Source organism: Blennius ocellaris (genome assembly GCF_963422515.1).
Source record: "Blennius ocellaris genome assembly, chromosome: 14".
NCBI classification, from domain to species: Eukaryota; Metazoa; Chordata; class Actinopteri; order Blenniiformes; family Blenniidae; genus Blennius; species Blennius ocellaris.
The window spans coordinates 6,602,265-6,671,306 of record NC_137663.1 but is presented as its reverse complement, the minus strand read 5'-3'; the positions used below and the strand labels follow the sequence as shown (position 1 = coordinate 6,671,306).

Here is a 69,042-nt window from a genome sequence, read left to right as displayed (position 1 = left end):
TCTTAAATACTTTGCTGTTTGTGTGTTGAGCTCCCATCACATCGACACACTGATGAAAAGAGGAAAGAGTACAACTTTAGAGAGTTTAATCTAACATCACTGCTCTGCTTCACAGATGTCTTGTGACAGTTTTCTTCATAACTTCACCGTCTGATGGAGAAAAGCCACCCGTTGCGGCACCGCGCCTCCAGTTTCAGTGTTTGTATTCAGGTCTGAGTTTTGTGGCGGTCAGATGGTTTTCCCCAGAATGAGGATGCTCATGATGAAGAACATGATGAAGAAGAGCCACATGAAGAAGCGATCCATCACCTTGGCCACTTTCCTCCACTCCCCAATGCGCAGCTGCGCCGCCCTCTGCTCGTGGTAGCAGTCGGCGATGTACTCTACGTCGCTGCGCACGCCCTGATTCTGGCACACACACCTGAGCTGCCCCTCCCTCCTGCTGGCCCCGCCCCCTCCCTCCCCGGTCTCCTGCTCCCGCCCTCCCGCTGCGCCGCTCTCCTCCGCGTGGTCGACGCTCACAAACAGATCCTCCTTCCAGGCCGTTGGCTCCACCCGCCCCCCCCAAGCCCGCCCGTTCACCTCCCAGTTCGCTCCCTTGTCGGCCACGCCCGAGGGCGGAGCGTCGGCCTCATCCTGCGGGAGACGCTGTTTCTTCCTGCCGCATGAGCTCAGGCAGTTCTGTCCCACCTCAGAAACGAAGCACAGGCGGGCCAGGTGGTTCAAGATGACGCGCTGGGCCCACGTGGGGACGGGCCGAGCCTCGGCGCCACAGTGGTGGATGTTCATGATGAAGATGGTGATCGCCGTTGAGGCAGTAACCATCATCATTGTGGCGATGTAGTACTTCCCTGTTGAGGACGGGAAGTTTACGGTTAGCTAACGGTTCTTCAATGCCATGAGGTTTGAAAACATTCGGGACCAAATTTGACCAAATACATTCATCTGAAGACACAAACCACAGTTGACTTTCACAATCAATATAAAACATTTAAGAAACACTCAATCATGACATCCCTATAGTTGCTACAGTATTTCGCCAGTTTGAAACAGTCTCCCTGTATAATATAGTATAACAACAACAATCAGAACACCTAAGGCTGGGTAAGAGACTGAGCTCACCGATCAAAGGGACACTCTCAGACGGCGGCATGCTCTCAGCCACCAGCAGCTGGAAGACGGTGAGGGCGAGTAGCACCGTGACGCCCAGAGACACCTTCTCGCCCGAGTCTGCCGGCAGGTAGAAACCCAGTGGGGCCAGAAAGGATATCATCATGCAGGGAATGAGGAGGTTGAAGATGTAGAAGGAGGCGCGTCTCTTCAGGTGCAGGGTGAAGGTGATGTCTGGGTAGGGGTCTGAGCAGCAGCCATACAGGATCACGTTCTTCTTGGCCGGCATGCCCAGAACCTGCAAAGAAAAGGTTCAGATAAGTGCTCGTGTCTGATTCCCGCCCAGGAAGTATGGATTGGATGAATCTTTTAGATTGAATTAGAGAAATATGGAGAACAATTCAGCGTGGATGAAAGGTTTGAAAATGTGTGTGAATGCGTGAAGGATTTTAATTTGGTGAGTCATTTGGATTGCATGAAATGTTTAGGCTCGATGAATTTGGAGACGGAAAAGGGTTTAGATTAGAAATAAATAACAGTAACATTTGGTTGTAGGGTTAGGATTGTGTTTTCCAAGCACACAAGGTTTTAGCTTGGTGAATCATGTCGTTGAGACAAAGGATTTGAATTGGAAGAAATGCTTGGATTGGGTGCCGATCTTTATTGTACAACGGGTGTAACAATGAAAGATAAAGCATTTAGATTGGCAAGAGGTTCAGATTTGAAGAAGAGTTTGGATTGAAGGAGGTGTCTGTATTTGAAGAAGTGTTTGGATTGGACAAAACGTTTTTATTGGACGAAGAAGGGCTTGACTTGTTCACAGTGTCACAGTCAGCCTCCTAGATTGCAGCACATCGTTCACCCACCTCCCACTCCACATTGGGGACGAAGTCAGCTAGGTCGGCACTGTCCAGAGCATTGAAGAGGTCCATCTGGTTTCCATTGTGAGTCCAGGAGCCAAAGGTGAGGTGACACTGCTGCACGTCAAAAGGGAAGAAGGCCACATCCACAGAGCAAGAGCTTTTGGTGATGGCCGGCTGGTCCCACATCACTTGGCCGTCGTGACGCAGGACAACGTTGGTCTCCATAGAGCTGGAGAACTCGTCATCAGCACTGAGGTAGACGAAACACAGCATCAGCCTTCTGACTTATGTTTCTTCTCATCAGGTCTGTGGATGTAAAACATCCAATTGAACATGGGTCACTTGTGTGAAGGTTCTGCCCTTACTGCCCTGATGCTTGACACAGATTTCCTCTCCACTACTAGTTGGAGACGCACATGGAGGGTCTGATGGATCCCTCCTTCCCTCGTCCATGACGACACCACTGGGACTCACCTGTTGTACAGGACAATATCGGGCCTCCACACGTAGCTGCTGGGGATGCGGATGGTGTCGAGCCCGTCGTAGTCTTCCTTCTTCCAGGTGAGAAAGGCATCCATCCACACCTGGCGGACCCACAGGTAAGTGGACAGAATCTGGTTCCTCTCGTCCTGACGGGGCGACACAAATGCGTCAGCATCACCCAGGGTATGAAATCACTTCAGCATGAGGAAGGGGCTCAGTTACCATGTCGATGATCTGAGAGAGCGTGATCTGTAGCGTGACGTTGATAATATAATCCGTGTCCTCCACGGGCCGCAGAGCATTGGTGTAGTTTGAAAACAAGTCTGTCAGCAGCTTCCGGGCGAAGCGACCGTGAGCTGCAAGGCAGACTGGAAAAGCAGAGGCAGTGGTTCTTTTGTTCACAATAGAGTTGACTGTTAAAGTCGAGTTACATGAAGACACCAAGCTATTTAGACAAGATAATTCAATTCTATTTTATTTATAGAGCCCTAAATACAACAGTCATTTCAAGGCACTTTTACAGAGAAAAACTTGGGTGACGGTGGAAAGAAACAATTCCTTTTAAACAGGAAAAAAAACTGCAGAACCGGCCTTGGAGGCTTTGTGCTGTTATGGTTGGGTTGAGGAGAGGACAGAGACAGAGACGGACATCAAAAAGCAACAAACCACCAGGGAGTGTAAGGGATACAAGCCCTGGTTTAGGTCGGGGTTGACACAAGCAGAAAGGAGCAAACACACTGTCAAAACAAAGTCATTAATCCAATCGCTGTAGACATGAGGAGAGCAGGAGCCTTTGGTAGTTTCAAGTGGTACTATTAAAACCTGCTCTCAATCACACAAACACAGCAGCTGCATTTCTTTTCAGTCTGAAAGTTTCTTTCATCCAGTCGTATTTTTAAGCCCTCGGGAAACTTTGCAGCAGTGGTTCAACGACATGCCCACATTATTCAGACCAATCAGAGGCTTTAAAATCTCTCTATCACTTTGGTCTCACACAGTCCACATCTCCGTTTAATTAACCTGACATCCTCAGAGACTGGACCCCTTAATGACAAACAGTCCAACAGTAGCACATGGGTAATCCTTCTAATTCTCACAGTTCACCTTGGCAATGTGCCATCCAAAGTACGGTGGCAGCCGTCCCTCCTCATCAGACCAGACTTCCATCAAAAACTTTTGCAATTTTTAAGGTTTTCTAAGCTGTTTTCATGGCACCAACTAAACAGCCAGAACTTAAATGTCCACAGGGCATTACCACATGAACTACCTGAGGAAAGACTCACACCTGAGGGAGGAGTCACACATAGAGGGAGGAGTCACAGAGAGGGAGGAGTCGGACACATGAGGGAGGAGTCACACAGAGAGGGGGGAGTCACATAGAGAGAGGGCTCACAGAGGGAGGGGTCAGGAACATGAAGGAGGAGTCACACAGAGAGAGGAGTCACACAGAGGGAGGAGTCAGAACCACTCAAAGTCGGAATCAGACCGACCCTAGGGAGGAATCACACATAGAGGAAGGAGTCAGACCGACCCTCGGGAGGAGTCACACATAGAGGGAGGAGTCAGACCGACCCTCGGGAGGAGTCACACATAGAGGGAGGAGTCATATAGAGGGAGGAGTCACACATAGAGGGAGGAGTCAGACCGACCCTCGGGAGGAGTCACACATAGAGGGAGGAGTCACATAGAGGGAGGAGTCAGACCGACCTGAGGGAGGAGTCACACATAGAGGGAGGAGTCAAACGTGTCTGAGGGAGGAGTCAAATACAGTGCTGAAGTGAGCAGCCAAGTGTCCTTGGCACATTAGACAGGTAGGAGGCTCTAAGGTGGACCGGGACTCCATATGCATGTTGGTCTGAGAGAACCAACCAGATGAGCCAGACAGATGTGTTTTTTACTTTGTATTTCAGCACATCACTCTCATGTGGACAAAGACGGGAAAAAGATGAACGGAAGCAAACAAATTAGTTTCAAAGTGAAATTTGTTCTGAACAGAGGAGCAGTATCGTGGTCTTCCCACTGGTCTTCCCATAACCACTGGTCTTCCCATAACTTCAAGTCCATCTCTTCCTAATGTGACTGTGATGACATCAAACCCCACATGTTTTCAGTGCAGATTCTTTAAACACCATGTTTCACTCATTCAGTCACGACCTTGTGACTGTGCAGGCCAACACGCTCTCTGTCAGTGAGGAAATATCCAGGAGCTCGTCGGTGTTCATTTGCTTTGATCTCCTGTGTGAAACCTCCAAAGAGGATAAAAATAATAGAGCCTTGAAAGAAATGAGATTGACTCATTCCTCTGTGGTCCTCCTGTGGTTCCTCGCAGAGTAACGATGATCACAGGTCTGTTTCAGAGTTCTTCGACTTGAAAATGAAGCAGAAAACACAGATTTTTGATATTGTGGCTGTAATTAGAATAATTATCTGAAGCGGGGCAGTGCAGTCCAAGGCAGGACATCTTCATTTCCTGGACCTCCTTTACTCAGGTCCTGTGCGAGCGGGTTAAATTGAGGACGTTGTTAAAGAAATCAGAACGAGAGAGAAGTCAGAGGATTGCAAGAAAACAAAAATAGCATATGAGAGGTGATCCCCCATGAACTGTGGAAAAAGAAGAGCAACAGAAGAGATTTGAAAACGTCCAAAATACGAGTGGAGATATGACGGTGGTGATGAGCCAGCTGAGGAAAAGCCTCTGTTCACAGGTTCAGCCGCTTAACAACCCCCTTTTGAAGAACGTCAAGAGAAACACATCAGATTAAAGAAAGACACCTCTGATGATCATTGATTTCTCCGAGAGCTTGGCAGAAATGTGAAACTGAGGTGTCATGAAAAAAAAAAAAAAGAATCACATCACACATTTGTAATGAATCTACTCGTATGAAATCCTGTGTTTTGTACCGTCTGGAAGCTTTTCTAGTCACAAACACTCATGTCATTCTGTCTGTTTGTAAAACATCATCATCATCATCCTCTCCATGACTGAGTTAAATGATGAAGCTGCCTTCTCTTCTTATCGCTTGGACACAGAATGTTTCCTGAATCTGATCAAATCTGTGAGAGATTATCCATAAATCCTTCAGCTTCAGATTGTCTGTCTCTGATACACACACGCGCACATTTTAGAATACACACAATGCTTTTTTTTTTTGCTGATTGAAGCGTTTCAAAGACAAAAGTCACAAAATGTTGCAACATTTCTTTAAGTTATTTCACGTTAAGCTAAACTTAGAATAAGAAGAATATTTTTCCAATATTTGTTTCACCCCTTAAACATCACGAAAAATCACTTTCATGTAAAATGAGTGTAAATTTCATGCAGTCACTTTTCTCACTCCACTAAGACATAATGATGAAAAGCACGTTGCTACAGCTGCACAGTGAGTTACTGCTGTCACAATCCTACATTCACCAACCTGGATTGTCCATAGAAGAAGGTGAATTGAGCTCGCGGTTACGGTTTATTGAGACAGAGGTGAAAAGTACCACTGGAGCGGGAGATCAGTGGTGGTTTACCTGGTACGGAGCAGAAGAGCAGGAGGGACGCTATGGAGCCACTGCACAGGAGCTTCATCACGGTTCGATTCCCAGTCTGAAGCCCAGATTAAATCACTTCAATAGACAAGAGTGGAATGATCACACGTCAATGAGAGAGAGAGAGAGAGAGAGAGAGAGAGAGAGAGAGAGACAGAGAGAGACAGAGAGAGAGAGAGACAGAGAGAGAGAGACAGAGAGAGAGAGAGAATGAGAGGGGGGGTTGTAGACTGTTAAGAATGGACGGAGGTTGTGGTTATATATATATATATATATATATATATATATATATATATATATATATATATATATATATATATATATATATATATATATATATATATATCCAGCACATAACTGCAGGGTGCAAGATGCTGGCTGGGAAAGCTTACATGGAACGCCATAACCAAGTGGCTGGCATAGTGTACCGAAACATCTGTGCGGAGTATGGTCTGGTTGACAGCCCAAGGTCACAGTGGGAGACCCCCCCAAAGGTGGTGGAGAATGACCGAGCCAAGATCCTGTGGGACTTCCAGATACAGACAGACAGGATGGTAATGGCGAACCAACCAGACATTGTGGTGGTTGATAAAGGGCAGAGGAAAGCCGTGGTGGTGGATGTAGCAATACCAAGTGATGGGAACATCAGAAAGAAGGAACATGAGAAACTTGAGAAATACCAAGGGCTCAGAGAGGAGCTGGAGAGGGCTTGGAAGGTGAAGGTGACAGTAGTGCCCGTGGTAATCGGAGCACTCGGGGCAGTAACCCCCAAACTGGAGGAGTGGCTACAGCAGATCCCTGGAACAACCTCGGACATCTCAGTCCAGAAAAGTGCAGTACTTGGAACAGCAAAGATACTGCGCAGGACCCTCAAGCTCCCAGGCCTCTGGTAGAGGACCCGAGCTTGGAATAGAAAAACAGGTGACCACCCGCGGAGGGCGAGAGGGGAATTTTTTTTTTTTTTTTATATAATAAAACAAGTAAACCACAACCTTCTGTATATATACATCCCTATATAGCGGAGGTCTGGGATGTTACTTTTATAGAATGTGTCAATATATGATGGTTGAAGAATGTGACAGCTATGGTGAAGTTCTACAATGTCCATCCATCCATCCATTCCTATGGGCAAGGTTATAGAATGTGGGATTATTGTAGAATATGGGTCACCTAGAGAGGGTGTCACGGGGGGAACCGGCGCGTGGAGTGTCCTGAACCCAAAAGCAGACCTCAAGCAGAAAGTTGTTTGCAAACATCTATGTTTTATTGAGAAAACGGGGAAAGGGGACCCGGGGGAATCTCCGGGGGGGGCCTCCCGGAACCGGGACGGGACCCGGACGGGGAACTTCTGGGGACGGGACCCGGACGGGGAACTTCTTGGGACGGAACCGGGCGTCGGAACAGGAACGGGAACCACCCCGGGAAGGACACTCACCCCCCGGGGAGACAACACCGACGCACCTCCACACGGAGTGAAGACTAGCAATCCTCTGGCACCGGACCCTCCTCCCTGCAGGGCTTAAGACTGCTTGACAATCAATTAGCTGATTGCCTGCAGGAGTGCCAGAGAGGATCCGGTGCTGGAGCAAGGTGTGTGACTCCTGACAGAGGGAGAGTTGGATAATGTGAAAGGATTTGAAAGTTCTAAGGCATGTGTTTCTGAAATGTATGAGCGTCTGGAGAAAGTGAGAACTCTTGACTATGGCAGTTTTTTTTTGAAGTCTTCTCAGGTGTGATCATTGTGTGACAGGATTTTCTAAGTCCAGAGTTGTATTTTATCTCTCTAGAATCTCTCTGTGTTCTAGAATGTGAGAGGATTGCAGAAGAGTCTTGAAAACCGCTTGAACGACACTTCGGGGTGGAAACAATCAATTTTAATGAGCGACCGACATGGAGTTGAAGAGGAAAAGCTCCCGTTTGGATTTTGACCCTCTGACTTCAATTTTATTCCTTCTAATCCATTAATCTCCTCCAAACGCCTCCACGTCGCTCTCAAACTCTCCTGGTTATTGTTTCTTTATGCTTCGCTCTGATTGGCCGGCGGCGGGATTCGTCTTCTTTTCTTTCCAGCTCCACCTGACAGACACATGAAAGATTTCCCTCCGTATGCAGCTAAGAATTCAGCTTCCTTGAATCTCGATAGTGACTGTGCACTACTGTGTGGTTACCATGGTAACAGGTGGCAATCGACACAACTGATGGCCTCTGTAAATGTTCTAGTTTCAGGCCCAGTTGACACGACGTTTCAAGTGAAAACATGTTTCAGGAAAGTTTAGCATTCACGTGGGAAAGACAGAAACGATGCAGTTTTCATGTTGGGCCACTAGTGGGTGCTGTTGTTGGTTATTGTAGTGAAACCACAGTAACGTGTGCAGGGGACAATGCGCTGTAAACATTGACGATGTGAGAACACGGACGTTCTAGTGGACAGACGACCAAGGCGGATCGTTACTACGGCGACCGTCAGCTATAAAACAATCTCAGGAGAATACGCACTGGGGGTCGTGACAACACACTTTTTCAGTTTTCACTTGGAAACATTGTCTAAACTGGGCCTATGTTAATTCCAGATAATGAATAATTTAAAAAAAAAATTGTCATTTTAAAATGACTTGAATACAGGTTGCATCCTCCTTTTTTAAAAAGCATGAAGTGGAATCTTGGTTGTTCTGTTTGTTCTCTTGTGTAAAGGCTGAAGTCAGTGTTGGTGTCGTGGCGAACGGGCCGGTCGGAGGCAGCAGCTCCGTCTCACGCCTCCCAGCCAGTTGCTCTGCTCGTCTCTCAACTCCTCTGGAACAGACATTAAGGCTTCTCAAGGTTAATTAAGCCGGGACGCTCACGTTTCTCCCAACTCCTCCTGGAAATGAGAGAAAAGCCTGTTCGCTGGGCCGACCGGCACCAACCAGCCGAAGAATGCAGACCGATGCATTATTACCCGAAAGGCAAATTTAACCCCTAACAAAACCTGGAGGAAAGGAAAGCGAGTAAAATACAACAGAGAGCAGGACGGCCGTTAGGACCCCCACATGATGCCCCCACTGGTCTGGGTGTTAAACTCTGGGCTCAGCTCAAAGTTAGTCAATATTTGCACTGATTCGAGGCCCCATCTTCACAACATTTAAGTTAAAGATGCATTGTTTTTGCTTTTTTTTTTTTGTTCCACAAGAGTCTCTCGTTTACACTGCAACAATTTGAAAATGTCAGTTTACACGGAATCGCTGAAAACAACATAGTTAGCATGCCAAGCCAGCAAGTTAACCCGAATGCGTGCAGGAAACGATAAACAATCAATATTAAGAAGGGGAGAACACGGACATTCTACTGGACTTTGACAGTGACTGTCAAAATAAAACAATTAAGTCCAAGGAGAATATGGACTGGGGGTCATGACCAGGCCCGCCCCTCCCTACACGCAGAACACGCGCTGTGCGTAGGGCCCCGCGATCCATGGGGGGCCCCATTTTGCGCAAGTGAATTGAATTTCCCTCGGGATCAATAAAGTATCATCATAATCTGCAAATGCGCAAAGGATGTGCGTGCATTTTGCCGAGAGGTGCGTAGAACACCGCCACCAAGTCAGCCCGAGGCAGGAGAGAGAGAGAGAAAAAAAAAGAGACGAAAGCGCGAAGCATCACCATCTGACCAATCAGCGGTCAGATGGGCCGGCAGGCAGTTGTTTACAGGTAGAGAGTAGAGAGAGAGAGAGATGGCTTCCAAACGTCAATACAATAATTATAGTAATAATAATAATTATTATTATTATTATGTTATTGGAAGGGGGCCCCCAAAATAAAATCCTGCTTAGGGCCCCCACTTGGCCAGGGGCGGCCCTGGTCATGACGGTATTGTTTATCTACCATTGCATGTGCAGGGCAATGATTTTAACCTGATTACACGGACTTGGAGCATTTTCACAAACGTTTCAGTCGTGTCAGGCTGCAGGAGAGTTATGACTTCCTCCACCATAAACTCCTCATCGGTTGGTTTGTTCAGACTGAGGGCGGAAGAGGGAGCCCGCTGTGCTACCGGAACCCTCCACCAGGGGGAGCCACAACACTGAGAAGAAAGTGCCTTTGCTTTAATTCACAGGGTGTTTGAAAGCAGTCAGCAGGACAAAGCAATGTAGTTGAGAAGCAAATCTCTCTTTCGTGATTTCTTGATTTATTTGGATGGGACAGTGCATATCAATGAACGTACAATCTTAAATAAGATGGATTCAGCACAATATTTATCTTAAATAAGCTGGATTTAGCACAATATTTATCTTAAATAAGCTGGATTTAGCACAATATTTATCTTAAATAAGCTGGATTTAGCACAATATTTATCTTAAATAAGCTGGATTTAGCACAAGGTGAGTTTCTATCCATTGTCCCAATAAAAAAAACATGCAGTTACAGAAATTTAACATGATAAAGTGAAACAAAAGACAATGTTGATTAACTGATTTTGGTTGGGTTAAACCTACCCTAAAGTATTATTGTTAAAGTAAAGTTCTTTCCAGGCAAAGTAATAGTTAAAGTCTCTGTTTTTTTTTAAACTGCCTGATTTTCTCAACGTTCCCATATTTGATTGTTAATCAGCCGTGCCTTTTCCCGTCTCTTAAAGTAATAAAGGTGGAACTTTCTGTGATGGCTATGGGTAAAGTGTTACAGCTTCTGCAACCTTTAATAAATGAGATGCTTTTATTGTAACCAACCACCCAGCCAATCAACAATCTGTTAACAAACAAACCACCGACCATGGTTGCTTTGGCGATCTTTAATGAAGCACATTGATTAGTAATTTAACGTCTGAAAGGGGACGCAAGTGACTGGATTAGTTCTTTTTGTTGTTGTTTTTTGTTTTCTAAAATCAACAACTGACACATCCAGATAAAAAACATCTGAATAGCAATAACCACACGTGGTGTCCCTCAGGGCTCACGTCTTGGCTATTTTGTTTTGCTTGGTCGACATCATCGTTTCATTTATAGCAGCATTTTGAATCATTCAGTCACGGTTTCATGTGTTCAACATTTTGAACGTTGTCTCTTCAATCTGCTCTGGCTCCTTGACTTTTCAACCATCGGTTTGTGGTCATACCAGTGATGGAACGAGAAGATGTCCCTTTGGAAGAAAAAAAAACACACGTCAAGTTATGATGATTATTCTGGTTATCGAATCAATAAAAAAAAGAAAAGAAATCCAGAGCAGATCACAATTAAAAAAATGTAATAGCTCATAATATTTCAAGCAGCTGATTATATATATCATTTATTTTGAATCAATATATGTATCCTTGTGGTTTAATGTGTCAGACTCGTCAGTGACAACACAAGCTTTGATTTTCCCCTCAGTCCAACCCCCCCCCCCAAAAAAAAATAAAATAAACATGAGGTCTTCAATAGATGCTTTAAGCAATTCAATTTTATTTATTTATTTATACCAATGACAACATGTCAGCTCAGAGCACTTTAACTGAGAAAACCCAGGAGGAGGAGGAGGAGGAGGAGGAAGAGGAAGAGGAAGAGGAAGAGGAGGAGGAGGAGGAGGAGGAGGAGGAGGAGGAGGAGGAGGGAGAGGAGGAGGAGGAAGAGGAGGAGGAGGGAGAGGAGGAGGAGGAGGAAGAGGAGGAGGAGGGAGAGGAGGAGGAGGAGGAGGAGATCCCCCTTTTATTCTTTCTCTGCCTCGATCAGGTTTCTTTATCCCCGCCCCCACAATGCACATATACATGCGCGCGTGCTCCTGCTCAAGTGTGCGTGCACGTGCGTGTGCACGTGTGCATACTGCAGTGTGTGAGCTTCTACAGGATGTGTCTGAGTGTTTGTGTGCTGATACTGCTGCGTTAGAGAGACATGGAGAGCTCTCTTTCTCTCTCTCTCTCTCTCTCTCACACACACACACACACACACACACACACACTCACTGCACGCTGAGCGTGCAGTGAGTGTGTGTGTGTGTGTGTGTGAGAGAGCACGAAGAGGAGAGCTGCTGCTTGTTTTTGCAGCAGAGCGGCGGAGCTTCAGCTGAGGGGAGCAGGTGGGTCTGCAGGGCGACTGGTCACATGACAGGCTGGATGTCGTGAGCCGTTGATTTTGTTTGTTTTGCTGCAGATGTTTTCATGTTGTGCTGTCCGTGCGCGAGCAGCGGTGGGGGGGGATTCCATTGGCCCGGTTTGGTGTTTCCATCATGGATGCTGAGAGCTCCTCCGAGGAGCCAACACACCTCTGCTTTCGTCTCCGCATTTGATCACCTTTCCTACATAAACAATTCAATATGTGTACAATTTGACACGCAAACAGCATGTAAACAGTATGACACCTTAAACTGTGTGACATTGACTGGAATACAATATGACATGCCAAACTGTTTATGTGCCACGCTGTTCACATATCAAACAGTGTTTGACATGTGAGACAACTCAGTCACTGATGTCATGAAGGTAATCCACTGCTGGTGTTGGTTATCAGTTACTCAGTCACTGTTTTGTTTCCAACATTGAGCTTTCAAATCACCGTATGGAAACTTCTAGGCTGGTCGGACGGTCGGTCAGATGGTGCTTGGCCATTGATCGGTTGGTTGGTTGGTTGGTTAATTGGTGGTTGGTTGGTTAATTGGTCGGTTGGTTGGTTGGTTGGTTGGTTGGTTGGTTGGTTGGTTGATTGGTTGATTGGTTGAGAGGCTGGCTGCTTTGTTCGTTGATTTGTTGGTTGCTTGGTTGGTCACTTGTTTGGTTAATTGGTGGTTGGTTGGCTGGCTGGCTGGCTGGTTGGTTGGTTGGTCAGTCAGTTGATTGGACGATGGTCGGTTGGTTGGTTGACTGACTTGTTAGTTGGTTGGTTACCAACTGATTGACCGACCAACAGTAGGCAATACTGTCGTTCGGTCAGTCAGTTGGTGGTAGGTTGTTAGTTGCCCGGTCAGTCGGTTGGACAGTGGTCGGTTGGCCGTCTTGTTAGTTGGTTGGTTGATTGATTGGCCGGTCAGTAGTCAGGCGGGTCGGTTGTTTGCAGCAGGTAAAACCTTAGCGTGCACGATGTGTGATCAGTGTTGAACACAAACTTCAGTGATTCCACCAAAGTTTGATTTCTTTGCTGATGACTGACATACGACTGTGCTGCAGCTCCATGCTGTGTCCGGCCTCCTGCCTGCCGCTCCTCAGGGAGCTGGCTCAGTGGCGCTGCCTGCTGGGCTGGAGTCGCCATCACGGGGTAACGTCCAGCAGCGCTGGCGTGGCACTGACGGCCGCCGCCCATCACACGCAGGGGTCAGAGGTCAGGGACGGACCGCAACAACCGGTCGGACGCACCGAACTTCTTCTGGGCAGCCAGGTGAGTCCTGGGACTCGAACCAGCAGCCTCCATTCAGTGACGGTGAGATCAAAACCTGACGGGATGTTTCACGGTGTCAGACTGTCAAGTGTTGGTGTTTACAATTGTTGTCTGTTTGTTGTTGTATTCACTGTGTAGGTTCCACTGTTTGTGTACGTATTGTGTATTTCTTGTTGTTGACTGTTGTTTGTACCTCCTCCTCCTCCTTCTCCTCCTCCTCCTCCTCCTCCTCCTCCTCCGCAGTGCTCGTCGGCCTGCTTGCTGTCGCGGCACCACAGTGAGACGACGGGCGACGAGGCGTGCGAGTCTCGGCCGTACACGTGTCCGTGTCCCGGCGCGGCCTGTCAGTGGCGCGGCGGTCTGGAGGCCGTCACGCCGCACCTGAGGCACGCGCACAAGTCCATCGCCACGCTGCAGGTGAGCGCTGAAAAACTGCTGTTCATGACTACATTTAGAGTGAAAAGATCCTTTTGTGTCTTTGTTTCAGAAAGGTTCTGGGTTTACACGAGCAACGTTTTGAAAACGATATCCGTTTGGATGGAAATGACAAGAAATGCTGAAGATGACGTAGTTAGCATGTCAGGCTACAGGTCGATGCTCTTGGGCGTTTTTGTAATGAAAATGCAATACGCGACAAACATCAGCTCGTACACAGACATTCGTATGGAAGAGGCGACGACGTTTTCGAAAAGTTGCATTTCCCTCCCTTTCTACAGAGACGCAGCTTTTTCAAAATAATTTGGGGAGTGCTTTTGATAACATGCTTTTCCTCCCGTTTCCACTCACTGTGTGTGTGTGTGTGTGTGTGTGTGTGTGTGTGTGTGTGTGTGTGTGTGTGTGTGTGTGTGTGTGTGTGTGTGTGTGTGTGTGTGTGTGTGTGTGTGTGTGTGTGTGTGTGTGCAGGGCGAGGACGTGGTGTTCCTGGCCTCCAACATCGGGCTGTGTGGTGCAGTGGACTGGGTGATGCTGCAGTCGTGCTTCAGCGAGAACTTCCTGCTGGTCCTGGAGAAGCAGCAGCACCTCCAGGGTCACCAGCAGTTCTTCGCCGTCGTCCTCCTCGTCGGGACGCCGCGGCAGGCCGACGCCTTCGCCTACCGCCTGCAGCTCAACGGCCGCCGCCGCCGCCGCCTCACGTGGGAGGCGGCGCCGCGCTCCATCCACGACGGCGGCGTGGCCGCCGCCATCGTCGACGGCGACTGCCTGGCGTTCGACTCCACCGTCGCCCAGCTGTTCGCCGACGACGGGAACCTGGGCATCAGCGTCACCATCTCCATGTGCTGAGCGCCGCGGCGGCCGCCATGACGGCGTGGAGTCAAACTCGGGGGGGGGGGACGCTCACATGTTTGTGCGCAGGAGGAAGAGGAGCGACCAGGCTCCTCCTCACTGCTCCTCCTCACTGCTCCTCCTCGAAACTCAGAGACAAAAACGAAAACCTCCTGCAGCGACCAGAGCCTTAGTTTTCTATCTGCCACTCTTCTTCTCCTTCTGTCTCTCCTCCCTCCCTCCCTCCCTCCCTCCCTCCTCTGCTCCTCCTGGTGCTCAGACCTCTTCAGGGAAAACTGGAATGAGTTTTTAGCACACGAACATCTGTGCTTTGATTTATAAACATTGAAAAACCACAACAACAATTTGTCACCTCTGACCTCTGAGCAGCTTTCCTGCATCGCGACAACAACAAAGTTCAGGAAAATACTTCAGGCACTTTTCTTTTCCCCTTTAGTTTGACACTAGTTTCAGATTTTATTTTATTTTTATTTCCTCTATTACAATTTAGAGTTCAGGGAAATTAAAAGCTGAAGGGATGCAGGAATAAAAACACATGCAGGTAAATGTTAAGAAATCTGAAATCCACTCACTTCATCATGATTCAGTTTATGTTACTGAGTCAGCTGTTTTTTTTTTCTATTTAAGCCCCACAAACTACAGAATTGTGTTAAACCCTTTTTTTTTTTACACATTTCAAGTGAAAACGCATCATTTTTGCATTTTCGTTGAAGAGAATATTTTCATTTCCGCAGCAACCATTGTTCGTTTCCAAGGAAACGGCAAAGTCGACTGAAAAGTCGTAAAAGGACAACTTGTGGTCAAATGCATGAAAACACAGAGCAGCACTTTGAAGCTTTTTTCTACTAAATTTCTTTTATTACAAAACATAAACTGAACATTTCAGAGGTAAATATGAGGCTGTAATGACGTCTTTTTACATTTTTACAGTTGAACTCATCGCGATGAATGATCTCCACCGTACAAAGCATACATTGAATGAAACTAGTTGCCATGGCAACAGAAGCAACCAATCAGTTTCGTGCTTTAAGTTGAACATTTTATATCAGCATGTCAAACGTAAAGATTCAAAATAAATGACCATGTTGGAATTTGTCCTTTTACTTCCTGTCTGTGTCTCATCCTCTGTCCTCTCACTTCCTGTCTTCCCTTCTTCTGTCTTCTCTGTCTCTATCTCTTCTTTTGTAGTCTCTGTCCCTCTCCCTCTCTCTCTCTGCATCTCGTCTTCTGTCCTCTTTTCTCTTCTCCTCTCTGTCTGCCTCTCTCCTCTCTCCCTCTCTCTCCATCTCCCTCTTCCTCTCTCCCTCCATCTCCCTCCTCCTCTCTCCCTCTCTGTCTGCCTCTCTCCTCTCTCCCTCTCTCTCCATCTCCCTCCTCCTCTCTCCCTCTCTGTCTGCCTCTCTCCTCCTCTCCCCCTCTCCCTCCATCTCCCTCCTCCTCTCTCCCTCTCTGTCTGCCTCTCTCCTCCTCTCTCCCTCTCTCTCCATCTCCCTCTTCCTCTCTCCCTCCATCTCCCTCCTCTCTCCCTCTCTGTCTGCCTCTCTCCTCCTATCTCCCTCTGCCTCCCTCTTTCTCTCCCCCTCTCTCTCGCTCCACCTCCTCCTCTCTTCCTCTCTGTCCGTTGGCCCCCTCCTCTCCTCCTCCCCACCCCTGGTTCTCTCTCCGTTCTGAGACGACGTCACCCTCCTGTAGTTGTCATAGGAGGCGTCCTCCTTCTCCTCCTTCACCCTGATGGCAGGAGGAGCAGCAGGAGGCGGCGAGGAGGAGGAGGAGGAGGAGGAATCTGCCCGGCTCTTCCTCTCCTTCTTTTTCTTCTTCTCCTTTTTCTTCTTCTTCTTCTTGTCTTTCTTGTCTGAAACAGGGAGCTCAGGTGAGAACAGTGAAACCCCCCAGCTGGTGTGACAGGAAACAGGAAGTGACCTCACCTTTCTTGGGCTTCTTGACCGGGACCTCGTACACCTCCTCTTCCTCCAGCGAGGACGAGGAGGCCTCGGGAGCGGCGGGAGCGCCAGGAGCGCAGCCGTCCTCCCTCAGACGCTTGGTCACATCATCGATCTCTTCGCCGTCTTTAGGGGGGCGGTAATCTTTGACGTGGTCGACGCGGAGAGTCCGACCTTTAATCTGAAGGATTAACAGAGCAGAGCACTTTCAGAATGTGTGTCCTATGTGACAGCGGCTGGAGATTTGTGTGTGTGTGTGTGTGTGTGTGTGTGTGTGTGTGTGTGTGTGTGTGTGTGTGTGTGTGTGTGTGTGTGTGTGTGTGTGTGTGTGTGTGTGTGTGTGTGTGTGTGTGTGTGTGTGTGTGTGTGTGTGTGTGTGACCTTGATTCCATTGAAGTTGTCCACGGCCAGCACGGTGCTCCTCTGGTCTTCGTAGCAGAGGAAACAGAAACCTTTGGACTTTCCGGTCTTCTTGTCTCGTACCAGGTTGATGTTGACGACCTCGCCGTACCTGAACAACATGTCACGTCAGTGTGTGGCGGTGATTGTCGTGGTTTCCATGACAACCACTTTATCGGTCGTTTACTTACTGAGAAAAGACGCAAATCACGTCACCTTCGGTCAGGTCGTACGGGAAGCCTCCTGCAGGAAGCACAACGTGTGACATGGAGTGAGTGAGCGCCCCCTGCTGGGTGGAGGATCTGTAAAGCTCACAGACTGAGTTTCTCACCGACAAAGATCCAGGCGCTGTCTCGGTACACGTTGTGCCAGGAGACGGACTCTTTGATGCCGAGGTCGGCCTCGCGCTCATTCAGCTCGTTGATCAACTTAACCTTCGTCAGCGGACTGTAAACAAACGGCTGTCAGACTCGCAGGAGAAAGCGAGGGTCCATCATGGACCACCATCGTCAATTTGAAAGACGGAGCCTTTTACTTTTAGATTTTAAATTTAGATTTCTTCATAGTTTGTGGGATTTAAAAAGATTTAGCGGTGTGATTTTCAATGTTAAATAAAATAGTGCTGCTTCTTCCCTGCATCCAATCCAAATGAAGAGGATACAGCCACTGGTGCCCCCCAGAGCACAGGAGGGGTATTACAGGAATATTACATTCTGCACCTTTACTTTCCTAAATTACATAGTGGACAAGTTTAATGAGACAAGTAGACAATGCAACGGTTTTTAAACCTCATGAAACACAAGTTAAATATTATAAAGATCTAGTATATGCTGAAGGATAAAGACTCTTGATTTCTTCTGAAATGTTTCTGTTCAGTTTAATTTCAGTAAATCGGCCACATGAAGAGAAATTATGCCCCACCATAACTGCTGATTCAAATTTACAAGTCTCGTAATACAAGTCTTGTATTAGTGACCTTCCTTCCTCGCCAGATGCTAAACAGAGTCGGTCACCAGTTACCAGGAAAACCAAAAAATCCAAAACACCGCCTGATAAAGGAAAATCATCGCAGCCTAATGACCTAGAAATATGGGTCGTTGTGTGTGCGTTTACACGGGTTCACACCGACCCCACGCGTCATGTGTGAATAAAAGCTTCGTGTTTGTAAGATGATGAATCAGGACGATGGTGGTCCTGTAAGTTCAGCCCCATAGCTTCCTGTTAGCATTAGCGAGGCGGTGCGTGTATGTTTGTGAATAATACGGAAAAGCCAGGTGGTCAAAACAGTTGAAATCAGCGACTCGAGATGAAGAGTGAAGTGTTATTGTGGAGAATTGTTCACTTACTTCATGATGCGCTACTGCTGCTACCATAAAGTGATAAACACCGGTGTAGTGCTACAATCTGCTTCCGGTGCTAACATCAACCTCTTCCGCCTCAGACACCGCCTGGCGTGTGACAGCTGTAACTGCGGCTACCGTGAAAAGACATACGTGCCAATATTTTTGACTGAATTTCTTTTTTTGAATTAATTTGAAAATGTATCGGCGAAATGATTGAATTGTATTTTTTCCAGACAGAAATCTTCTACTTTAATTACTGTTGATGAAATAATGGAACGTAGGTTTTACCCGCCGAAGCAGCAGGGGGCGCTGTGACGTCAACCTGCTAACACTGACTTTACCAACACTGCTGCGGCTTTAGCCAAGGAGCTAACGTGTTGAGAGATAGTTTATATGCACTTGTGGACTTAATTAAACGTTTTATTCTAATATGTTCACCGGTATGGGAGATTTGAATATATGCAGCTGTGATTGAAAATTCTTCATGTTTAAAATAAGCTGCGTTAAATAAGTTTAAGACACAATTAGCCGTGTTACTCAGTTAAACGCTGGCTGGCAGCTGTGCTGCAGCCGTTTTGATGACTTTTCATGGATTTAGGAGGAAATAAATAGAATCGCTTAACATTTATATTCCCCGTTAACTGTTAAGTTTCGTCGGGTAAGTAAAGCAGAAACAAATAACCACAGATTCATCAGATAATACTGTAAATATTGTAAATATTACTGCTACTGTGTGTATTTTTCCCTTATTTGGCTCTCCTGCACGTCCATGTGTAGATATATTAATATGCTAATCGTCTTCTATACACATGTTCTATTCTCTTGTGTGCCACTATCCTAGCTGTCTTTGTGCAATGTGGAGCTGCTGTGATGACTGCATTTCCACATGTGGGATATCAACTCTGATCTAATATAATCCATTTACTTAAAACAATGCGCCTCATTAAAGAAAACGACATCCACGGATGAAGGAGAAAAGCACATTAGTACTAACCTGATCTGATTGAAATGTTTTGAGATAGTCATTCATTGTTTTGATCTGTTTTGTTGTTTCTGTCTACAGGATGATCTCTCAGGTCTTCATTCTGTCCTCAAAGGGCGACCACCTCATTTATAAAGACTGTATCCTCTCTGATTGATCATTTTCACATTGACGCATTTTAAAGGTTCTTTGACTTTACAAACCTATGTATTTATCTCGATTTAACTATAAATAGCAACTGTCTGTTCACAAAAAAGTATATTTTTCTGATAAAGTGTTGTCACCAATATTTTCTTTCTCATTACATCAGGCAGGTTTCAGACAAAGTTTTAAAAAAAGTGTATGTATATCAGTTTTTGCATTAAATATATATAGATTTGTGATACTTGTGAGGGAAAATGCTACAGTGCCAACGTTTTAAAACCAACAACAAGTTTTGTTTTAATAGTCTGTGGGTGTTTTTTTTTTTTATTGACAATATACATATTCTGCGTGAAAGTGGACCTTGACCCCTTCCGTCAGTCCGCGGGGAGGCCAGTCGTGATGTGGTCGGTACCTTCTACGAGAAAGTCACTTCACTGAGTGGAGACCAGCCTCCAGTCGTCATGGTAACAGTCACAGAGCGTCTCATTGTGAAAATGCAGTCGGAGCAGATTTAAGCCGTTTTGAACTTTGTTTAGAGATCCAAGCTTCCTTCGATCCGACTCCTTGTTCAGCGTGGATATTTTGGGATTCTTTCCAAGTTAAAGCGTCACAAACTGGTGAAAACATGTGAAATGCATGAATGTATCCAAACTGTCGTCAGGAAATATTGAAAGACTTCAGATTTAAGTGCTTTCCCTGAAGAAAAGTGAAGTGAACCCTGAAAGTGACGAGTACTTACTGTTGCTGCGATTAACTGAGCAACAAGAGGTCCTTGAACGCATCGTCTGTGCTGCGTCTTGTCCCCACAGACGCACAAAGACCTTCACTTCGTCCATGTCAGACAGGGGGGGCTCTACTGGGTCGCTACGACGACGGCCGACTCCTCCCCTTTCACTATCATCGAGTTCCTCAACAGGTGTGTGCAGGTCCCTGAACGCCTCGTCTGTGTCTCACACACACACACTCACACACACACACACACACACACACACACACACACACACACACACACACACACACACACACACACACACACACACACTTTGTGAACAAGCCGTTGTGTTTACAGGTTTGCTGCTCTGGTCAAAGATTACTGCGGCAGTCTGTCTGAGAAGTCCGTCCACATGAACTTTGCCCTCATCTATGAGCTTCTGGACGAGGTGCTGGTAAGTGTCCTGTGCAGCTTGTGTCCAGTTGGGGGTCTATTTTCCACACCGACAGCGTTTTCATGACAGGGGGACCCTCGCTGACATTGCTGCCACTGAGCAGGAGGGTCTCCAGCAGCAGACGTAGCAGGGAGGCTCTCCTCTCCTCCGCTTCATGCTGTCTGAACTCCAGATCAGCGGTCCCCAACCTTTTTTGCACCACGGACCGGTTTAATGACCGGCCTTACAGTGTGGCGGATAAATAACAACAAAATATAATCAAACCACCAACACAAAAACTGTGGCATTTTGTAAATATAATAATAAATGTGAATCCACTGTGTACTTGTATGTCTTTCTACTTACTTTTATGTTATTCTTCTCTCTCCTCGCTGGACCTTTTCCCTTTTGCAAAGAAACTCTCCAAAGACCACTGGTTTTTTTTACTCATTTTGCTGCTCGTGGGTTTAATATCAGCACTAATTTATCGTGTGACCGACACATAGACGGATGTACCGGAGAGAATTCAGTCATTTTTCAAAATAAAAGATTGTTCAGACTCGGATAATAAATAAAACGGAAATTATGTAAGTTATTTATTCTTTCTGTGCAGCCTGGTATCAAACGATCCACGGCCCTGTGGGTTGGGGACCGCTGCTCTAGATTTCTACCACTCTGCTGACAATCTCTCTCTCTCTCTCTCTCTCTCTCTCTCTCTCTCTCTCTCTCTCTCTCTCTCTCTCTCTCTTTCTCTCTCAGGACTTTGGTTACATCCAGACGACCTCCTCTGATGTTTTGAAGAACTTCATTCAGACAGAAGCGGTGTCTCTCAGGCCGTTCAGCCTCTTTGACCTCAGTAACGTTGGACTGGTACACAAACACAAACGCACTTCATCAACAGACAAAACGCTGCCGTGACTGGACAGTAATCTGTTTGTTGTTGTTTACAGTTTGGAGCAGAGACCCAGCAGAGTAAAGTGGCTCCGAGCTCAGCGGCCACACGACCCATCCAGAGCAGCCGAGAGCAGGTACACACCTGTACAACCTATTAACACACCTGTACAACCTATTAACACACCTGTACAACCTATTAACACACCTGTACAAACTATTATCACACCTGTATATACCTGTACAACCTATTAACACACCTGTACAACCTATTATCACGCCTGTATACACCTGTACAACCTATTTACACACCTGTATACACCTGTACAACCTATTATCACACCTGTATATACCTGTACAACCTATTAACACACCTGTACAACCTATTATCACGCCTGTATACACTTGTACAACCTATTTACACACCTGTATACACCTGTACAACCTATTATCACGCCTGTATACACTTGTACAACCTATTTACACACCTGTATACACCTGTACAACCTATTTACACACCTGTATACACCTGTACAACCTATTAACACACCTGCATACACCTCTACAATCTATTAACACACCTGTACAACCTATTAACACACCTGTACAACCTATTAACACACCTATACTCACCTGTACAACCTATTAACACACCTGTACCTATTAACACACCTATACTCACCTGTACAACCTATTAACACACCTGTACCTATTAACACACCTATACTCACCTGTACAACCTATTAACACACCTATACTCACCTGTACAACCTATTAACACACCTGTACACACCTGTAAAACCTATTAACACACCTGTACACACCTGTACAACCTATTAACACACCTATACTCACCTGTACAACCTATTAACACACCTATACTCACCTGTACAACCTATTAACACACCTATACTCACCTGTACAACCTATTAACACACCTATACTCACCTGTACAACCTATTAACACACCTATACTCACCTGTACAACCTATTAGCACACCTGTATACACCTGTATACACCTGCACAACCTATTAACACACCTATACTCACCTGTACAACCTATTAGCACACCTGTATACACCTGTACAACCTATTAACACACCTGTATATACCTGTACAACCTATTAACACACCTCTATACACCTGTACAACCTATTAACACACCTGTATATACCTGTACAACCTATTAACACATCTGTATATACCTGTACAACCTATTAACACACCTCTATACACCTGTACAACCTATTAACACACCTGCATACACCTGTACAACCTATTAACACACCTCTATACACCTGTACAACCTATTAACACACCTGCATACACCTGTACAACCTATTAACACACCTGCATACACCTGTACAACCTATTAACACACCTATACTCACCTGTACAACCTATTAACACATCTGTATATACCTGTACAACCTATTAGCACACCTATATACACCTGTACAACCTATTAACACACCTGTATACACCTGTACAACCTATTAGCACACCTATACTCACCTGTACAACCTATTAGCACACCTGTATACACCTGTCCAACCCATTAACACACCTGGCAGACCCATTAACACACCTGTATGAACCATTAACCCTTTAGATGCTTGGCTTGACAGTACGAAATACTGGCATACAGTGGCAGTGAAAGATGGCGGCTATATTGGATTTATGTATTTTTTTAATCAAATGGAACTCTGACCATAAAAACATTTAATCTGTGTACACGACAATTGACCTTTAAGCCTATGAAATCACATTTTGAACATTTGAATTTGAACTTTGAACATACCCCCGCAGCAGAACAATTATTCTGTCATCTTTAAACTGAAACAATCTAAGCTTAGAACTGGTGACCATATCTGTTGGTTGCACTTCCTAACAAATCAGAGAAAACATCGGGTGACAAACGAGCCAACAGGCTCTTCGAATTGCCTCTAAACCCAACATGTACTTCTGTTCCTCTCAGGGAGGGAAGAGCGAGATATTCGTGGACGTGATCGAGAGGCTGTCGGTCGTCATCGGCTCCAATGTGAGTGATTTCTGTTGATTTCTGTGAGATGTTGGTGTGTTTTAGCAGGATGAGCGCGGGAAGTATGGCGGTGCATTGTGGGTAATGTGGGCTCCCGTGTGGACCTGCGTGTGTTTTCAGGGAGTCCTGATGAAGGCGGACGTGGAGGGAGAGATCAAAGTGAAGTGTTACATGCCGAACTGCTCCGGTGAGTCTCTAAACTACCACCCAGCCTTGTAGTTCCTCTCTACTGTCCCACTGACCAGAGAACACCAGAGCTGGCAGAGATCAGACTGAATATACTCTGTTACTGTACCCGAGTATTTCTGTGTGCTTTTCCTAGAGAAATGTCCTTAAAATCTGTTTTCTGACTCGGTTGAACTCATTTCTTTCCGTGTGTGTGTGTCTTCAGAGCTCAGGATTGGTCTGAACGAGGAGTTCAGTATCGGGAAGTCACAGCTCAGAGGTACGACGCTATACGTGCTACAATTATTTGAGAGTTTTGTTTCTAAGGCCAGCTCTTTTTAAAAGCAGCTTCCAGAAACCCCATATCAATAGCTTGACCAGTTCGTGCTCTAAGACCGACATTAATAAACAGAAGGCAACTTAAAACAAATCGTGTTGCATTTTCCGAGACTCATAAGTTATAGAAAGGCTGGACATTGGAAAAAGGGAAGAAAGTAAACTTCTCCATTGAACTACGTCCATATGAGGTAGTTCAACCATCAGTCAATGTTTGTTTTTCCTCTAGTATAAATAAGCAAGACTTTTTTTTCAAGAACATAACGGATCATATTGTTGATATATAGAAGAAAAAGGGTAGAATTAGCTTGACTTGGTGTGAGTGACAAATGTCTTCCCTGCCTTCTGATTGGCCGGCGCCGCAGGTTACGGAGCGGCGGTGCGCGTTGACGAGTGCAGCTTCCATCAGGCGGTGCGACTGGATGAGTTCGACAGCCATCGTATCCTGCGGCTGTGTCCGAGTCAGGGCGAGGTGCGTGCACACACACACACACACACACACACACACACACACACACACACACACACACACACACACACACACACACACACACACACACACACTTATATCTTTGTTGACTGATAGAAAGCCATCCTGAAACCAAGCCTCGTTATCTTCTTACTGCGGGGGAAAAAAAAAGTTTGATGCCCATCCAGTCCTCTGGGTGGCAACACTGAGGCTTTTTCAAGTGAAAATGGAAACGTTCGGTTACGTTTTGGGTGCCTGTTTACACAACAACGGTGTCCGTAGCCATGAAAAAGTTTTTGAAAACACTCCAACTCTGTCTCCATGGAAATAGAAAAATGCTACTTTTCTGAAACCCTGCAACTGTGTATGAGCAACACAGCCGTAGTTAATAGTGCTTCTGCACGTGCGCGAGTAACAATAAGAATAACATTTCCTCCGTCATGTCATGACTCTTTGTCCATATTCTCCTGCGACTTGGGAGTTTTATTTTGACAGTCACCATCATAACAATCCAACTTGGTCGTCTGTCCACTAGAATGTCCGTGTTCTCCCGTTGTTAATATTTCTAGCGTTTTGTTCTCTGCTGCATGTGTGTGTGTGTGTGTGTGTGGTTTCATTACAAAAACAACCAGCAAAAATGCAAAAATGTCGTGCACACAGGGCCTGAGTCTCCCGAGTTGCTTTATCTGTTGTTTGATTGAAGGCAGGCAGAGTGGCAAAGCGACTCGCTGCACCCCCTGCTGGTACAAAGTGGCACTCCACACTTTATAGGCCATTTTGAACTTTTTCACAGCTTTCACATCCCCCTCACAGCAAACAGTCATGCAGTACCAGCTCAGTGACGAGCTGCCCTCAGCGCCTCCTTTCCGCCTCTTCCCGGCGTTGGAGCGCGACGGAGGAGGAAGGTACAGGCCTCTGCTCACTCTGCTTGTTGTTGACTGCAGTTCTCCGGCTTCTCCACCAGGTGTCCCTCCGTCCTGCTTGCAACACGAGCTCCAGAGAGAGGCAGCGGATGTTTTTGTTTCTCAGTGTGGAGGGATGATGCAGTGCAGACGGCTGACCTCTGACTCGTTTTAAACACGGAGTCCTTCACAGTCTGAACTGTTATTTAATAAAATAAACATTTACGGCATTTAACTATTTATTTCTTGGAAACACCATGGCTCCGCCTGCATCCTGTGTTTATCCAATGTTCAGCAGTCCTCACACAGATTGTAATTTGAGCTTCATAGCGAGAACTTTCCTCTTAATCGGCTGTTTGATTGTGTTTGAACACATGTTGCGGAGGGTAGTTGTGTATTTCACTGTCAACTTGTGATGTTGTGTCTGCAGGCTGCTCATGTATCTGAAGCTTCGCTGTGATCTGCCACCAAAGAGGTCAGTGCAACACATCCACCTCACATCCAGCCATCAGCCAAAACATTCCGGGTGCTGCCGAAAGGTCCCTCCTTTCTATTTTCCTATACACCGTGGATGACGTCACGGGGTTAAGGGAAGGTGTTTGGAGCCTTCTTCAAGGAGTTAGTGAAAGGCGATCATGTTGTTGTAGCAGTCGGACCGCACTTTCACGAGGTGATGTAATAATCTAACGGCGGCGCAAGTTAGTGACGTCTGCCGTGGTGAAAAACTGCACATTTCCGAAAAAGAACTACAAAAAGTGCATTTCTACCACTTTCCCCTGTGGCTCTAACCACTGATAGAATGTAAAATATCACAAGGTTTGAATTGAAATCAAAGAAAATGAGGCTCCAGGTGAATAAATAACCAGTCAATCTGAGAAGAGGTTGCACAATAACTTTACTGTGTTTTACAATATCCGCATAATGTTCATAGTTGGGATCTCAGTTTTAGATTATTTCAAGTTGTTCAAGACACATTATTGCTTTGGTAACGTTACATGATCTGCGTTGAGTCATCCTGAGTTTCCCTAAACGCTCGAGTGAGCCGGTCCCTTTAAATGTTGTTCTGGCAAGCAATTGTGGGGCAACATGATCTGGTCTCCTTTGGTAAAGGAAGCATTGGTCTTTCCTCCACTAAAGGAGGTTATAAAGGAAGCATGGAGCCTCCTTTCCTTAGCTTGTAGAGAATTTGAACGTTCCTTATCATGGCCACCACTTAAACACGTCTGGAGGTTAAGGAAAAGTGGATAGGAAAGGAGATAGGAGGGACTATTCAGATGCACCCTCAGACTCCCTCTCTTTGTGTAGTGGTCTGTGTCCACCACCAGGGGGCCCTAATGGCACCCAGACGTCATCTTAAAGTGATCTGCTTTGAGGGATCAGGGCCTCTGCTCATAGATTGGTTTTCCAGTAGTTAATGAAGAGTTTAGGTATGTAATATACTCATTATGGATTGGATTTGGTGTGGTTATAGACCAGTTCTCATTGGTTTCTAAGAAATTTGAGACTGGTCACAAATCAGAAATGGTTTGAGGAAAATAGCCAGTTTGAGATGTTGTGTCCGGGGTCCAGAGGAGTCCAGGCAGCAAAGAGAGGAGGAGCAGGTGGGACTGCTCAGATTTGAACACACCAAAAACAAAGACGTCCGGTACAAAGTTTACAGGGGGGGGGGGGGGGGGGGGGGTTCTATTATTTAATTTCCTGGTGTATAAAGTCTGTCAGCTGCTCACAAAAACCTCCAAACAGCTGAAACATGAGGACACGGTGTGTTTGAAGCTGGAGCATGGGTGAAGTGGAGCGTGAAGCAGCTCAGCAGCAGCACTCTTGTTAATGAATACACTGAGGATTACCGAGGATGATGATGGCGCTTTGTTTTCTCAGTGCTGCCATCAATGTGAGCGCCACCGTCCCCGTCCCCAAAGGCTCCGTGAGGTGAGGCACTCCCAGTCAAATGTTCCCGTCGTCCCCCATGTAAATGTGTCCCCACCTCACTTTGAATGTCAGCGTGTTTGTCCGGCGCTCTGGACCTGACGCTGAGTCACCGGAGGCCGGCGGCGCTCGGCACATCACACACACACACACACACACACACACACACACACACACACACACACACACACACACACACACACACACACACACACACACACACACACACACACACACACACACACACACACACACACACACACACACACACACCAGGAGGAAGTGTCTCCTCCCGGCAAAGGGAAGTGCCGCTGCTTTGTTATGTAAAGTCATGGAAATGTTGGAGGGAGGAGCTCCGAGTTTATCAGGTTATATATACTAAAATGCAGCAGCAGGAAAGTTGTTTGTCACCGAGTTCAGCCAGATTCACTGTTCAACTCCCGAAGGCTCCTCCGCCATCAGATCCTCCAGCACCGTTCAGGCAAGACCAGGTGACCAAGCAGTCAACCGGCCAATAAACCAACGAACCAATCAACAAACCAACCAGTCAACCTCTTTACCAACCAACCAAACAGCTGACATATCAACCAACCAACCAACCAGCAGACTGACCAACACATAAACTAGGCGATCAACCAACCAACCAATCAACCTATTACCCAACAAACCAACCAACCAGCCAATCAACCTATTACCCAACAAACCAACCAACCAACCAACCAGCCAATCAACCTATTACCCAACAAACCAACCAACCAACCAACCAGCCAATCAACCTATTACCCAACAAACCAACCAACCAACCAACCAGCCAATCAACCTATTACCCAACAAACCAACCAATCAACTTATTACCCAACAAACCAACCAACCAGCCAATCAACCTATTACCCAACAAACCAACCAACCAACCAACCAACTAGCCAATCAACCTATTACCCAACAAACAAACCAACCAACCAACCTATTACCCAACAAACCAACCAACCAACCAACCAGCCAATCAACCTATTACCCAACAAACCAACCAACCAACCAACTAGCCAATCAACCTATTACCCAACAAACCAACCAACCAACCAACCAACCAGCCAGCCAATCAACCTATTATCCAACAAACTAACCAACCAACCAACCAGCTAGCCAATCAACCTATTACCCAACAAACCAACCAACCAACCAACTAGCCAACCAACCTATTACCCAACAAACCAACCAACCAACCAACAAATCAACCTATTACCCAACAAACCAACCAACCAACCAACCAAACGGCCGACCAATCAATAAACCAGTCAACCAACTACCCAACCAATATGCCAACTATTGAAGCAACCAGCCGACCGACTAATAGACCAATCAATAAACGAACCAGCCAACCCCAACTACCAACCTGAACGACAACCCGACGATTCCACCTTCCAAAGCTCAGACCAGCCAGCTGACCCTCCCCAACTGTAACATCACTGCATCAGTCGCTAGTTACTCTAACAACACTACTTTACTCATTAATTACCTCGACGAACTAGTTCCTATAGCCACGCTCCCTGTGTAACTGAGCCGTCTGCATGTTTGTAGTTTAGCACAGCTGACGCCGTCTTCCTGCCACTCAGTGACTCCACTTCATGTGTGAATGACTGTTGAGCAGCTGAGTGCAATGAGGAAGTCCCGGGTCGCTGGGAGGAACTTCACCAACACCAACGTGTGAAGATCCAAACTGACCACCTGAAACCAAGGCTGTGTGGGCGGAGTCAGAGTCGGGGTTAACCAATCACAAGACCGCGTTTCACTTCCTGGACCAAACTTCTGGTTCATCCTCGCTTACGTTCGTGTGTGTTAACGGTGTTTGTCTGATTGTTTGTGTTGATGGTGTGTATGTAGTTGTTGTTACTGATTGTGTTGATGTTGTTGTTGTTGTTGTTGTTGTTCAGCCTGTCTCAGGAGCTGAGCAGTCCTGATCAGAGCGCAGAGTTAAGGCCTCAGAGTCGAGCCGTGGTCTGGCAGATTCCTCGATTCACTGGAGGGTCGCAGCTCTCGGCGCTGTTCAAGGTGACCTTACACACACGCACACGCACACACACACACACACACACACACACACACACACACACACACACACACACACACACACACACACACACACACACACACACACACACACACACACACACACACACACACACACACACACACACACACACACACACACACACACACACACACACACACACACTAAGCCTCATCTCAGTAATGTGTTCTGCAGCGAGGCGTTTAAGCCTGTGAGGAGTTTGTTTGCAGCCGTCTGACCTGCAGCCCCTGTGAAACATCAGAAACACGTTTAAAGCAAAACAACACACTTTAACTCAAACACACACACACACACACACACACACCAGGTGAAGTGCTGACTCTGCACAGGGCTTTGACAGTCCAATGAATGTGTGTGAGGACAGATGCTGACCATCACTTCCTCCTTCCTGCAGCTGGAGGTGGCCGGGCTCAGCTCGGCCTCCATGTTGGAGGTGGGTCCGGTGGGTCTGAGCTTCGAGTTGCCCAAGTTCACGGCCACGGGGCTGCAGGTCCGCTTCCTGCGCATGTCTCCGGTTCAGCCCGGCCCGTCGCAGCGCTGGGTCCGATACGTCACGCACTCCGACTCGTACACGGTCCGGCTGTGAGCCGCCACAACCAGAGAGTCGGCGAGAAGCAACAGGAAGTCACCAGGAAGTCCTGCTGTCTCTGCTGTCGCTGCGCAGAAACGCATGAACCTGCAGCGCCGCGGTCACGGGTGTAAATAAACTCCGAATTTATCCTCATCAGCACTTTTCCTGACTGTGTGTACTGAAAGAAACTCACGTGAAACATTTCCATGTTTTATCTTAGACACTAGTTATACAACTGAAAAGCTCTACAGCAGTTTTAAACTCGGTACACAGTGGTTTTACACTGGTATTACAGTAGTTACACACCTTTTTACACTAGTTTCAGACTAGTTTTGAATTACTTTTATGCAGTAGCTAGACAATAGTTGTACAAAGTTTTTCACTACTTACACAGCAGTTTTAAACTTGGCACACAGTGGTTTTACACTACTTCCACAGCAGTTTTAAACTTGGCACACAGTGGTTTTACACTACTTCCACAGCAGTTTTAAAGCAATTCTGCACCATTTATAGTGCAGTTTTATGTTAAATATATTGTACACTGCAGGTTTATGCTCATTACACAGCAGTTTTCAACAATTTATGTTGTAGCTTAACACTTGTTATTCAGCTCTTTTATACTATTCAAACAGCAGTTTTACACACTTCATGCAGATTCTAGTCATACATTACATTTACATTAGAAATACAGCAATTTTAAAGTTTGGTTTTATGCTTGTAATACAGTAGTTGCACACTATATGGCATTTTTACACCTTTAAAGCAGTTTTATTCTAGTTACACAGTAATCTTATAATAGTTTTACACACGATGCAGTTCGATACGGTTATACAGACATTTTAACACTAGTTATGGTGCACATTTGAATTAGTTTAAAAGCAGTTTGGCACAATTAATTTAGTAGTTTTACACTCATAGAGCGGTTTCATACTCCTTATATTTTTGTGCTGTAGTTGTACATTAGTTATACAGCAAGTTTGAATTGGTTTCAAAGTATTGCACAGTATATTCCATAGTTTTACACTCGTTTTTCAAGAGGTGTTTTCCACTTGCACTTCTTCACGGATTGACATTAGTTGTGCAGCAGTTTGACATATTTCAAACAGCAGATCAACATGAGCTGAACGGGAGTTATACACTTGTTATACAGTAAGTTTAGGCGTTTATAACAACGTCACTTAAAAACACCAATGTGGAAAGGACATGAACATATTAGTTAAATGCACTGTAGGTAGAAAAAGAGGGCGATGAGGGGAGTGACTAAATAAAAAGAATGAAGGTCACCAGGGTCATTGGGTAAAACCATATATATACTCAGAGGGAGGAGCCAATGCCAAATACACTAAGACCACCACTAGAGGGACGATGGAAAAGTCAGTTCAACAAAAAAAAAAAGAAGAAGAAAATCAGAAGAAGCAAAATGCCTAAGTGTGCCCCCCCCCCCCCCCCCCCCCCCACGCTTCACGTTGCCAAGTTATATGCTTGCAGATTTTATAGACAACCCAACATACAAATGTCGCTCCGTGGTGTGACCAAGTGGAGGAGAAGATGATCAATCACGGCGCGGGGGGGGGTGAAGCACAGCCATGCAAACTGGGGCCATGCAAAGCAGAGCTGCAAAGTAAAGCAGGACAAAAGCAGCAAAGCAAAGAAAACAACAGCAAGTCTGGAAGCACGAACGTCTACCTCAAGCCCCAGGCGGGGTGGAGTGGGGTGGGTGGGGGAGGAGGGGGGGCATCCAGGATAGAAGCTCAGTGTCGGTCTCCCAGCAGTCGAAACCTACAGCAGCTTTGTGGGAAAATGACCCGAACCTGTAAGCTTGACTAAACAGAAAAGTCTTCAGTCTGACCTCAGAAGGAGAGACGACGGAGCGTGGTTGTTAAAAGCTTTAAAGAAGGATTTGAAATTCTATCCGAGACTTAACAGGAAGCCAATAAAGAGGTGCTAATATTGGAGTGGTCTGCTTTCTCCCCCGTTGGTTCCTGTCCGTCCGCTCGCTGCAGCGTTTTGAATCAACCCAAGACTTTTTAAGGAGACATTCACACACAATGTAACACAATTATAATAGTCCACTCTGGAAGTGACCAATGCCTGAAGTGGTTTCTCGCTGTCAGTCTCAGTCAACATGTCTTTGATTTGAGAGACATCACTGGTGAAACAAAGCAGCCTAGCTCGTTTAAAGCTCGTGTAAACTGTGTGAACATTGGCTGTATAGCTTGTATAAAAATTGTGAAAATCTACTGGATCAGGAGTTCAAAACTGCTGCATAAATAGTAGAGCTATGCTGTGTAACTAGTGTAAAACTACTGTAATCATTGTGCAGGTGCTTTATAAAGGGTCTAAGATGGCTCTGAAATCTTTAAAAACTCATTTAAATCTGCATTAAACCTGAAAGAAACCAGACATTGGAGAATTAAGAAAATATACTTAATAAAATAAAACAACCCCGGGTTAGTCTTTAACATTATCAACAGCAGATTGACATTATAACAGTTTTAAGGTGGTTTTGAAGGTCTTACACAATGTTTGCAGTATTTATACTCCAGCAAACAATCCTGATAGTTTTCTCTTAATAAAACAGTAGTTGTACACTGGTTATATATATTGGTTCCCCATTAGTTATACAGCAGACCTGCACTCGTTATACAGAAGTGCCACATTGTTTTCTGTTTCTTCCAAGCCTCGACCTGAGTTGAAAGGCTGGTTTCCTCTCCAGTAAAAGTCATTTCAGACTTTCTCACATGTCAAAGCCACAAATGAGTGAAACCCAGGCAGAGACATGATGACCCTGTGGAGACTTCCAGCAAATCTGAATAGAATAGAATAGAATAAAATTCTTTTAATGGCAACGATTCTCCTGCAGAGGTGGCCCAGCAGCTCCAGATCAGAAGATTGTAGGTTCAAATCCCACATTGGACAGGTGAAGCTGTGGCTTGTGGGTCCCTGAGCATGACCTCTGACCCCGATAAGCTCCATGGAGTGCCTTTCATGTGGCTTCCCACCACCTCCTGCAGGAATAGGATGTGTAACCGTGGTTAACGAAGAATGACTCTCTCAGTTACACAGCATCCGTTTGTGTAAAACTGTCCTGGTGATTTGTGTTGTGCAGGCTGCCTCTTGAAATAGCACCAACGCTTGTCTCTCACTTATTTTCTCAGATTTCCGTCGGGAAGCTGGTGCTAGACCAGTTTCATGTCGGTCCCAGTGAGTTCCGGGGCCGGTGAGCAGCCTCCTGGAGAACCTGTCAGTCCCACTGACTCACTGCTCAGTGAATCATCCTCAGTCCGTTTAACATTTAAAGCTTCGTGTTGTCCGGCTGTCGGAACTCCGCGTTGCGCAACGTGACCCACACACACACACACACACACACACACACACACGCGCGCGCGCGCAAACACACGTACGTACATACATACATGCATGCATACATACTTACGCGCGCACGCACGCCGGCGCGCGTCGAGAGGGTGCGTGAGCCTTTGCGGAAGCCCGAGGATCCGAGGCGGCGCTAAATGAAATTAGCATACGAACTGCTTCTCGGAGCTGCGCGGCGGATGGACGCCTGAAACACCCGCACGAATACGCGCTCTCTCTCCCCCCAGCCACAGACTGCCCGAGGCCGGCCTCATTTTGTCGGGATCCTTCTGCCGTCCGCCTGCCGAGGAGATGGGGGACAAGGCGGGCACCAGGTAGGACGCAGCCGCGGCGGCGGCTAACGGCTAGTTAGCATCGCCTCTCACGCACTTCGCTAACGTTTAGCGGCGGAGGGCAGCGCTGCCCTCCGCCGCCTTCAGGCCCGCGTGCAGCGGAGAATTACATTACATACGCCGACAAAACCCGACCGGGAGGGACCCCCGAGCGGTCCCCCCCAGGTCCCCGCTGCAGGCGGCGAGCTCGTTCCCCGGAGGCGAAGCGAGCGGAGCAGGGTGGGGTTAGCTCTCCGCGGTCCAGCCCCGGCGGCAGGACGCTGCTCCAGCCTCCGCTCGCAAACCTCCATTTCTGCCTCATTTGAAGCGAGAAAACACCGCAGAGCCGACGCGGCGACAGCCCCGGACGTGTTGGTCCGCTTCGCCCGGAACACTTCACCCTGCGTTCAGGTGAACACCGGGGCTGTTCGGTGCAGCGGACCGGAGTTCCCACGGTGCTTTTCCAGCCCGACGCGGCCGGACTGCGAGCGTCAGTGGGCGGCGTGGATCCGCGCTGATCTCCGCTCCGAACTCTGGATTTCTCCGGTGGTTTTTAGCGGTGGAGGTGGAGGGGCAGTACATCACACGCAGCCGTGTTTATTTGCTCAGGACACCGGAGGAAAACGTCAAACCGGAGGGTTTTTCTCACGGAGTTTTGTGTGTGTGTGTGTGTGTGTGTGTGTGTGTGTGTGTGTGTGTGTGTGTGTGTGTGTGTGTGTGTGTGTGTGTGTGTGTGTGTGTGTGTGTGTGTGTGTGTGTGTGTGTGTTCGCCCGCCCGGTGGATCAGGGCTCTTCCCCGGTGCTGATGAGATGTTAACGTGCTTTAACCGGTCCGATCAAACCTGACGGAGGAGCAGGTAAACAAACGGCAGAGGCCTTAAACGCATCACGGTGCAGAGTCGGCCCGGTGGTGTGTTTACTGGCCCGATCTGTGAGCAAGAGGCCTTTTGTCCCCATCACAGCTCATTTTAAAAACACATCACCAAATCACCTATTTATTTATTAGCGATTATTTTCTGTATAAGTAGACCCGTCGTTTTGTTTTGTAGATGATAAACAAAAGGTAACTCTGTTGCCTTGATAATCTGAAATTGCCTGATTAACAATAACGTGTTACCAAAAGTTTCCTAAAGTCCCCGATAATAGTAAAACATCTGTAAAACAACCTTGATTTTGTGATCATAAAGGGCTAAAGGGAGCCAATTAACATTTAACTAATTTAATTTAGATTGGTCTAATTGACTATTGTATTAGTTTGATTGCTAACGAGTTTCAAAAGAGAGGAACTCACTTTCCTTAAGTTATTCTGCTTGTAACACCTGTCATTTAATGTGGTGTTCCGCAGGGATCTGTATTGGATCAACTGTCATTCTTATTTGTATTGGTGAATCGGTGATCGGTGAATTCTTAAATCATTCTGCCTTCAAGAAGCCAGAAAATGTTTCAAAAGGAAAAGAAAATTCAAGTCTGACGATGACTTTTGTTTTGACCCTCAGTCATAAAAACGCAAAAAAATCTTCACTTATCATGAGTTAGGATTTCACTCTCAAAGTGGTGTATTGATTCATTATTTAGTTGTTGGTTACATTTCTAGGTTAATCGATTGTGAGGTCTAAGAAATGGCGGTGAATAGTTCAAATGTTAATTTGTACAAAATGAAGTGGAAAAACAAAGAGCCTCACTTTTTCAGGCTGAATCGGACAGTTGGTTACTGTTGTCGTCATTAATCGATGAGTTGTTTGTGTTGCAGTGAGGGCAAACACAAAAGCCTTTTTATATTTGACAAATGAAACGGTCATTTTAGGGACACGAACACAGGAGCAGAGAGGATTTAAACCATGTGAGCCTATTAAAGAACGAACTGAGAGGCTGAAAGTAAAGAAAATGATGGCAAACGTCAACCAACCATTTGTTAAATAAACCGTTTTGTTGGTCTATAAATCAGAAATGTAAATATATCCGAGTTAGAAATCAAACTGCGCCGTCCCTGAGCATTGCATTTTAAACTCTGATCACAAACCGTGACACTGAACTTCCTGCCTTTTATCGTTCCCTTCTCGAATACAAACAGAAGTGATCCTGAGAGAGGAACTGATGATCTGTCCGACTGCATCACAAACGACACGAGCGTTGCATGAGCTGCGACGATGCAGCCCGACGTTTCCCCCGTCGACACAAGTTCTGCTCTCTGAATTGAATTGTGATTCTACGTGTTGAGAAATCCTTGGAAAAAGCTCCTGTGGGGACGAAAGCCTCTCGCCTTCCCAATGGAGAGTTAAATCAGGCTTTTATGCTGACATGTTTTTTTTTTTTACTGCGCAGGACACAAACACTTAAATGTAATGATTGTCATTCATCATCAGGTTTAGTTCCCCTCTGATGCATCCGTTTTCAGTCTGCTGCTTCTGGTAATGGATGCTTCATTATTCTAACTCGGCACACAGTGAAAAGTCAAATACAGCCGTAATAAAATTAAATGAACTCGGCGCCGATGCAAACTCCTCTGATGGTGAGCGTCGGGTTTTATTTTCAATTTCGCTGTCAGTTGTAGCTTCGTTTTTTTTTGTTTATCAGGCCTTTGCTATGGTCTCTGGCCGAGGCGTCAAAACCCCGGGAGAAGCTGAGGGTGTTTCAATTCAGTATGAGCCAGTCTACAACCAAACTTATTTCCCCTTCAGTTTCAGTCTTGTTTGAGAAAGAGGACCGGTCCAGGGGAGTTTAAAAAGTGGAACTGGAAGTGGTCTTGGGTCAAATCTTGCGCTTCTTAAAGTTGGTGTTTGTTAAAGTGCTGTCTCACACATTCGTTCTCGTCACAGAGTGCTCTCCACACTGTACTTTGCTGTTGGATCAGCTTTGAAGTGGTTGCTGGACTGGTATTTTGCTGGTTGTTGAAAACATGTCCAAACTTCAATAGCAGGCTAAAGTTATTTTTCTCTGCTCTGTAAGGCCTTGGTTTCAGCTGCTGGTGGCCTGGGGGGGGGGGGGGGGGGGGGGGGGGTTCCGGTGGTTTAGTGGTTTTGGCGTTGCAGTGCGTTGTTATGGAGGTTCAAGTGCAGATTTAGAGCGCTCTGGTTGTCAAGGAAACAAGATCAGCTCCAGTCTGTGTGTGTTTGGGTTGTCGGAGCGTGTCTCTTTAAATCCTGTCTGGTTTCTGAATCAAGCCCCACCCACTTCTGTCTCCACTTCCTGTGAGGAAACGGGAGGGAAACCAGCAGGGAGTGTTGACATCACGCTGAACAAACAGGCTGTCGAGGCACTCAAACACACCAAAACAATCTTCTTCTTCTTCTTCTTTGGTGCCTTCGAAGGCTGTCGGCCTGTTTCCCGCAGGAAGTGACGTTGTGATGTCACAGAACACGGCGGCTGCCTCAGAGCCGGGTTTACAAAGACTGTCAAGTCCAGTGTGAACCAATTGGTACATGTTGGGTTGCTTATGGCAATGTGGTATTATGATTACATTTTCACATTTTTGTTTGACTTCTGTGTTGTTTGTTTACCACAAGAATGAGTTATTGGAAATTCTTCCTTTGTTGTACTATTGTTTTTCTTCTGGCATTTGAGTACACACTCAGAAACCAGTTAAAATCTACCACAGTTTATTTTTAATTGTTTAAACATTGTGGCTAAAATAAATCTCGCGTATCAACATCCATTTGAACCCTCTAATTACGACCTTCAACAACCACGTCAGATTTTAAAAGCTGCTGAAGTTCGGGGCTCTTTGCTCTGCAGTACTCTGGAGGTTAGCGTTTAGCATCCCCGCATCGTGTTTTCAGATTCCTCCGTGACCTCTTCTGAAAACTTTAACGCTTCAAACAGCTTAAGTGGCCGCAGATGTTTGAGCTCATTGAGGTTGAAGAGCGACATTGTCGTCTCGACCGGATCACAGCGTCTCGGGGTAAACGATGTCACGTGAGCTTGACCGTGACTCGGTCAATATCCAAAGCGCTGAGTAAATGTCAAGGTACTCAAGTATTGCTGCTAGGATGACTGCTGCTGCTCGTCAGCTCCCACTAGTGGCAGTCGGCTGTATGATCGTTTTCTGTTTCCACCCTTTGTGGGGGGGGGGTTTAAGCATGTTTATAGCATTGACGCAACATCCTGTGTTGACGTTTGTTAGCGCGTTAGCCTGAACTGCTGTTTGTCGGTGACACCGACTCTGGGTGTTGATACGGTTGTTTCCGTCATTAGCTGGCGTTAAACGTGCGTCGTTGCAGCTGCCCGCCCTGTCCCGGCACGACCCGACGTCGTGCGCCATCTCAAGGGGGTGGGGCTACCTTCATTCTGGAAAATTGTGGAAGCTCTAATTCATGTTGTGCCACGGGCTGTTTTTCTACTGCGGGTTTATTCCCAAGACGACGTCCAGAGCAGGTAGAAGAAACACTTTTGTTTCCATCGGGAGTTTAAAAAAAAAAAAAAAAAAAAAAAAAGGGCCACCAGGAGGAGAATGTGATGGTTGTGATGACGACGACTCCGGAGTGAAGGAACACGGGAACAACAGAACCCAAGCACATGGCTTTGATCTCTTTGTAATGAATCCTGAGTTTTGTATCCATTGACTTAATTCTCAGCTACCCTTTCTGACGCAGTGAGAGCTCAAAATATTATTTATTTTAACTTTGTTGTCACAGTGGATGGATGAAAGGCACCGACTTTGAAATAAGTCAAAATGCACTAATAAACAACACTTAAAAAGTTTTAATGAAATCTCCAGTGAGTCGACTGGATAGGAAACAAAGTACAGTGCACATTATTCTAAGTACTTGGATCTTTTTTGGGGGTGTTTTTTTTTCTTTTCCTCTTTTCACTTTTATGTTTGATTTAAAACTGTTTATATTTCTAAAGTCGTCTACACTGTTAGCGGATCCACAGAAACCCTCTCAACTCCAGGACCGTATTCAAGTGGACATGAATGCGGCTGGTGAACGCGAGTGTCTTTGAAAGAAAATTTAAAGTCAGAGGAAATCATGTCAAGGTGTGCTTAACGAGTAGGAAGCACAGACCTGAGCCTGCGCTTGTCATGAAGTTTGAGATGATTCTTCAATCCGAGAGCCATCCGAAGTATCGCAAATGTGGGAATGGTTCACTTCTCCCAGTTTCCCTGAATGCCTCTCGGCTGCTCCGGCTCATAAACCTCACCTGCTGACAAAGTTGCTCATTAAAGCTGTTAAAACTCACGTTTTAACCACACGACTTGTCTACTTTTAATTTGACCTTTGCTTGTTTTAAAATCCATTTGAAATATATACTGGGAAGTTTAACGGGGTACATTTCAGTAGAATCCATAGTAAAGTACACGTTTTAGTGACGTAAACCTGAGGTTGTTGCCTCCTGACAGAGAAAAGCTCCAACAGTTGTAAACAAGAGTTTAATTAGTCAAACTCATGTGCAAACAGTAGCCTGCCTCACTACGTTAGCCGCTGACGAACGCATCGCTCAGAGCAGGAACTTCAAACGCGTGTAAAATGTAAATATCACTTTAGTAGCACGAGTTATAAAGTGCCTATGATGTGTGTATGGCCGAGCCGTCAGGACGTGTTTGAACATGAACTGCAAACACTTAAGCCACTTTTTGAAACTGAGCTGATTCTGGACTAAAAGTTCAAATCACAAATATGTTACCTGGCTCACTCAGTTTCTGACGCGCTGCTGACACTTTTATCTGTTCCAGCACACTTTAGTCTGCGCTAATCCCTGGATGCTCTCCGTAGTCCTGCACACACACCGGTGTTAAACACACACACAGCACCAACACGCTCTACTACGTCAAACACCGGTTGGTTCTGTAGACCGCCATTTTATAGATTGCTCATTGAGGAGCATCTGATTGAAGAGGTCAGAAAGACCAGCTAACTAAAATGCCCCCCAAAATAATAAAATACCTCAGATTTTTGCAGAAAAAAAACTACATTTCTAAAAGAGTTCTGTAGGCCGAAACAAATAGACTTTTAATAGCTAAAACAGCTGAAAGAAATATATCAAAAGTAGCAAAAAATTGCTCAAATAGCGGTACAATTAAGTCAGTTAAAGAAAAGAAGAATAAAATACACAGAAAATTTCTAGCACAGCTAAAACAACCAAATGAAAAGAAAAAAAACCACTAAATTAATTGTCACGTAACATCAGACGTGTTCTTATTTTGAAGGTTAAAAAATTGCAGCTCCAACCTATCTTAACTAAAAATCGTTCAGGAAGTCTCCGCCCCCTGACGGCGGTGGTGAAGTGGTTGGTAGCAGAAACACCTCATGTACCGCGGAAGGACAGACGCTGGCTTGATCTTGGCTTTCAGTACCAATACAGACCGGAAGCGGCGGCGGCGGGGGCGCCACGATTCTGAGGGGTCCGGGGAAGTTCGCGCGGGAATAAGGGCGGCCAGACGTTGGTGGCGGCGTGGCCTTTCTGATCCTCGGGACGTCGGCATTTCACATCATTGTGCAGCAGAATCCGCCAGGCGTTTGGATTGTTCATCTTACTAATGGGGGGGGGGGGACGTGGGCTGGGATTAGATTGTGTCGATGCGGTGGTAATCCTGCTCCACTGCGGCGCTTGGGAAGGTAAAACGATGAGCGCCGAAGCGTTAAGGAACATAAAATCTGCGGGTGAATTTGAAGTCCCCTCAGCGTCACGACGGCAGGTTTATTCCGGCTACCTGTCGGGGGGGGGGGGCTGAAGCCCCCGCCTCCCGCCCCCGGGCTCGGACGTCCCGCAACACCACCGGTGACGATTTGCGCCAAGTCAGCGCCGGAAGCGCTTCCCCTGCTGTGTTTACTGGCACGGAGCAGGAAGCTGAGACACTTCCTCACATGATGGTGCCAGAGGGTTTGTCTCCCAGCTTGAAGGAAAACTTATCTCTCTTCTCTCTCCCTCTCACAGAGTTTTCAAGAAGTCCAGCCCCAACTGTAAGGTGAGTTTATTCACGGCACACCGGACGGAAACGAACCCTCCCAAGTGAGGCCCAAAAGCCCCCGGCGAGGTTTCGGTGACATTAAGACACCTGGCGTGGTAGAAGATCCTAAAACCAGGTGTGAGGTTAAGACCACGTCACAGAAACACTGATCGGATGGAGGCCGTTAAAAAAGCCGTCGTCTGCAAAGGAACCGGCGGTGTGGGGGTCATGGCTAGGGTTCTAAAGTTAGACGGCAGCTTCAGACCCTCCACGCTGGTTGGTTTTATTTAAAAAGTGAAGCTAATTTGGATTGGTGAGTCAAGAGAGCCACATGTTTCACACACACCTGAAATACCTTTGGTTTCAGACGAGTTTGACCAATCAAAAAACGTTTGCCATGAATAACAAACTTGAGGAGACGTTTAATATCTTTTCTGAGCTTTAATCCCATTTTTTTTGCAATGTTTGTAATTGGTCGCTTCGTTCAGGGTTTCCATGACAACCGACAGGGAGCCCGGCGAGCCCGCACTCTCGATTGGTAGAATAAACTAATGGAAGGCTCTGATTGGCTCACGCAGGTGACGGTGTACCTGGGAAAGAGAGACTTTGTGGATCACCTGGACCACGTGGACCCCGTCGGTGAGGACACGCACGCACACACACACACACACACACACACACACACACACACACACACACACGATATGTATACATGTGTACTAAAGAAAGCGAGCCGATGAAACGGGGAACAAGTGGACTGAGCCGGTGTTTGTTTTCTTGTTCATCAGATGGCGTCATCCTCGTCGACCCCGAGTACCTGAAGGACAGGAAAGGTGGGTGTGCTCCACTCTGACGGCCGGTCTGCTCATGGGCTCTGGTCAGGATTACTCCCATTAACACAATCTGAACCACCAACAGAAGGCATGGCTCCACTTTAACTTCATCCAAGGTTCAGTCGCTCCACAAGAATACAAAGCGTCATGTTGACGCCTACATGATGTACTCAGTATGTAGACGTACTGATGTACTCAGTATGTAGACGTACTGATGTACTCGGTATGTAGACCTACGTGATGTACTCAGTATGTAGACCTACATGATGTACTCGGTATGTAAACCTACATGATGTACTCAGTATGTAGACCTACATGATGTACTCGGTATGTAGACCTATGTGATGTACTCGGTATGTAGACCTACGTGATGTACTCGGTATGTAGACCTATGTGATGTACTCGGTATGTAGACCTACATGATGTACTCGGTATGTAGACCTATGTGATGTACTCGGTATGTAGACCTACATGATGTACTCGGTATGTAGACCTACATGATGTACTCGGTATGTAGACCTACGTGATGTACTCCGTATGTAGACCTACGTGATGTACTCCGTATGTAGACCTACATGATGTACTCAGTATGTAGACGTACTGATGTACTCCGTATGTAGACCTACATGATTTACTCGGTATGTAGACCGACATGATTTACTCGGTATGTAGACCTACATGATGTACTCAGTATGTAGACCTACATGATGTACTCCGTATGTAGACCTACATGATGTACTCAGTATTTAGACCTACATGATGTACTCCGTATCTAGACCTACATGATGTACTCAGTATTTAGACCTACATGATGTACTCGGTATGTAGACCAGTTGGTCCTGAAACATGAAGCCTGCAGAGAAAGCGCTGACAGGTGTTAGTACTTCCAACATGGACAAATGAATTTGAACGTTTACTCCGATCAGAAGACACTTGAACTCCTCTTCCTCCCGCAGTCTTCGTCACGCTGACCTGTGCCTTCCGTTATGGCCGCGAGGATCTTGATGTTCTGGGTCTTTCCTTCAGAAAGGATCTCTACATCTCCACCTTCCAGGTGAGTGCTCCGCCCAGCAGCTCAGTACTCCGATTACAACTCCGGTGACATCACAGTTGTGTACGTTTCTGTTTGACTTTGCGTCTCCAGGCTTTTCCTCCAGTGCCCGAGGAGAGAAAATCAAACAGCCGCCTGCAGGAGAGGCTGCTGAAGAAACTGGGCCAGCATGCACATCCTTTTTACTTCACTGTGAGTACCTCCTGCACCTGTTGCTACGCCTGTTGCTACGCCTGTTGCTACGCCTGTTACTACAGCTGTTACTACGTCTGTTACTACGCCTGTTACTACAGCTGTTACTACGCCTGTTACTACGCCTGTTACTATGCCTGTTACTATGCCTGTTACTACGCCTGTTACTACGCCTGTTACTACGCCTGTTACTACGCCTGTTACTATGCCTGTTACTACACCTGTTACTACACCTGTTACTACACCTGTTACTAGGCCTGTTACTAGGCCTGTTACTAGGCCTGTTACTAGGCCTGTTACTACGCCTGTTACTACGCCTGTTACTATAGCTGTTACTACGCCTGTTACTACAGCTGTTACTACAGCTGTTACTACGCCTGTTTCTACAGCTGTTACTACGCCTGTTACTACGCCTGTTACTACGCCTGTTACTACGCCTGTTACTACGCCTGTTTCTACGCCTGTTACTACGCCTGTTTCTACGCCTGTTTCTACGCCTGTTTCTACGCCTGTTGCTACGCCTGTTGCTACGCCTGTTGCTACGCCTGTTGCTACGCCTGTTGCTACAGCTGTAACTACAGCTGTTACTACAGCTGTTACTACACTTGTTGCTACACTTGTTGCTAGTAACAAACAAACGTGCAGAACCAGACTTGACTGTAGATTTCCAGCTGCTCCAGTTGTAGGTTAGAGGACAGAAAGATAGAAAAACGAGACGGAGGCTTCCTCACTGCTCCTCTGAGTTTCACTGTGGAGTTGATGTTTATGTATCAGTGCCAGGAAGTCCTCCTGGAGGAGTGAGCAGTCAGTAGAGAGCGTTCAAGCTCCAGAACACGTTCACAGGTTGTGATTTTCTGCCCCCTGGTGGTCACTGGGTGGCAGCTCGGCTCTGTGGGCCACTGGTCTGACCCGTCCTGTGTTCTTCCTCAGATCCCTCAGAACCTCCCATGTTCAGTCACTCTGCAGCCCGGGCCAGAGGACACCGGGAAGGTAGCACATACACACACACACACACACACACACACACACACACACACTGGTTGATGAGTGTACGAGGGGTGTTTTGATACACTGGCGCTGTGTCTGCAGGCTTGTGGTGTGGACTTTGAGATCAGAGCTTTCTGTGCCAAGTCCATAGAAGAAAAGATTCACAAGAGGTGAGTCCACACACACACACACACACACACACACACACACACACACACACACACACACACACACACACACACACACACACACACACACACACCATCAGAGGTCGGAGCAGCAGGAAGCCGGTTGGTCATGAAGATAGTCCCTCACCGACAATCTATGAGCGTCGGCACATTAAGAGTCACATGTTTCATGAATCAGCACTGAACTTGCCGTCACTCCACTGAGGTCCCTGTCCTGCCCTCTGATTGGCTCCCCTCCGCTCTCCAGGAACTCGGTGCGCCTGGTCATCAGGAAGGTCCAGTACGCTCCGGAGAAACCGGGCCCCCAGCCCATGGTGGAGACCACCCGCAGCTTCCTCATGTCCGACCGGTCCCTGCACCTGGAGGCCTCGCTGGACAAGGAGGTGCGCCACAGCGCCCCCTACCTCTAGGAAGCACCAGGACACAACACGTCCATTCACAGCTCACTCAAATCCCAATCCTTCTGGATGAGCAATGCCAGTGACTCGGCAGGAAACTGCTGACTCCGCAGAAAACATTTGAGTTATAACAAAACCTTCATTTGTAGCAGTCAGACGAAGAACTTTTCAGTAAAATGTAATTAACAACCTTCAGATCAAAAACATTTGTAGCGTCAAATCTAAAAGTGACCAGTTTCTTTGTTTGCAAGTATCAGTTAGACATTGTTGTCACACACGCTGGGCTCGGGAGGATTACTGACTCGTAATAGGATACTGTGACCACATGCAGCTGGCACAGGAAGTGACGTGTCTCCCATGATGCCTTGCAGCTCTACTATCACGGGGAGCCGATCAGCGTCAACGTTCACGTCACAAACAACTCCACCAAGACCGTGAAGCGGGTCAAGATCTCAGGTCTGCTCCTCCTCCTCCTCCTCCTCCTCCTCCTCCTCCTCCCTCACTAACTAACTAACTGCCCCATGTCGTCCCTGCAGTGCGTCAGTATGCAGATATCTGCCTCTTCAGCACTGCGCAGTACAAATGTCCGGTGGCCCAGCTGGAAGCAGAGTAAGTTTCTCCTCCTCTTCATGCTTCCCTCAAAGATGATGATGATTGCAATATGTACTACTTGCACTTGTACATAAATCAGGTTTAAAGTGGCATTAGTAGGCAGGAATCGGTCTGTATTTGTTGGTATTTTGTTGTAAATCAGATTTAATGGGTATAATGTGTCTAAACTGACGAAGAAGAAGAAGGATGATGGTGAATTCAGTGTGAACTGAGCAGCTCTAATGGTCATTGTCTGGTTACAACTGATGGTTAATCATAACATATTAAAGTTGGTAGTAAACAGAGGAACAGTTGCGTGACAGCAGCGTGTGGTTTCCATAGCGACCAGGTGTCGTCCAGCTCCACCTTCTGCAAGGTGTACACTCTGACCCCAACGCTGGACAAGAACCGCGAGAAGAGAGGACTCGCTCTGGACGGCAAGCTGAAGCACGAAGACACCAACCTGGCCTCCTCCACCATGTAAACTCACACACACACACACACACACACACGGTGTGTGACGGTGTGTATCATGTAACGTCTGCTCTGTTCCAGTGTGAAGGACGTCACCAACAAGGAGGTTTTGGGGATTCTGGTTTCCTACAGAGTCAAAGTCAAGCTGGTGGTCTCACGTGGAGGGTATGATGCAGTACTACACAATACTACACACTACTAGCAATAATACACACTACTATGTAATAATACACACTACTAGCAATAATACACACTACTATGTAACACTACACACTACTAGAAATAATACACACTACTATGTAACACTACACACTACTAGCAATAATACACACTACTATGTAATAATACACACTACTAGCAATAATACACACTACTAGCAATAATACACACTACTATGTAATAATACACACTACTAGCAATAATACACACTACTATGTAATAATACACACTACTATGTAATAATACACACTACTAGCAATAATACACACTACTAGCAATAATACACACTACTATGTAACACTACACACTACTAGCAATAATACACACTACTATGTAATAATACACACTACTAGCAATAATACACACTACTAGCAATAATACACACTACTATGTAATAATACACACTACTAGCAATAATACACACTACTAGCAATAATACACACTACTATGTAATAATACACACTACTATGTAATAATACACACTACTATGTAATAATACACACTACTAGCAATAATACACACTACTATGTAATAATACACACTACTATGTAATAATACACACTACTAGCAATAATACACACTACTAGCAATAATACACACTACTATGTAATAATACACACTACTATGTAATAATACACACTACTAGCAATAATACACACTACTAGCAATAATACACACTACTATGTAATAATACACACTACTATGTAATAATACACACTACTAGCAATAATACACACTACTATGTAATAATACACACTACTAGCAATAATACACACTACTATGTAATAATACACACTACTAGCAATAATACACACTACTATGTAATAATACACACTACTACGCAATAATACACACTACCATAATAATGCACAATAATACACACTACTATGTGTTACGACACACTACAATGTAATACTACACACTACTACATAATACTACACACTGCACACCACTACACAATACTACACACCACAACATAATACTACACACTACTACATAATACTGCACAGTATGACACAATAGACACAACATAATAATACTCACTTCTACACACTGTTACACAATACTACACACTACTACAAACACAATACTGCTCACGGTACCCAGTGTAGAACGCTGATCCTCAGCTGATGTTCTGCTGACAGTGTGCATGCGTGCGTGCGCGTGCGTGTGTGTGTGTTCTTCCTGTTTCCTGTTCTGTCAACAAGCTTCCTGTCAGGTTTGTCCTTTGGCTGACGTGTGCCCTGATTGGAGGAAGCCACGTGGGCGGAGCCTCACCGTGTTTGTTCATTGGTTGGTTGGTTTGTGTGTTTCAGAGACGTGTCTGTGGAGCTGCCCTTCATCCTCATGCACCCCAAACCTGTGGAGCCGCCGGCGTCCCGCCCACAGTCTGGTCAGTCCACGCCGCAGGCACCGCCTCGCTTTCAAGCCGTTTCCATGGAAACGCAACATAACTGTGTGTGTGTGTGTGTGTGTGTGTTGCAGCTGTGCCAGAGATGGATCCTCCCATCGACACCAATTTGATAGAGTTCGACACAAAGTGAGTGTTTTCTCACAGGCGGCCTCCAGGTGGCGCCGCGTCGGCACTAATCCCTGCAGACTCTATCCTCTGCAATAAGAGCTCACACAGTCATGTTCATTTCTTTCCTCCTCTTCCTCCTCCTCCTCTTCCACTTCTCAGCAGCATCTCTCAGGACGATGACTTTGTCTTCGAGGATTTCGCTCGTCTGCGGCTGAAAGGTGTCGTGGACGACAAAGACGAGGACTGCTAGGAGCTCCACAACCACTCCCATCTGCTTCGCTCCTCACACACACACACACACACACACACACACACACACACACACACACACACACACCCTCGTACAGGCTTCACGTTACATTCCCCGGTGGGTGGGGTGGGTGGAGGGGGGGTGGGGTGGGTGGATGAGGTCATGCTGTGGGCAGACTGTCCTTGTTTGTTTGTTTGTTCTGAGGGCTGGATGTGGAGTAAAGCCTCAGTCTGCAGTCTCCTGAGCGCCCCCTGCAGGTTTCCTGTCACTCACCGTCGTGTCCACAGTTTGAAGTCTGCGGGTTTTTCCTCTCACTGCTGCTTTTTGTTTTGTTTTTGTTTGTTTTTTTGTTTTTGTTTTGTCACGGCGGCACAGCCGGAGAAACACACACACACACACACACACACACACACACACACACATGCACACACACACACTCTCTCTCTCTCTCTCTCTCTCGATTTCACCAGCATCCACCCGCCTCCTGCTGCCCTCTCCTCTGTCTGAACTCAACAAACAACCAGTAAACACCAAATTGAAAGGAATCAACGAAATTCGATTTCAAAACAGTTTTTTTTTTTTTTTTTTTTTTTATTTACTCTAAATTGTTTCTTCTCACGTTTGTGCAGCGTTTTGATTTCCTACTTTAAAAAAAAAAGCCAAACATCTTCAGTAGTTTAAAACAAAACGAAAACGTTACCAGCTTACAATATGCTCGCTTGTGATTGGCTCAGGGGAAGAGGCCGGGCCAATCACGGGCGGAGGAGGGCGGGGCTTCATTTTTGCACAAGAAAGATTTGTTTTTGTTTTTGTTTTTTTTTAGGCGTTGGAGGCAGAATTTGTGTGTTTGCTGGGTTTTGTTGTTTGAGAGAAAACTGGCTTCACTTTGTTTTGGACGGAGATTTAAAAATCAGCAGCGAGCATCGAGTTTCATGAGGTTTTCCACGGTTTGAAAAAAAAAAAAAAAGAAAAATCGTCAAAAGTTCCCGGAGAAAGTTTCTTCGTTTCATTTCCAGTCGCTCGTTTCCATTTCTGTTTTCCATCTGTGGTGTCCTGAAGGAAACGTCGCTGCGTTTCGTTTCGATGTGAGCAACTTTTTGACGTGACAAAAATGTGTCGTGCCTTCACCGTCTTTGTAACGTGACTTTTATTAGCGATTGTTTGATCACGGCTGAAAACTGGCTGAAATATTCAGTGTTGACATTATTTCAGTTTTGTTTTTCTGTTTTGTTTTGTTTTTTCCTCGAGGCCAAATTGTTGTCATGGTTACGATGAGCACTTTTAACAAAATCTTTATTTTTGCTTTTGATCAGACACTAAAAACTGAACAGGTTCACAGAAGCATACTTTTTTTTTTTTGCCAAATATGACTTTTTTTTTTTTTTTTTCTTTCTTTCTTTTTTTGCTGAGAAATTCTTCATTTAAAACGTCATCTTCATTTTTGAAAAAAAAAAGAAATTTGCTTAAATTTAAATATCAGTAAAGAATTCCTCATGTGAAATAATTTATGTGCTTTTTGGGTGAAACTTTCATCATTTCAGCCTTTTTGTTCTGTAAGAATTTCAATTTTATTCACGAAATTTAGTCTTATAAAAAATATATATTTTGTTTATCACAATGCTAAAATGAACTGATTCATGGTGAAATAAAGGATCTATAATATTGTTTGTTTTTACTTCGGGGGGAAAGAAAAAAACATGATTTCGGCTAATTTTCCCATAATTTCATCACGTTTCTTAAAGTATAATTTTAGAGATCTGAGAAAGACTGAGGTCTACAGTTTAAACACGATTTCATTTTATTTGACGATGTTTGTTTATTTAATCCATTTGGCCAAATCAAATGTTTTCATCACTTTTTTGGACAGAAAAGCAACACGTCTAATTTACAAATCCTTTCTGATTCAAGTACATTTTTTTATCATAAGATGTGTCCTTCCTTAAAACGGTTCTTTTCCGTGTTGTTGATACATTTTGTGATTAAAGTTTGGTCCGTGCCATAAAAGCACCACAGCTGAAACGAACCAGTCGCCGTTTCCCTTCACGTCGTAAACGTCTCCACGCGTCGTTTAATTACAGTTTAGAAGAATCTTAATTCTCTTTTTTTTTTTTTTTTTGGTTTTGTTGATGTGCCAGATCCAATCAGACACTTTTTCTCCGTAACATTGTTGCTAGGTAACGCTTGGAAGCGTCTGGTTGGCGGGAAAAACCCGCCTGACTGCAGACGTCTGGCAGGCAGCCGTTAAAAAAAGAAACACAAAAAAAAAAAAAAAAAACGTGTAAACCAGCAAATGTTACTCTTTTCAAAAAAAAAAAAAAAAATTTATTATAAAAACTGCCAATCGTCGTCCCCGCCCTCGTTTGCTCCTTCTAGGAAAGGGGCAGGAGGTGGGCGTGGCCGACCGTCGGCCCAGCTCTCGCTCTCATGGGAGAGGTGTTTGAAGGGGCGTGGTCACGTGGCGGCCCCGCCTTTTTTTTCCCCCTCCCTTAATATCGGAGAGGGGGGAAGTGGGCGTGGTCCAGATGGCAACCCCGCCCTCATTTGAACTTGTCAGAGGGGAAGTGGGTGGGTCTGGTCGCTGGCCCCGCCCCCTCTCGCTCTCCCTTGCGGGGGAGGAGCCGGAAGTGGGCGGAGACTGGGAGCATGTTTTCCCTCCTGATTGGGGGTTGATTTCCTCGCCGTGCTGTGAATCGTACGAGCTGTGATTCTGTCCTGATTTTGTCGTGCATCTGTGGGGTAACTTTGCTACGTGTGAAAATATTTTGCCAAGTGCCACGCCCCGGCCTGTGCGATGCTAACCATAATGTCTATAAAACAGGAAGTGACGTCTGCTGGCTGCTGCCTGCAGGTCCGGTCTGATTATTCTGCTTCTGATTATTATTATTATTATTATTATTAATTATTATTATTATTATGGTGACTATCATTATTATTACTTCTACTGTATCATCATTGCGACCATGATTATTCTCATAATCATTTACAGAGTCTATTGTTTTGCCATGTATTTTTTATTTTTGAGATTTTTATTTTAGTTTTCTTTTTATTATTAAAGGTAAAATGAACTAACACACACTGAAGTCTTGGTTTTATTTTCATCTTCGCTTTTTCACCAATCTAATTGTTCCTAATACTTTTTTTCTTGATCACAGCAGCTCAGTGCACAAAGATATGAACAAATAAATATTAATACTAAATATTGTAACAGTTAATTAATTAATTAAAAAATTGTGATAAGATTTTACAATAAAGACACGATAATATTTCAAACAAATACAGTCTTACTTGCAGTTGAGGCGCTGTGGCTGTAAACGTTTGTTTTCATTTCTTATAACTGAATCAAAAACCTTGAATATGTGATTCATTTTCCAGCCCAACACATCTACAGTTTGTTAAAAAAAAACAATTTTTGTGCTGACCAAAACGTTATTTCGCCACGATTTGAAAACATATGAAGGCAAAAAAAACTGAAGAGGTTGTTTGAAAAATTTAAACAAAATACAACTATATATGATTCTATTTATTGAAAATACCATGACGATGGAAACATTGCTGTCATGTGTTGTCCAGGGCAGAAACAGGCAGGAGGAAACGTCATGTAATTTGACCACAGCATCACATACAGTATAAAGGTGAAAGTATTTGTGAGTTTTAAAAAGCTCCGAATATAAAAAGACAGATAATCCAATGTAATTCAATATTTTGATCAACCTCAGCGATTTATTTTAGAGACAATGGATTTCCTTGGATGAAATTGTAAATTAATCTTATATTTCCCTGAAAGGAGATTTTTACAATTCTGATTTTATTTTTAAGGGAAGATTTAAGTTAGTACCTCCTCCGGAAATACAAACCTCTAGTATTGGATCAAGCTTCAACATTTATTTCCTGAATATTCTCTTATTTCTTTGAATTTACGCGACTTCCGGCTACGTCATGACGCCGTGAACGTAACAGTATGAGGTTGACGCTTCATCTGCTGTCGCCATGACAACCGGAAGCACCATGGAGGACGCCGCAGCTTTCAAAGCTTTCCTCATGAAACAAGACGGACCGAACCTGTGAGTTCATCCTGCTTTCCTCTCTTTTCCCTCTCTTTTCTCTCTTCTCCCTCCTTTCCCTCTCTTTTTCTTCCCCTCCTCGCCTCACTTCGGACAAACTTTGTTTCAGGTACGAGCCGCTGAGCCGCCTGCTGGTCCGGGTGATGGACGAGCGGCCGCACGGCGCCGCGGAGATCCTTGAGGAGCTGCTGGAGGAGCTGCGGTCCGGGTCCGGGTCCCGGTTCGGAGACAGAGACACCCTCCGGAGGGCCGCCGTGGAGCGGCTGGCTGAGCTGCAGAAACCCCTGTTCACCAGGCCTGAGGACCCGCTGGAGGTGTACACGCACACGCACACGCACACGCACGCAGCCGTTACGACAGCTGCTATTATAAATGTTTGTGTCAGTGAAAGGAAGTAAGACACACACTTCTGCATTCTTTATCGTTCTTTTGTTAAATTAGCAGTTTTTGTATAATAATAATAATCATAATCCTAATCATAATTTGGTTATTTATCTTTAAAGGTTACTTTCAAGTTGTCGTCTTCTATTTTCTATTTTAGCTGTTTATTTAACCCCAAAGTTTAGAGGGTTTTTTTGTAAGTTAATTTATCTGATTTAGACTTTTTTGTTTCGGCCAATTTATATGTTAGGGTTTTTTTTTTTTTGTCTGTTTGTCCGTTGTTTCTTTTAAACACCCGATTGTCAGGGTTTCTTTTTTTTGGTTATTTTTAGGTTTATTATAATCTATAATCTATTATAGGCTTCTTTTTTTCCAGTTTATCAATTTGAAGTTTTTTTTTTTAAGCCAAATTATATATTTTTTGGGTAATTTATATATTTCTGACTGTTTTTAAATTAATTCATCTGTTTTAAGCTCTTTAGTTTTTCAATTGATCTGTTTCAGGCTTTTTGTAAACTAATTTAGAGGTTTTTTTTTTTACTTTTTGTTTGAACTATACTTTAGAAGTTTTTTTTCCCAGCTTTTCAAAGCTAATTTACTTATTTTTGGATGTGAAGTTTACCTCAAACAGCTAAATGAGTTAAAACAGGAACCTAGAACAACTGAATAAGCTCCCTGCTCCACCAGGTGGACGCTTCTCCTCCTCTTCCCAACGTGAGCGAGACCTCCTTCTACCTGGAGCAGGCGGGCGTGGGCCTGGGCCAGACGGAGACCTTCAGGATCTCTCTGGCCGTCAGGCAGCTGGTGGAGTCGGAGGCGTTGCCCCGCTGCCGCCTGTGGGGCAAAGTGCTGGGCACCCAGGGCAACTACGTCGTGGTGGAGGTGGAGTACAGCGAGGAGGAGCATGGCTATGATCCTGAAGGGGAGGAGGAGGACACGCCGGACCGAGAAGAGCAAGGGGCGGAGCCTCTGGACCATGTTGGTTTCTGCCTTTATCCACCGGTTGTAACCTGAACTTTGTCGTGGACCAAAGTCACGTTACGTTACGCTAACGTTAATAACCCAAGCCATAAACCTAACCCTAACCATAAACCTAACCCTAACCATAAACCTAACCCTAATCCTAACCATAAACCTAACCCTAATCTAACCCTAACCAAAACCCTTAATTTAACCCTAACCATAAACCTAACCCTAATCCTAACCATAAAGCTAACCCTAATCTTAACCCAAACCCTAACCATAAACCTAACCCTAACCTGCTATTCCCCAAAAATTGAACATAGACACCAAAAACTGCATATACGTAATTACTTGCAGCACATGTGGGGCCCAATACATCGGGGAAACCAACACACACATAGTCCAACACTTTCTACAACACGGCCTAAAAGCACAAGAGGTGAGCGGCCTACAACAAAACATCAACTGGACACAAAAACAAAGACAACAAACAGAAAGGAGCTGGATTCATAAACTAAACATCCAGCTGGACTAAATCAAAATGACTAAACAAACCCGCCCTAAAACTCTGCCATCCGCACTGAGGGCAACCGAGAAACAGGGCAGCCTGGATGGCCCATGCACCACCAGCCCACTCACAGGACACAAATTGTGAACTACTGGGGAAAGCTGGATCCATTTTAAGCAACCTAACCCAAACCCTAACCTAACCCTAACCCTAACCTAACCTAACCCTAACCATAGGTCTATAAAGCTACAGTAAAGAAAGTACCTGTTAGTCCCATAGCAGCTAAAGACACTGTAGCATTGTCTTTCATCAGCATCAATGCTAATTCTGCTTTTGTTTCTCCAGCAGTTGCTCCCCCAGTCGGCGTACAAACCCCCGCCGGCGGTGCCCAGAGAGGCGTTGGGGACCGGCACCAACAGGTTCATGTACTACGTGTGCTCCGAGCCGGGCCTGCCCTGGGCCAAGTTGCCCCCGGTGACCCCGGCGCAGATCAGCGCCGCACGCGCCGTCTGCAAGTTGTTCACGGGGAACCTGGACAGCCCCGTGGTCAGCCACCCGCCGTTCCCCGGCAACGAGGCCAACTACCTGCGGGCGCAGATCGCCCGGATCTCGGCCGGCACGCACGTCAGCCCGCAGGGCTTCTACCAGCTCGGGGACGACGAGGCCTGCGAGGCCAACCCGGACTTCGAGGGCGTCCAGCCGGCCTTCGTGTGCGAGCCGTCGGCCTGGGTGCACCACTCGCCGCACATCCTGCAGCAGGTGTCGGAGAAAACCAACACTGTCACTGCCCATGTGTCAGCACAGAAAATGTATGCCAGCTTTGTTGCTATGGTAACCGTGTGACCTCCCCGACCTCAGGGCCGCTGCACCTGGGTGAACGTCTCTGGGAAACGAAGGGACGACTCCAACGAGGAGCTAGAAGCCGAGGAGGAGGAGGAGGAGGAGGAGGAGGAGCTGGAGGAGATGGGACCTCAGCTGCTGATGCCGCTGAACATGGATGCAGGTGGGCCCGCCTTTTAACCACGGACAGACAAACAGGAAGTGGGTGAGCTCGCGTCCAAACCGCCGTGTCCCCCCCCCCCCCCCCCCCAGAATTGTTCGGTGTCCCTCCATGGACCTGCAGACTGTCTTCAGCACTCCTCCCCCAGCACGCCGTGGCCGTGCTGCGCTCCAACCTGTGGCCCGGAGCGCACGCCTACGCCATCGGGAGGTCAGTGACACACTTCTTCTGACCGACTGTTTGATAGCTCCCAGACTAACCCCTCCCCCCCACCTCATGCAGGAAGTTTGAGAACTTCTACGTGGGGTGGGGTCTGAAGTACAGCGGGGGAGGCTTCAGCCCGCCGCCCCTGCCCCCCCCACGGAGGGAGTACCCCGACGGACCCGAGCTGGCTGAGGTTCTGGATCCTTCTGTGGAGGACGAGCAGGCGCTCAAGGACGCGTTGGAAGAGCAAAACCTGTCTTCTGGACACACCGAGGACTCGGACGAAGAGGAGGAGGAGGACGACGACGATGACGACAACTGACAAATAAATTCAGCAATGTTACAGAAATATTGTGTCCGTAGAATCACTTCTGGACTGTGTGAATGTGACTCAAGCCACATGAATCTTTTTCTCCCCGTCGTTCTTAATAAGATTCCCGTCCACACAACAGTGACTCAAAACGATGTTGTACATATGCCAGGCCTACAGGTGGTGCTGTAGCGCCGCCACAGAAATACACTACAAATGGACGACATTTGTGACGTGATTATTTTTTTTAAAGATCGTTCTGCCTCCGAAAACAACCAAACAGACGACAGGAAACTTTTTCAGCTTAAAGTTTATTTATAGTTGAAGCAGATTTTTTTTCTTCTTTTTTTTTTCTTTTCATTTTGACGTCTAAAACATTAGAAAACATTAGAAATTGAATGCTGACAGAAACACCGTAACTGTCTGTGATTGGCTGTCTGAGAGCTTAGCTCCGCCCACCTGCCGATGAATAAATAAGAAACTGGAGGTTATTTCTTTTGTGAGTGTCAGTTTGTTAAAACTGGACGAGGCGCCGTGACGTCATAAAGCGTCGTAGTCGTCCTCGTCCTCGTGCTTCCTCTTCAGCTCGCCGCCCTGCGACACCATGTTGGTGGTGATCAGGATGTTTTTGGAGCCGATCAGCGACTGGTTGATGAGGACGTTGGAGACGGCGGGCATGGACGGCGTCACTGAGAGACAAAAAAAAAAACCAAAGAGTCAGAGCCGCGTTTTCTTTTTTTTCTTCAAACCTGTGGATCAAAAACGATCCGAGCTTCTCGTCACTGCGTCCAGAAGCAGGAGAGCTTCTCTAGAGCTCAACCTTTCTGACCTCAGACCCTAATTTTTCCCGGTAAAAAGTGTCCAGAAGCTCATTTCAATATTAAAACACTTTCATTTCTACCAAGTGTTGGTTTGATTTGTATTCAATAAACTAAATTAAGTCCTCTTGGATGAACAAGGTAAAGGCAGTAGTTGAAAATCACTGCTCTCCATGAATGGATGATTTGTTTTTAACTTCATCTCAGTCACTGACATCTTTCATTGCTTTAAATGGATCAATGAAAGATTTTTTTTATTTATTTATGAAGAGCTACATGTTCTGAGTGACTGATGACTTTTAACTTTGGGATTCGTTTCATCATCACTTTCATTTTATTGCAAATAGATGAATTTTCTTGAAAACTTTGCTCGAAATGCGCAACAACTTTCAATTGTGTTTTACAAAAAGAATTCTGTCATGACAAGTTCTGTCTTTGTGTAGCTGTGTAGTTGTTGAATTGTGTCACTGTCATGTAGTTTTGCACCTATTGTGAAGTAATTGTGTAATTATTTAGTGTTGTGCAGTTTCTGTGTAACATTTCCTTTAGTTGTTTTGTAGTGGTGGTGTAGTGGTAGTGTAGTGGTTATATAGTGGTGGTGGTGTATTGTTGTGTAGTGGTGGTGTAGTGTAGTGGTGGTGTAGTGTAGTGGTGGTGTAGTGTGGTGTAGTTCTGGTGTAGTGGTGGTGGTGCAGTTCTGGTGTAGTGGTTATATAGTGGTGGTGGTGTAGTTCTGGTGTAGTGGTGGTGTAGTGTGGTGTGGTGTCTCACAGCTCTTGGTGGTGGAGGAGGTGGGGGTCTGTGAGGAGGGCGGGGGGATTTGCACGGTGAACCTCTGACCACTCAAAGCGCCCGGAGCTCCTACTTTAGTGACGGACGTCATGGTCGGAGTCCCTGAGGAACCAAACAGTGTTTTAACCCCGTTGACTCACAACCACAGGAAACACTCACACACACACACACTCACCCAGAGTGGGCGTGGCCGGGCGGCTGGAGACGGCGCCCACGCTGAGCCGAGGAACCGTGATCCGGGAAGACGCCACCTGCAGGAGAGAGGAGGAGGCACAGTGGTCAGGAGGAGGTCAGGAGGAGACACAGTGGTCAGGAGGAGGCACAGTGGTCAGGAGGAGACACAGTGGTCAGGAGGAGGTCAGAAGGAGAGAGAGTGGTCAGGAGGAGGTCAGGAGGAGACACAGTGGTCAGGAGGAGGTCAGAAGATCAGGAGGTCAGGAGGAGGCACAGTGGTCAGGAGGAGGTCAGGAGGAGGTCAGGAGGAGGCACAGTGGTCAGGAGGAGGTCAGAAGATCAGGAGGTCAGGAGGAGGCACAGTGGTCAGGAGGAGGTCAGGAGGAGACACAGTGGTCAGGAGGAGGCACAGTGGTCAGGAGGAGACACAGTGGTCAGGAGGAGGTCAGAAGGAGACACAGTGGTCAGGAGGAGGTCAGGAGGAGACACAGCGGTCAGGAGGAGGTCAGAAGGAGAGAGAGTGGTCAGGAGGAGGTCAGGAGGAGACACAGTGGTCAGGAGGAGGTCAGAAGATCAGGAGGTCAGGAGGAGGCACAGTGGTCAGGAGGAGGTCAGGAGGAGGCACAGTGGTCAGGAGGAGGTCAGAAGATCAGGAGGTCAGGAGGAGACACAGTGGTCAGGAGGAGGTCAGAAGATCAGGAGGTCAGGAGGAGGCACATTGGTCAGGAGGAGGTCAGGAGGAGGCACAGTGGTCAGCAGGAGGTCAGGAGTAGGTCAAGAGGAGGCCAGGAGGAGACACAGTGGTCAGGAGGAGGTCAGGAGGAGACAGTGGTCAGGAGGAGGTCAGGAGGGATCACAGTGGTCAGGAGGTCAGGAGGAGACAGTGGTCAGGAGGAGGCAAAGTGGTCAGGAGGAGGTCAGGAGGAGACACAGTGGTCAGCAGGAGGTCAGGAGGAGGCACAGTGGTCAGCAGGAGGTCAGGAGGAGACACAGTGGTCAGCAGGAGGAGACACAGTGGTCAGCAGGAGGTCAGGAGGAGACAGTGGTCAGCAGGAGGTCAGGAGGAGGTCAGGAGGAGACACAGTGGTCAGCAGGAGGTCAGGAGGAGACAGTGGTCAGCAGGAGGTCAGGAGGAGGTCAGGAGGAGACACAGTGGTCAGCAGGAGGTCAGGAGGAGACAGTGGTCAGCAGGAGGTCAGGAGGAGGTCAGGAGGAGACACAGTGGTCAGGAGGAAGTCAGGGGGTCAGGAGGAGGTTAGGAGGTCAAGAGGAGGTCATGAGGAGGCACAGTGGTCAGGAGGAGGTCAGAAGGAGAGAGAGTGGTCAGGAGGAGGTCAGGAGGAGACACAGTGGTCAGGAGGAGGTCATGAGGAGGCACAGTGGAGGGACAGCGGTTCGATCCTCACCTTTTTGTGCACAGACTTGAGTCTGTGGTTGGGGGCGGTCAGGCAGTAGCGGTCAGGGGGGAGGCGGGGCCCGCTGTACGGTTTGATGAGCGGCAGCGGCATCTGGTTCTTCTGACGGGCGACTTCCAGCAGGAACTGCACACGACACAAGAACCCCGGTTCGATCTCTGAACATTGTGAAGCACTGAAGGTTTGACCATCAAACAGGAAGTGGGGCGTTCAATGTCTCTTTCTCACGACCACGTCAATCGGTTCCGTCGGTAGGGCGGAGCAGCGGCACTCACGTCTCGTGGCGGCGGCGAGGTGAAGGACTGGTCCATGCGGCACTGGATGGCCAGCTTGATGTCGTCAGCGTCCACAGTGGACTTCTTGGCGTGCGTGGCGTAGATCTTGGCGTCGTCGATGATGGTGGTGACGTATCCTGCAAAGAGGGACGATGACACGCTGAGTGGACAGACCGGCAACTGGACAGGGAATCGAACCGCCTGACACTCACTGTACGTGAACTCCAGCATCTGGTTGATGACTCGAGGCTCGTACTCCGTGATGCCCATGTCCTTTAAGATCTGGATCATCACCTGCAGCACAGACCAGGAGAGACCATAAGAGACCATCAGAGACCAGGAGGGACCATCAGAGACCACAAAGGGCGGGGGGACAGCAGAGAGACCATCAGAGACCAGACTGACTGTAACACCACCTGCTGATGATCAGAGGTAAACACGGAGCCCCGGGACGACTTCCTCATCTGTGACCCGCACGAGCCAGGTGATCTAATTTTAAGTCAAACGTCTTGCGAGTCGCAGTAAAACTCACTACAAAACGCTCCATTTCACCAGAAAGTGCCTTTTGAGTTGCACGACAGGTTGAATAAACAGTAAATCAGGCTACAGTTAGCCTCAGTGGTCACGTGCTGCACGGATCTGCCTGCTGCTGCGGTGAGAAGCATCGTTTTCTGACGACATCGGAGCTCCAGGTGATCACAACTGCAGATTCATCATCACACGCTGCACAATTTCTTGTTTTAACGTCACCTGAGCATCTTTAGGGAGACTTTTCGGAACGGACATTTTCCACTCCTGCACCGGAAGCTTCAGCTCCTCTTCTTCTACTGCGGCGGGACAGACACACAGCAACAGGAGGGCGCCACGCGGACCCAGCGGCGACATGGAGAACTGCAGCACTGAAATCAATAATGCAACATTAACACTGTAACGCTACAAATTAGCAGCAGTTCAGGATCATTATGAATATGAAGAGTTAAATGCTGAGAAGGAATCTCCTCATTTTGATGAATAAACTGCTTTGTTCTTTTATTGAGCGATCTAACGTTTTACTGATCAGAAAATATAACAGACAGACAGACAGACGACAGGTGAGGTAAAATGACGTGAAGAAATTGAACATTAAACTGCAATAAAGTACCACATGCATCACGCTCACGAACTTTCATTTAATTTACATGTATCCAGTGACTCTGAGGGTCAGTTGAGCTACTCCATAGGGCCTCGTTCACCCCCCAGGTCTGGCTGGGCCCCCCCCCAGGCCTCATGGTGCTCACGTCTGGAGTGAAGTGGACAAGTTTCATCTTCAAACTGAAACTGCACAAAGACACAGAGACGCACATCATCATACTTTCCATAAAGAGAAGTTTATGACCGTTACCTGGTTAATGTTCACCTGGAGACAGGTGACACACACACACACACACACACACACACACACACACACACACACACACACACACACACACACACAGCCATGGATGCAAACAGGAAGTGGGTGAGGTGGCGTTGAACCCCCACTCCACCGTGTTTCCTCGGAGTTGTTTTGGTGTCCCTCCAGTCAAATGGGTGTCGGCAGGTGAAAACACATCACGACTGCGATGTTGGCCTAAAAGGCTCCAAGAGGACACGGACTGGAGCAGAGTTGATTGATGGCAGTAGTATTCTCAAACAGTCCTTCACCGGACCAGAAAACGGAGGTCGGACGCGGCAAGCGAGCGTTGGCACACCCTCCGGGAAGCCCGCTGCGGTTGCCGCCAATACCGTCACCGTAAGACGCCAACATTAACATGGAACGAGATGTTGAGTGGCCAGACTGTTGGTCAAAGGATCAAAATGCAGTATTTTAGCTCTCAAGATAAGTGGCTTATTGATTCCTCAAATAGAGTAAAGGCTTAGAATGTCCAGCGAGTGGAGTTGCTGTTTGATCTCTGCATTTGGACAAAACAAGAGTCATTGCGGAGGAAAATGAAAGAAAGCAGAGATTCAAGATGTCACATAAAAGCAGTAGAGATTGAAAAGATGGCATCAGGCAATGAAATGTAAAAAAACCCCAACAAAACTAATTCAAGACATGCGCAAAGCAGAAAATGAGGGCGCTTGTGAAGCAGCAAGAAAGTCAAGCAGAGATGAACCCAAGACCTGCTGGAGCCTTTTTTAAAAAAATTTTTTATAGGCTGATGCCTTCATTCTGGATAGATCATCGTTGTTCTCTCATTATGTAGATGCAGACGACTGTTATAAGAGTAAAGGTTAATATTTGATACTTTTAACATGAAGCAGTGTGCAACTCTTGATGCATTTCAATTATTCAAAGTAATAAAAGTAGCCCTCATGAGTCGCTAATGCAATGAAGTGATCTTACATTCACAGCCAATGTTTCTCTGCTTCTTGTTGCTTCCTCTGTCAGCCTCTGATCCAGATGTTTCCCTGGTGGGTGGTGGAGGCGGAGTCAGCTGGATTCTGTTTCTCCCCCCAGTCGACAACCTCAGGTTCAGATCTCATGACTTTGCATTTAATAGGTTTTATAAATAGTTCATGTTACCTGATAGACAATTTAATATGAAACATGTTCATATGTTTATTTCTTCACGTCCACTTTAATGCCATGAGACTTGAAATGAATAAGTGGCTCAATGAAACGTAGAGATTGACTCAAGTGGCTCTGATTGAGAACTGGCCTTCTTTTATTCTTTAATGTCTGTACAACAAAGCGATTGATCCTTAGAACAAAAGATGGATGTATATAATCACCACCAGTAGTGTTCACAGATGGGCACTAGGTGGTGGTAGAGAGCACTTACCCTAGGCTCCCTGGACCATGTCCTTATCAAAGTTCTTTCTTTTTCTTTTCCCCTGTGGCCCATATCGACATGGCCATCGACGTCGTCGACATTACACATTTAAATTACACCCGATACATGTAATGCTGTACAGGCTGATAATAAAATCCCCACAGGGACAATTTAAACATATCTTCTTCAGGATGGTGTGTAATGACGTCCACTCACTCATTCTTTCCTTTGATTATTTTTTTGTTGTTGATTTTAACATATATATTTTGTTTCTCAAATCTGCCACTATAAGGCAGCTGGTGGTTCCACATGTGAGCACCTGCCCCTCAAACTGAGTTGGTCCCAAGCCCAACCCTAGGGTGGGTCAAAAGTGGGTGGTGCCTAATTAGCTAGCGATTCATAGCCACACCCCCAAATATCAGCTCAATTGAACACAGTTTGTTAGCATGCTAGGCTAATACCTGTTATCTACCTTAAAAATCACACTGGTCACTCCCCAGGTCCCGTATTCACAAAGCATCCTGAGATTAAAAAGCAGCTCTTCGTGACGTCACTCTTAAATAAAAAAATCTTAGAATTCCTTGATATTTTGGATCTTTCTCAGAATATTCCCTTCCTAAGATTAAAGTAATTCACAAAGCAGCTTTAGCATGAAGAGCTGCCCCAGTGGAAAACCACTAGACGGAGTGAGGAGGACTTTTAACAAGCCTAAGAGTTTCTCAAAACAGACAAGATGACGGAAAGACAAAGAGAAAGCAAAGATGTTCTCCGTTTGTTTTAACGTCAATGATGCAACGGCGCTATGGGAATAATGTTTGCGGTCGACCTCATCGGGGATGATCCTGCTTCTCCCGAGATGAAGGCGACCTCGTCACTGCAGCAGCGTCAGTCTGAGCGTCACGGTTCTTTCACTGCCCCACGTTGGCGCTCGGTCACAGGAAGTGGCGGCGCTGCGTCTCGTCCTCCAGTGAGACCATTATAATGCATCAAGTGGTCAAAACAACCAGGACGGACAGAAAAGATAATCAAATCAATATAATAACCAGCATGTGTACAAATTAATTTTATTTTTTTCTGAGTTTCATCATCAGGATATATAAAATCATTTTCATGATTACACATTACAGTCTGGAGCTCTGAGCAACTGACGCTTGGCGACTACAGACACAGGAGTGTCCGCTGCAGTGGTGGAATGTGACGTTGAAGACCGGCCACTCCCAGGAGGGAGCGACTCTCCTCCAGTACGCCGACGGTCCTCTGACAGTCTCACCAACACCCGGAGCTGGTCGGACTGATTCCGTCCGGCACTGGAAGAGGTCTGCTGCTTGGCCAAACGTCACTTTTGTTTGCTTCAAGGGACATATTTGGGACGTTTGCTTAAAGAAGGACAATGTCTCCCGTCTCCTGAGAGTGAAGCCGATGCTTTGGCGTTTGAAATGTTTCTGGGTTGTTGTATGTTTTCTTGTCACGTGGTCTGGTTAAAAAATGCGCAGTAGTTTATTTTCTCATTCAGCGGCAGCAGTTGCTGGAGTGTCCCAGCAGGGGGCGGAGTCTTCAGTCGTCACTGGCATGAAGCTGAGGAGAGTCCATGTCCCTGTGTGCTCATTACATTTACACTTTATCCAGCACCTCTTGTCCGGGACAATTACGCGCTCAGGGATGCGTCGGCGGAGCAACACTCTCCGTCGTACGAAGATAAATGTTCTTCTGACAGAATAACTTCTGGACTGTGTGAAACCTTTTAGTGACGGAGCTCTGGGCTGTTAAACTGTTCCTTATATATACATATATATGTCATTTTTGTCTGTTGTGAATGTCGGTTTGTTAAAAGTCGACGAGGCGCTGTGATGTCATAGAGCGTCGTAGTCGTCCTCGTGCTTCCTCTTCAGCTCGCCGCCCTGCGACACCATGTTGGTGGTGATCAGGATGTTTTTGGAGCCGATCAGCGGCTGGTTGAGGAGGACGCTGGAGACGGCGGGCATGGACGCTGAGAGACGACACAAAAACCAGTCAGAGACACATTTTCTTCTTCACTCAGTCCTGTGGATCAAAAACGAGCCGAGCAGCTCGTCACCGTGTCCAGAAACTGTTTCTCCAGGTGAAAGGACAAGTTGTTTTGAGGTTAATCACCAACATCTTTCATTGATTTAAATTAATCAACGTTTTCAATGTAACATGTTTGTGTTTCTAAACATTTTGACTGATTAATGAGTTTTGAATGATTTTTTACATTTCGTTTACTTGTTGTGAAGTTGTAGTGTAGTGGTTATATAGTGGTGGTGTAGTGGTAGTGGTTATATAATGGTGGTGTAGAGGTTGTGTAGTGGTTATATAGTGGTGGTGTAGTGGTTGTATAGTGGTGGTGTAGAGGTTGTATAGTGGTGGTGTAGAGGTTGTATAGTGGTGGTGTAGAGGTTGTGTAGTGGTTATATAGTGGTGGTGTAGAGGTTGTAATGTGGTAGTGGTTATATAATGGTGGTGTAGAGGTTGTAAAGTGGTAGTGGTTATATAGTGGTGGTGTAGAGGTTGTAATGTGGTAGTGGTTATATAATGGTGGTGTAGAGGTTGTAAAGCGGTAGTGGTTATATAGTGGTGGTGTAGTGGTTATATAATGGTGGTGTAGAGGTTGTAAAGTGGTAGTGGTTATATAGTGGTGGTGTAGTGGTTATATAATGGTGGTGTAGAGGTTGTGTAGTGGTGGTGTAGTGGTTATATAGTGGTGGTGTAGAGGTTGTGTAGTGGTTATATAGTGGTGGTGTAGAGGTTGTGAAGTGGTCGTGGTATAGTGGTGTGGTGAAGTGGTAGTGGTGGTGGTGGTGTCGTGGTGGTGTAGTAGTTGTGTTGTGGTTGTGGTGTTGTAGTGTAGTGGTGGTGTAGTGGTGTGTAGTGGTGGTGGTGTAGTGTTGTGTAGTGTGGTGTAGTGGTGGTGGTGTAGTTCTTGTGTAGTGGTTATATAGTGGTGGTGGTGTAGTGTTGTGTAGTGTTGTGTAGTGGTGGTGGTGTAGTGTTGTGTAGTGGTGGTGGTGTAGTTCTGGTGTAGTGGTGGTGGTGCAGTTCTGGTGTAGTGGTTATATAGTGGTGGTGGTGTAGTTCTGGTGTAGTGGTGGTGTAGTGTGGTGTGGTGTCTCACAGCTCTTGGTGGTGGAGGAGGTGGGGGTCTGCGAGGAGGGCGGGGGGATTTGCACGGTGAACCTCTGACCACTCAAAGCGCCCGGAGCTCCTACTTTAGTGACGGACGTCATGGTCGGAGTCCCTGAGGAACCAAACAGTGTTTTAACCCCGTTGACTCACAACCACAGGAAACACTCACACACACACACTCACCCAGAGTGGGCGTGGCCGGGCGGCTGGAGACGGCGCCCACGCTGAGCCGAGGAACCGTGATCCGGGAAGACGCCACCTGCAGGAGAGAGGAGGAGGCACAGTGGTCAGGAGGAGGTCAGGAGGAGACACAGTGGTCAGGAGGTCAGGAGGAGGGACAGCGGTTCGATCCCCACCTTTTTGTGCACAGACTTGAGTCTGTGGTTGGGGGCGGTCAGGCAGTAGCGGTCAGGGGGGAGGCGGGGCCCGCTGTACGGTTTGATGAGCGGCAGCGGCGTCTGGTTCTTCTGACGGGCGACTTCCAGCAGGAACTGCACACGACACAAGAACCCCGGTTCGATCTCTGAACATTGTGAAGCACTGAAGGTTTGACCACCAAACAGGAAGCAGCGGCACTCACGTCTCGTGGCGGCGGCGAGGTGAAGGACTGGTCCATGCGGCACTGGATGGCCAGCTTGATGTCGTCGGCGTCCACAGTGGACTTCTTGGCGTGCGTGGCGTAGATCTTGGCGTCGTCGATGATGGTGGTGACGTATCCTGCAAAGAGGGACGATGACACACTGAGTGGACAGACCGGCGACTGGACAGGGAATCGAACCGCCTGACACTCACTGTATGTGAACTCCAGCATCTGGTTGATGACTCGAGGCTCGTACTCCGTGATGCCCATGTCCTTTAAGATCTGGATCATCACCTGCAGGACAGACCAGGAGAGACCAGCAAAGACCATCAGAGACCACAAAGGGCGGGGGGACAGCAGAGAGACCATCAGAGACCAGACTGACTGTAACACCACCTGCTGATGATCAGAGGTAAACACGGAGCCCCGGGACGACTTCCTCATCTGTGACCCGCACGAGCCAGGTGATCTAATTTTAAGTCAAACGTCTTGCGAGTCGCAGTAAAACTCACTACAAAACGCTCCATTCAACCAGAAAGTGCCTTTTGAGTTGCACGACAGGTTGAATTAACAGTAAATCAGGCTACAATTAGCCTCAGTGGTCACGTGCTGCACGGATCTGCCTGCTGCTGCGGTGAGAAGCATCGTTTTCTGACGACATCGGAGCTCCAGACGATCACAACTGCAGATTCATCATCACACGCTGCACAATTTCTTGTTTCAACGTCACCTGAGCATCTTTAGGGAGACTTTTCGGAACGGACATTTTCCACTCCTGCACCGGAAGCTTCAGCTCCTCTTCTTCTACTGCGGCGGGACAGACACACAGCAACAGGAGGGCGCCACGCGGACCCAGCGGCGACATGGAGAACTGCAGCAGCAACATGACCGTCGACTGGTACAAAAAGGACTTTAAACGCTGAATCGACACTGAAATCAATAATGCAACATTAACACTGTAACGCTACAAATTAGCAGTGGTGGCCAAAAGTTTGGAGAGACTGACTTGAGATTGGAAGTTATGTGATTCTGTGAGCTTCTTCATCCTTGACCCTTGACCTCTTCCAGATTTTGGCCTGCTGCTCACAACAGGTGTAGTTCAGGATCAGTATGCATACGAAGGGTTAAATGCTGAGAAGGAATCTCCTCATTTTGATGAATAAACTGCTTTGTTCTTTTATTGAGAGATCTAACGTTTTACTGATCAGAAAATATAACAGACAGACAGACAGACGACAGGTGAGGTAAAATGACGTGAAGAAATTGAACATTAAACTGCAATAAAGTACCACATGCATCATGCTCACAAACTTTCATTTGATTTACATGTATCCAGTGACTCTGAGGGTCAGTTGAGCTCCTCTATAGGGCCTCGTCCACCCCCCAGGTCTGGCTGCCCCCCCCAGGCCTCATGGTGCTCACGTCAGGAGTGAAGTGGACAAGTTTCATCTTCAAACTGAAACTGCACAAAGACACAGAGACGCACATCATCATACTTTCCATAAAGAGAAGTTTATGACCGTTATCTGGTTAATGTTCACCTGGAGACAGGTGACACACACACACACACACACACACACACACACACACACACACACACACACACACACACACACACACACACACACACACACACACGCACACAGATAAGTGTGAAGAGGAAATCATGACATTAAATCTTTATTTTAACTTTGATTACAGTTAAAATGATTTAAAAAGCATTTTTATTGTTTAAAGATTACAATTTTGAAACTTTTTGAAAATATATTGTATTGTATTGTATTCTTATTATTAAAAGGTTTTCTTTTTATGCTTTGAATATCTGAACTGACACGATAATTTAAATTTTTTACTACATTTCATATTCTTAAATTAACTCACTGAACCTAGGGTTAATTTTTGAAAACAAAATAAAGTAGAACATAAATGCATTTGGAATTGATTGAAGTGATTTAATGAATATAGATTACTCTTGTTATAGATTAGATTAATCACCAATACACACATGTGATTTTCTTTAATTAATACAGGAGATTATCCTATTTACTTTCTGTTGAATCCAATCTACTTTTCCAATGTAAAGTAGTTTGAATTTAGAACCCCCAATATTTTGAACTGTGATTTTATGAATCTATAAATATAAATGAAAATATATAATTCAAAGTACGAATCCTGAAATCATACATTTTAAATTGATATTACATATTTGAAAATCCAAAACAATAAAAAGAGCGACAATTAAAATCTCCAATAACCCAATAATAAGTTTATTCAAAAATATCTAAATCAACAAAACTGTGTGTGTGTGTGTGTGTGTGTGTGTGTGTGTGTGTGTGTGTGTGTGTGTGTGTGTGTGTGTGTGTGTGTGTGTGTGTGTGTGTGTTTTACAGCAGCAGACTAAACTAAATACTCATCAGTGTAAAACAATAAATCTCTCATAAATCCATAAAGAAGCAGATAAATTCCTCTCCAGGAGGCCGGGGGGGCTCAGGGCTGCCGGTTCGAGCCCCTCCTGTTTATTTATTTGTCTGTTTATCTGATTGTTTTATGTTCACAGAGGTTTTATGATTTGAACCTGAAGTCACACTGACAGCTCCAGAAACCAGAAGTTTTTGTTATTTAATGATTTTGAACTGAATTAAATGCAGAAAAAGTGTTTAAAATCTACAAAATCTATAAAATTTTCTTCAGACCCACAAACAGAATGTAAAAGTAGAAATAGAAATCTTGATTATATCAGGTGTAATTGTGTCTTTAAAGGTCGGTTTGTCAGTCAATTACAGTTTAGATTTTGGAAATATTTTAATCATCAAGAACATATTTCATAATTTCAAACCGCAAAATATAATAATCTTGACTATTTTATATCTCCATTCTCACCGTAAATCTATTGTAGACAAGCCTTCACATTGAAGGCTGAACTCAACCTTGGAGAATTTATTCTATTCTATTTTATTCTATTCTATTCTATTCTGTTCTATTCTATTCTATTCTATTCTATTCTATTCTATTCTATTCTATTCTATAATGTATGGTGTGTCACAACTCTTTTCTGAGATTAAGTAGAAATTCATGAATTATTAAAAAAGATGGATTTTATTCCAGAAATATTGCACATTGCACATTGAAGGTAGAATTCTTCTTCTTCTTCTTCTTCTTCTTCTTCTTCTTCTTCTTCTTCTTTCATATTGTTCTAACTTTGGATTCATCTGCTAATTATTATTTATTTATTCAAGTTACAACATCAACAACAACAACAATAGGAGAGTGGATAAATAGAACATGGAGAAGAGAGAAGGAGGAGGAAGACGACGATAAGGAGGAGGAGGAGGAGAGGAGGTGAACATGGAGAAGTGAGGGAGGGAGGCAGAAGAAGAGGCAGAGGAGGATAAGAGAGTAGGTGACAGGGGTGAAGCTTTGGGAGGGGATTAAAACCTTAACAATGCAATAACCCACCCCCTTTTTTAAATCAATGACTCAATCAATCAATGAAAGACTTTATTTGTCCTGCAGGGGGGAAAATGAAGTCGCATACAGCAGGCAGTGCAAATAAAGAAATAGATAGTGCAAGAACAGACTACAACTACATCTCAGGGTAAATAAATAGCAGTAACAGTAAAAATATGATAATAAAAGCATGAGTCAGATATAAATAGAACCAAGAATGAAGGTCAAAGGTTAAATATGTTCCAGCAGGTGCAGGAGGCAGGGTCAGCAGAGGTTTTGGCAAAACTGGTTGTAATTTTCATGTTCAGACGATGGAGGGTGTCGACAGCTGCTTACAGTAACTAAAAAAGTAACTAGTAATCAGTAATCAGATTTTTAAAGGAACTGTGGCAACACTCTTTAGTTTAAAAGGGCCAAAATGTCCCATTCAGAGTGGCTGGGCTAGGAGCCTCATGGGGGAGGAGCCTCTGTGCTTTGATCTTTCCCAGTTCCTTTGTTACATCGCGAAACAGAGCTCGCAGATGAAAGCCACTCCTGTCTTTTCCTTTCAGGCCCAGTCAGATTCGTTCGGTGGCAGTCGCAGGTACTATTTGTTCTGGATGCAAACCTCGAGTTTGACTTTGGTTCCGGTTTTATTCTGTGAGAATGTATCCATGTCGAGATTCTTTTCAAGGAAAACTTCTGTATAGATTTCTCTACATCAGGGGTATTCAATTAAAAGTCACCGAGGTCCAGTTATTAAAATTTCCTCCAAGTAAAAGGTCCGAACCAAGGTCCAGCTTGTGTCTTATAGCTTTCCCCCATGTCCACATTTTCATATGGTTCGTTTAAAAAATGTTTATTGTCAGTTTTAAATGCAGGAAAAGTTTAACTGAGTGCATCGCGAGCTCTTTTACCATCAATAAATGTTGTACCAGGCAAATAAATTTAAAGCTTTTATTTCAGATGAAAAAGAATGGGAGCCTTAGAAT

At 46.0% G+C, this 69,042-nt stretch overlaps 8 protein-coding genes across 12 annotated transcripts; 4 read left to right on the top strand and 4 right to left on the bottom strand.

Moving 5' to 3' along the window:
- Window positions 1-228: 228 nt before the first annotated feature.
- Window positions 229-6,030, bottom strand: LOC308139079 (neuronal acetylcholine receptor subunit alpha-10-like; the record flags this gene model as incomplete). The annotated part of the gene is made up of 6 exons (XM_080508406.1): window positions 229-851; window positions 1,123-1,408; window positions 1,977-2,223; window positions 2,448-2,602; window positions 2,679-2,824; window positions 5,973-6,030. 6 exons carry the CDS (start codon window positions 6,028-6,030, stop codon window positions 229-231), a joined length of 1,515 nt encoding a protein of 504 aa, XP_080364532.1.
- A 7,068-nt stretch (window positions 6,031-13,098) lies between these two features.
- Window positions 13,099-14,583, top strand: LOC308139161 (E3 ubiquitin-protein ligase Siah2-like; the record flags this gene model as incomplete). Its single annotated transcript, XM_080508506.1, has 3 exons — window positions 13,099-13,302; window positions 13,546-13,719; window positions 14,206-14,583. 3 exons carry the CDS (start codon window positions 13,099-13,101, stop codon window positions 14,581-14,583), a joined length of 756 nt encoding a protein of 251 aa, XP_080364632.1.
- A 258-nt stretch (window positions 14,584-14,841) lies between these two features.
- On the bottom strand, window positions 14,842-18,325 carry rbmx2 (RNA binding motif protein X-linked 2; the record flags this gene model as incomplete). Its single annotated transcript, XM_080508504.1, has 8 exons — window positions 18,272-18,325; window positions 17,257-17,372; window positions 17,117-17,168; window positions 16,908-17,037; window positions 16,512-16,707; window positions 16,125-16,438; window positions 14,939-14,960; window positions 14,842-14,849 (listed from the first exon to the last, which is right to left on the bottom strand). The coding sequence occupies exons 1-8, from the start codon at window positions 18,274-18,276 to the stop codon at window positions 14,842-14,844; spliced, it is 843 nt and encodes a 280-aa protein (XP_080364630.1). The 5' UTR covers window positions 18,277-18,325.
- Window positions 18,326-18,660: 335 nt separating this feature from the next.
- Window positions 18,661-30,060, top strand: ap4m1 (adaptor related protein complex 4 subunit mu 1). 2 transcript variants are annotated; one of them, XM_080508236.1, is made up of 16 exons: window positions 18,661-18,926; window positions 19,332-19,390; window positions 19,773-19,858; window positions 20,204-20,310; window positions 20,464-20,560; window positions 21,299-21,409; window positions 21,490-21,567; window positions 23,410-23,472; window positions 23,593-23,659; window positions 23,864-23,917; window positions 24,339-24,445; window positions 25,256-25,347; window positions 25,775-25,819; window positions 27,223-27,273; window positions 29,202-29,319; window positions 29,754-30,060. In XM_080508236.1, the coding sequence occupies exons 2-16, from the start codon at window positions 19,333-19,335 to the stop codon at window positions 29,943-29,945; spliced, it is 1,326 nt and encodes a 441-aa protein (XP_080364362.1). In that variant the 5' UTR covers window positions 18,661-18,926; window position 19,332; the 3' UTR covers window positions 29,946-30,060. The 2 variants fall into 2 exon arrangements, with proteins under 2 accessions (XP_080364362.1, XP_080364363.1); XM_080508237.1 differs by lacking the exons at window positions 25,775-25,819; window positions 27,223-27,273; window positions 29,202-29,319; window positions 29,754-30,060 and having other exon boundaries at window positions 25,236-25,597.
- A 3,377-nt stretch (window positions 30,061-33,437) lies between these two features.
- LOC308139241 (arrestin red cell) lies at window positions 33,438-47,317 on the top strand. 2 transcript variants are annotated; one of them, XM_080508610.1, is made up of 16 exons: window positions 33,438-33,619; window positions 40,490-40,520; window positions 41,081-41,141; window positions 41,291-41,335; window positions 42,292-42,389; window positions 42,480-42,578; window positions 43,509-43,568; window positions 43,668-43,735; window positions 44,001-44,136; window positions 44,523-44,607; window positions 44,688-44,760; window positions 45,085-45,222; window positions 45,298-45,381; window positions 46,752-46,828; window positions 46,921-46,975; window positions 47,120-47,317. In XM_080508610.1, exons 1-16 carry the CDS (start codon window positions 33,597-33,599, stop codon window positions 47,205-47,207), a joined length of 1,221 nt encoding a protein of 406 aa, XP_080364736.1. In that variant the 5' UTR covers window positions 33,438-33,596; the 3' UTR covers window positions 47,208-47,317. The 2 variants fall into 2 exon arrangements, with proteins under 2 accessions (XP_080364736.1, XP_080364735.1); XM_080508609.1 differs by having other exon boundaries at window positions 47,117-47,317.
- Window positions 47,318-51,194: 3,877 nt separating this feature from the next.
- rsph4a (radial spoke head component 4A) lies at window positions 51,195-54,646 on the top strand (the record flags this gene model as incomplete). Its single annotated transcript, XM_080508503.1, has 7 exons — window positions 51,195-51,268; window positions 51,378-51,618; window positions 52,337-52,627; window positions 53,466-53,879; window positions 53,979-54,123; window positions 54,213-54,330; window positions 54,403-54,646. 7 exons carry the CDS (start codon window positions 51,195-51,197, stop codon window positions 54,644-54,646), a joined length of 1,527 nt encoding a protein of 508 aa, XP_080364629.1.
- Window positions 54,647-54,966: 320 nt separating this feature from the next.
- On the bottom strand, window positions 54,967-58,921 carry taf9 (TAF9 RNA polymerase II, TATA box binding protein (TBP)-associated factor). 2 transcript variants are annotated; one of them, XM_080509394.1, is made up of 7 exons: window positions 58,859-58,921; window positions 58,321-58,402; window positions 58,109-58,245; window positions 57,825-57,959; window positions 56,420-56,495; window positions 56,224-56,346; window positions 54,967-55,323 (listed from the first exon to the last, which is right to left on the bottom strand). In XM_080509394.1, exons 1-7 carry the CDS (start codon window positions 58,892-58,894, stop codon window positions 55,175-55,177), a joined length of 738 nt encoding a protein of 245 aa, XP_080365520.1. In that variant the 5' UTR covers window positions 58,895-58,921; the 3' UTR covers window positions 54,967-55,174. The 2 variants fall into 2 exon arrangements, with proteins under 2 accessions (XP_080365520.1, XP_080365519.1); XM_080509393.1 differs by having other exon boundaries at window positions 58,109-58,402.
- Window positions 58,922-62,005: 3,084 nt separating this feature from the next.
- LOC308139036 (transcription initiation factor TFIID subunit 9-like) lies at window positions 62,006-65,412 on the bottom strand. 2 transcript variants are annotated; one of them, XM_080508354.1, is made up of 7 exons: window positions 65,355-65,412; window positions 64,837-64,918; window positions 64,625-64,761; window positions 64,401-64,535; window positions 64,228-64,303; window positions 64,034-64,156; window positions 62,006-62,890 (listed from the first exon to the last, which is right to left on the bottom strand). In XM_080508354.1, the coding sequence occupies exons 1-7, from the start codon at window positions 65,388-65,390 to the stop codon at window positions 62,754-62,756; spliced, it is 726 nt and encodes a 241-aa protein (XP_080364480.1). In that variant the 5' UTR covers window positions 65,391-65,412; the 3' UTR covers window positions 62,006-62,753. The 2 variants fall into 2 exon arrangements, with proteins under 2 accessions (XP_080364480.1, XP_080364479.1); XM_080508353.1 differs by having other exon boundaries at window positions 64,625-64,918.
- Window positions 65,413-69,042: the final 3,630 nt, after the last annotated feature.

What these genes read in the sequence shown, in the direction of transcription:
- ap4m1 (XM_080508236.1), top strand. Translation starts at nt 19,333, where the DNA reads ATGATCTCTCAGGTCTTCATTCTGTCCTCAAAGGGCGACCACCTCATT. An exon ending in TTACATGCCGAACTGCTCCG is followed by an intron (nt 23,660 to 23,863) that starts GTGAGTCTCTAA and finishes GTGTGTCTTCAG; the next exon opens with AGCTCAGGATTGGTCTGAAC. An exon ending in TGTGATCTGCCACCAAAGAG is followed by an intron (nt 25,820 to 27,222) that starts GTCAGTGCAACA and finishes TTGTTTTCTCAG; the next exon opens with TGCTGCCATCAATGTGAGCG.
- taf9 (XM_080509393.1), bottom strand. Translation starts at nt 58,894, where the DNA reads ATGTCCGTTCCGAAAAGTCTCCCTAAAGATGCTCAG. An exon ending in GTCTCCCTAAAGATGCTCAG is followed by an intron (nt 58,403 to 58,858) that starts GTGACGTTAAAA and finishes TCTGTGCTGCAG; the next exon opens with GTGATGATCCAGATCTTAAA. An exon ending in CCCGGCCACGCCCACTCTGG is followed by an intron (nt 56,347 to 56,419) that starts GTGAGTGTGTGT and finishes TTGGTTCCTCAG; the next exon opens with GGACTCCGACCATGACGTCC.
- LOC308139241 (XM_080508609.1), top strand. Translation starts at nt 33,597, where the DNA reads ATGGGGGACAAGGCGGGCACCAG. An exon ending in AGGCCTCGCTGGACAAGGAG is followed by an intron (nt 44,137 to 44,522) that starts GTGCGCCACAGC and finishes GATGCCTTGCAG; the next exon opens with CTCTACTATCACGGGGAGCC. An exon ending in GTGGCCCAGCTGGAAGCAGA is followed by an intron (nt 44,761 to 45,084) that starts GTAAGTTTCTCC and finishes TGGTTTCCATAG; the next exon opens with CGACCAGGTGTCGTCCAGCT.
- LOC308139036 (XM_080508353.1), bottom strand. Translation starts at nt 65,390, where the DNA reads ATGTCCGTTCCGAAAAGTCTCCCTAAAGATGCTCAG. An exon ending in CCTCGCCGCCGCCACGAGAC is followed by an intron (nt 64,536 to 64,624) that starts GTGAGTGCCGCT and finishes TGTCGTGTGCAG; the next exon opens with TTCCTGCTGGAAGTCGCCCG. An exon ending in TCAAGTCTGTGCACAAAAAG is followed by an intron (nt 64,304 to 64,400) that starts GTGGGGATCGAA and finishes TCTCTCCTGCAG; the next exon opens with GTGGCGTCTTCCCGGATCAC.